We start from the raw sequence: 67,896 nt of genomic DNA, 5'->3' as shown, positions 1-67,896 counted from the left end.
GGTTGAGTTTCGGTGTGGGAGGGCTAGAACTCGGCAGAGGGGTCTGGGAGGTTCAGTGACAGGTTCCAGATGCTGGGGGAGTGGGTCTCAGTGGGATGGGGATCTGGATACAGGTGGCTTGGGGTGGTCCAGCTGCATGGGGGGTGGGGCTCAGCAGGAGGGTCTAGGCATGAGGGGTGTCTGAATGCATGGGGAGTTGAGTGGATGCGGGAGCAGCTCCCTGTACAGTGATCCCTTCCCCTCCAGTTGAGAAGCGATGGGTGTGGGAAGCACAGTGGATGTGGATCGGAAGAGTTTGCAAAGCTTTCTACAGCTGAGGGAGAAATCTGGGGTTGGGTCTGACACTGCCCCAGATGCCGTTAAGGGGAAGAGGAAGTCCTGTCCTCTCCAACCCAGCCAAGACTAACAGCTGAGACCAGCACAGGGTAGGAGCCACCAGACGGGTCTTCTCCAGTCCTGCCTCCTGCCCCACAGTGATTTGCCTCTCTGCTGGCTGCCCTGGGCATCCAAAACATATTGCTGGGGGTGTGGGTCGTAGGATCGCTCTTGTGGCTTCTCTTTGATGTCTCTGTTTCCTATCCTTGTGGGTTTTTTGTTTTGTTTTTTCCTCTTGAGATAGGCTTGAATAATGTTGTATTTTAGTTTATGATCAGGATCACTGTTTCCATCTTCATCTCCAAGAATGATTCCACACATTGGCTTTTACCAACATTCCTCTGTGGCAATCATCAGTTTTTCTTCGAGTGCTTGCTCATATCGATTCCAATTAGGTGTGCACGCACTGTGTGCACGCTTGTCGAAAGATTTTTACCCTAGCAACACTCGGTGGGTCGGCTGGGTCGCCCCCTGGAGTGGCGCCTCTATAGTGCTGGATATATACTCCTGCTGACCCAACAGCCCTTCAGTTCCTTCTTACCGCCCATGACGGTCGTTGGAACTGTGGAGCGCGGCTTAGCTGATCTCCACATCCCTAGCTTCTTGTAGTTCTTTGCTCTTTACTGTGTTTATAGTTCGAGTTCTTATAGTTATAGTTAGTGTTAGTACTTCTATTCATAGTTAGTGTATATAGTGGAAGGGGGGATCGGGGATTAGCCCCTTTCCTCCACCTTGGTGCGGGCCCATACCCAAGGCACCGGGATTCAAACCGTGCTCAGCGTGCCAGAAGCCGATGCCAATAGGGGATCCCCACGACTCCTGCCTCAAGTGCCTAGAGGAATCCCACCTTGCTGACAAGTGCCGCATTTGCAAGTCATTTAAACCAAGGACGAAGAAGGAGCGGGACTTTCGATTGAAGCAGCTCCTCATGGAATCGGCACTTAGTCCTGCAACAACGGTACTGAACGCCCAACAGACTGCCTCGATAAGGAGCGCCCCTTCGGCACCAGAACACTCCGGTACCGAGGAGGAGTCCCGGCACCGACCTCTACTGGCACCGACTCCTCTGCACTGCTCCCTTTCCCCGACTGGGAAACGACATAGTGCTCTGACTCCAGCCTCGCAGAAGAAGCACTCATCTAAGACGGTTCGTCGGGCACCGTCATCCACTGCGGCAGTGTCAACGCCGGCACCGCAGATTGCAGTTCCACCTAGCGCGGCACCGTCGATTCCGGTCCCACAAGGGCTGTTGAGTCCGGCACCAGACAGCTCCCTGTCTCCTGCTGTGGTTGAGCTTGCTCTCCCTTCTATGCCGGAGACCTTCTCTACGGCAAGGGAGCTCATTGCTATGACGAAGCCGATACGTCCTCAACCCCCAGCACCGCCGGCGCGGGTCATTCAATCCATTGGCAGGCTGGCCCTGGTAAGGCCTCCTTCCGTCGGTCCACCAGAGAGACGTCATTCCAGATCACGGTCTCGCAGACACTCTCGATCACGTCGTTCCCGCTCCTGGCGCTGCTCGCAGTCCCGGCACCGCTCTCCATTGCGGTACCGGTTGCACTTGCAGTGACATTCAACATCTCGTTCACTGAATAGATATTCCTGGTACCGATCCGGCTCTCAGCACCGATCTCGGTACCGTGTATCCCGCAGTTGCTCCAGACGAAGGTACTGTAGAAGGTCCCGGTCTCGCTTGCGGTACCGCCATAGCTCCCAGTACCTCCCCGGGATCGAGCGTCAAGAACAGTGGCACCCTCTCAGGGTCTCTCAGCACCACTGTGGCCTTCGAGACACACATCAGTATCGTCTCAGGCTGGTAGTGCATCCTACCATCAGGAGCGTGACTCTGATGTCCCCAGCCAATCTCTGGAGAGAGAGAGCCACCAACAAGGGCCTTATCACTGGTCCTTCTGGACACCATAGGCATACCACCAGGCCCAAGGTGCCCCATCAGTGGCTCAACGGTTGGCGCCATCAGAACACCGGGTACCAGAGGTGACAATGAGCCGCTCTCCCCCTACAGGCACGGACGAGGCTCCAATTTCATCTGCAGTCACTGAGGTTCCACCTGATGCAGATGACGCCCCTCAAGTACACAACCCACCTCAGGACCAATTGGTCCCGGGCCTCTCCTCCTCCTCCTCCTCCCCGATGAGGCAGTAGCAGGAACATCCTCCTCAGGCCCTCCACCAGTCAATCTCAGGGCCCATCAAGACCTCTTGAGGCGGATGGCTCAGAATATGAACGTGCAGACGGAGGAGGTCACTGAAATAGAGGAACCGATCGTGGACATCTTATCGGCTGATGCACCTACTAGAGTGGCTCTCCTGTTCATCTGCACTATACAAGCTAATGCGGACACCATTTGGTAATCCCCAGCTTCAATTCCACCTACAGCTAGGGGAGTAGAGAGGAAATATATGGTCCCCTCAAAGGGGTACGAATATCTCTACACTCACCATCTCCCTGCTCTCTGGTTGTCCCATCGGTCAATGAACGGGAGCGTCATGGCCAGCAAATATCTGCTCCTAAGGCGAAGGAGGCTAGACGTCATGGAGCTCTTAGGCCGCAAAATATACTTGGCTGGGGGCCTCCAACTTAGGGTGGCAAAACCAACAAAGCCCTCCTAAGTCGGTATAAATTTATATGTGGGTGAAACGTGGGGAAGTTTACGGAGCTTCTTCCCCAGGAGTTCCCGGTCCAGAGTTTACGGCCCTGCTTGAAGAGGTAAAAGGTAGCAAGAACCTCCCTCTCAGGCCTCTCTGGATGCAGTGGACTGGCTGCCAGAACTCTGGCATCCCGGTAGTGACGATGAGGCATATCTCCCTGCCAGGCATTTCAGGCCTTCCTCCTGAATTGCAGCAGACCATTTCAGGATTTACCCTTTGAGGCCAGGGCCTTTTCTCAGACAAAAAACTGACCCCAGGTTGCAAAGTCTGAAGGACAATCGTGTCATAATGCGCTCACTGGGCATGCACACGCCAGTGACCCAACGAAGGTCCTTCCGGCCCCCCAGCCACACCGCCCTTACAAACCAGACTAGGCCGCATCAGGACACTACCCAGAAGGCGTGGCAGGAGTAATCGGTGGAGGCAGTCTGGCCATCAAGGAACCCAAAGTCAAGTGCCTCCTAAACCACCAACGGGCCCAAGCAAAACTTTTGATGGGACGCCGAGGACGGCCCACTAGTTATCCTACGCGGATCCTTCTCCCTCCTTTTTCAAACCACCTCTCTCATTTCCTCCCTGCCTGGTCCCAGCTAACCTCAGATCGTTGGGTCCTCTGCATGGTGGAAATGGGATACCACCTCCAGTTTGTTTTCAACCCCACCCCTCCTACCGTCTCTTCAGGACCCCTCTCACAAGCAATTCCTCTTACAAGAGGTCCAGGCGCTCCTAAAACTGAGAGCCATAGAGGAGGTGCCAAAAGACATGGGGGCAAGGGTTCTATTCCTGCTCGCTATCTTAATCCCAAGGCAAAGGGAGGTCTACGACTGATCCTAGACCTGTAAGAACTCAACAAAATTCCTGATAAAGCTGAAGTTCCGCATGGTATCCCTGTGGACCATCATCCCATCCCTGGATCCGGGAGACTGGTATGCGCGCCCAAGATATGAGGAGCTTATTTCCACATTGCAATTTATCCACGACACAGAATGGTACCTCCATTTTGTAGACGTGTCAACTTCGCCAACATTTCAGTTCACGGTACTTCCCTTTGACCTTTCTACAGCTCCAAGGGTCTTCACCAAATGCATGGCTGTAGTAGCCTCCTCCCCTCCGGCGTCGTTGAGTACACGTGTAATAAGCCTCCTGTCATACAAATCTGGACCTTAGCGTTCCAAAATTGGTGCTTAGCCTGAACCTCCAAGCTTAATTACCAGTTCGGATCTTATCTCGCTGCACCAATCAGGATTCGGAGTACCTGATAAACTCTTCCCGGTTTCCCAATCCTTTCCCTGGGGGACCCCCAAGACCCAGAAGCTCTGAGTCTTACGGCAAGGGAAATACTCCACTTCCCTTCCCCTCCCTCTCTCACCCCAGACTTTCCTCTCTGGGCTAACTTGAGAGTTTCTGATGCAATCTCTTTACATCACAATACCAAGAAGCCTTTCCCCCTTCTTCCACAAAGAGACAAACCTCAAGCACAAGGAAACAGAGATGATTTTATCTCTCTTCCCCCTCCCACCAATTCTGGTGCTGCCCGAGCTTACCCTCGTAGATCTAACACAAAGAGAATCCCTCCCCTTGTTCCTTAACCTACCCAGAGAGAAAACTCAAACAAGTCTTAAAAAGAAAACTTTATATAAAAAGAAAGAAGACATAAGAATATAAACTCTGCATCAAGATGACATTACAGGGCTATTGCTTATAAGAAAAATATGAATAAACAGTCTGATTCAAAAAGATATCCAATTTAAACATTCCAGCAATCCACACATGTAAATACAAAACAAACATATAAAAGCCTATTGTTTTGCTACCTTTGTACTTACAACTGGGAACAGAACGGTAGAAAGAAGCTTGGAGATAGAAAAAAAAAAAAAACTCTTCCTCATAGCCGAGAGAAAACAAAACAGAACAGAACAAAGACAAACACACCAGAAGTTCCCTCCCTCACTTTGAAAAATCCGGTTTCCTGATTGGTCTCTGGTCAAGTGTTTGGTTCCCTTTGTTAACCTTTACAGGTAAAAGAAACATTAACCCTTAGCTATCTGGTTTATGACAACACGTCTACCCGTATCTCGACGATTGCTCATTCGAGGGACTTCCCCAGTCACAAGTATCGCAGCACCTGTGCATCATCAGAGACTCTTCGGGAGCCTAGGCCTCATGATCGACACAGAAAAGTCTACTTGACACCCACGCAGAGAATAGACTTCATCAGAGCTGTTCTGGACTCCGATCTGGCCAGAGTCTGCCTCCCCCAGTCGCATTTTCAATAATTCGAAGTCTTAAATCCTTTCCGACAACGTCGGTGCGCACTTGCCTTGGCCTAATTGGTCACATGGCCTCCTGCCACCTTCTGACCAAGTACGCGAGGCTACGTCTCCGTCCCTTCCAAACCTGGCTTGCTTCAATATACCGTCCACACAGAGACAGGCTGGATTCGGTGATGACTATCCCCAGAAAGGTTTTCGACTCCCTTACTTGGTGGTTAGACCCCTCTCTGGTGTGCGCAGGGATGCTATTCCACCCACCGCAACCCTCGGTGGCCCTAACCACAGACGCGTCATCTCTGGGTTGGGGTGCCCACGTCAGGAGCCTTCACACTCAAGGTCTCTGGTTGCCCCAAGAGCTGGCCCTGCACATCAATGTGAGGGAGCTGAGAGCAGTCCGTCTAGCATGCCAGGTGTTTTGGGACCATCTATAAGGCCGTTGTGTATCAGTGTTCACGGACAACACAACGGCCATGTTTTACATTGACAAGCAGGGCGGAGCACGCTCCTCCCTCCTTTGTCAAGAAGCCATCCGCCTCTGGGACTTTTGCATAACCCACGGTATCAATTTGGTAGCGTCTTTCTCTCAGGAGTCCAGAACACTTTGGCAGATCACCTTAGCAGGTCCTTCTTGTCTCACAAGTGGTCAATTTCGTCAGATATTATCCATTCTGTTTTCCGGAGGTGGGGCTTTCCCCACACATAGACCTCTTTGCCTCCCAAGAGAACAGGAAATGCCAGGTGTTCTGCTCTTTCCAAGGACGTTCCCCGGGCTCCCTCTCAGACGCATTCCTGATCCCATGGAAGAGGCACCTATTTTATGCCTTCCCACCGTTTCCGCTCATCCACAGAGTCCTACTCAAGCTCCGCAGGGACAGAGCCCACCTGATCCTCATTGCTCCAGCATGGCCAAGGCAGCATTGGTACACCCTGTTGTTCGACTTCTCAGTGGCAGACCCGATCCCCCTGTCCCTCTGGACGGATCTTCATAACACAGGACTTCAGCAGGCTTCACCATCCGGACCTGCAATCCCTTCATCTCACAGCATGGCTGCTGTGTGGTTGAGCCAGTCTGAGTTGCGTGGCTCTGCCTCGGTACAACAGGTGCTGTTGGGCAGTAGGAAGCCTTCCACAAGGACGACATATATCTTGCCAAGTGGAAGCGTTACTCTGAGCTCACCAGTAGGAGAAACTTAAGTCCCTGGCCAGGTATCTGTCCCTACTGTCCTGGATTACCTATGGTCCCTGAAAGAGCAGGCCTGGCGGTCTCCTCTATAAAGGTGCACCTGGCAGCTATTTTCCACCTTCCATCCAGGGAAAAGTGGCAGTTCAATCTTTTCTCACCCCATAGTTTCCAGGTTCCTTAAGGGATTGGAGCGGTTGTACCCTCAAGTCAGACGCCCGACCCCTACCTGGGATCTAAACCTGATGCTAGCCAACTTATGGGTGCCCCTTTTGAGCCTCTGGCCACCTGCCTCGCTGCTGTACCTCTCCTGGAAGACAGGCTTCCTCATCGCTATCACCTCGGCAAGACGAGTATCGGAGCTTCGGGCTTTGACAGCGGATCCCCCGTATATGGTATTCCACAAGGGACAAGGTACAGCTGCGACCGCCACCCCTCTTTACTCCCTAAGGTTGATGTCTGCTTTCATGTCAATCAAGACATCTTTCTCCCAGTCTTTTTTTCTCACAGCCGCACTCATCGCGTCGCGAACAACAACTACATACCTTGGATGTCCGCAGGACTCTCGCCTTTTATATCGAGAGAACCCAAGCCCTTCCGACGTCTGCCTCGCTCTTTGTAGCAGTGGCAGACCGGATGAAAGGCATGCCGGTCTCTTCCAATGAATTTCATCTTGGGTGACATCCTGCATCCAAACATGCTATGAATGGCTCACATTCTGGCTAGCCATCTCACTGCCCATTCTACTCGGGCGCAAGCCTCATCTGATGCTTTCCTGGCCCATGTTCCCATGCAGGAAGTACGTTGCGCTGCTACCTGGTCATTGATTCACACCTTTGCCTCACATTACGCATTGGTTCAGCAGTCCAGAGATGATGCAGCCTTTGGCTCAGCAGTTTTGCATTCTGCAACGTCTCACTCTGACCCCACCGCCTAGGTAAGGCTTGGGAATCACCTAATTAGAATCGATATGAGCAAGCACTAGAAGAAGAAAAGACAGTTACTCACCTTTGTAACTGTTGTTCTTCGAGATGTGTTGGTCATATCCATTCCAAACCCGCCCTCCTTCCCCACTGTCGGAGTAGCCAGCAAGAAGAACTGAAGGGCTATTGGGTCGGCAGGGGTATATATCCGGTGCTATAGTGGCTCCACTCCAGGGGGTGACCCAGCCGACCCACTGAGTGTTGCTAGGGTAAAAATCTTCTGACGAGCGTGCACGCGGTGCGTGCACACCTAATTGGAATGGATATGAGCAACACATCTCGAAGAACAACAGTTACAAAGGTGAGTAACAGTCTTCTTTGTGGGTCCAATTGTAGTAACTGTTGCATTTTTAAAAGTCTGTGAAGGGCCAGGTCAGTTAAGGACCAGGTTAACTTGTTAATTTTGCACATTAGATTCGGTTGCTTATTAAAGGGTTGGCAGCTGAACAAGAAGCTTCCTTATCTTCCTATCCTTTGGCCTAAATCTTGGCCAAAATGAAAATGGCTTTGAACTTGACCAAGTAGTAATGGGTCAAATTCATTCCTATGTATATGTACTAAAGTTACAGCAGAAATGAATTTGTCCCATTGGCTTACTGCCTCATTAGATTCAGTAATTAACCTATGCTTTAAATCACATAAACTGAAATGGGATGATATTTTATCAGCTTGTCTTTTTTCTCTAGACAGAGATGTTCTGAAGTTGAATTTCAGAGAGAAAAGTGATGCTTTTAATTGTATCATAATTAGGACAGGGGCTATGTTTTCCACAGTATTTGGAAAGTGCCTAGCACATTGCAGAATATAAATATGGGGGAAGAGTTCCTGGGCTTTTGTTCTGTAGAGAGACCTATTGTCAACTTGCAGGTGGTAGGAGTTTGGAGCTTGCTACCTCTCAAATGGATAATAAGCCAAACATTAAATACCGGTATTTTTAATAGTAGCTTTATTTATTCTTTTCCCCTCCCTAAGACAGACTTCTACCAAAAGCAATGATATATTTTTACACTTTTTTAATGATAAATAGAAGAAAAATGTGGTTTGCTATGCTATGACTGTTTCTGATGCTGTTCTGATTAGAATGCTGTTTGGTGTTCTTGCTCTACTTGATTTCTCTAAATTTGTATTTTACACTCTAATTTTCATCCTATAAAGTGCATAGTTGAGTATAGTAAGTTTTAATTTTTTTATTCAATTTGCTTACTAAAGCCACTTTTAACACAAGTGGCAACTTTCTTGCTTGTCTCTGCAAAAGACCAAGCAGTGACAGGATAGGTTAGGCACCATGCCTCTCCAAATAAGGAGATGCTTAGATTTGAGTCATAGGGGCAGGACAGGGCAGGAGAAACTTGAACTGCCCCTGCGTGTGCTTTACCTTTCCATTCTTCAGATAAATGGGTGTTTGTCCCCAGGGCCATCAGAGTGCATTTGGGCACTAAATTTATGCTGAAGAAAAGTCTAACTGAATTCCCATAATTGCCAGTTTTTCTGCTTCCACTGTTTGTTGTTGAAAATTTATTCTACAGATTATATTTTTTAAGGAGTTTTATGGAAATTGAAGTAATTTTAGAGAATAGCTCCTTATTTATTTATCGGAAACACTAATAAGATTTTTTTTACTATTAGGTGAGTGACTCCTATACTGAACAAATGAATTATGCTTACCTGTATTGGCGTGCCTTAGGAAAAAGAGAAAAGGTCTGTCTGCTTTGAAAATAGGAGTTCGAGATCTTTTTAATAGCACCATAGCTGCCATGCAAGACAGAGAAAACATTCACGTCAGTTTCAGTTTGCCTTCTCTGCGATAGAGCACCCTCATAAAACGCTTTGATTTTTACTATCCTAACCACCAAATTATTCAGCTGCCCTTACTGTGATAAAAATAAATGTAATGTTTGTTTAACCCAGCATAAAAAAATCACCCCAGATGAACAAGCAAGTAAGTTTGCAAGGATGAATTACACAGGTAATGCAGTGCTGTCTACTCACTGAGTAATTACGTCTGCTTGCCTTTGACTTTTAAGACTCACCACTGATATTTTTTTCATTGATAGTACTAATGCGTGGTCAAGAAATGAGTGCACCACTTGCCCTGTTCATAACCATCTATACATAGAGAGAGAGTTTACAGTAAATTGACAAATGATGCAAATTATCCCCTTTTTGCAGATGGGAAAAACAGGCACAGAGATATGAAGTGATCTGCCTGAGATCACACTGGAAGCTTATGGCAGACCCCTGAATTGAACCCTAATCTCCTGAATCCTAGTGCAGTGCCTGAACTATTAGACTACTTCCTCTCTGCAGTTATTTTCTTACTATCTATTTAACTTACATTTTTAAAGTTATAAAAATAAAAACCCTGTTTAACTATTGCTAGGGTTGTCAATTAATTGCAATTAACACACATGATTAACTCAAAAAAATTAATTGTGATTAATCGCACTGTTAAACAATAGAATGCCAATTGAAATTTATTAAATATTTTGGATGTTTTTCTACATTTTCAAATATATTGATTTCTCTCGACATACGCTTGTTGTGGGTTGGCCGATACATCCAGGTGGCGGTTCTGGTCGTCTGGCTCTGGTTTCGTCCCTCATTAGGCAGTCTTCTTTTCGATTCTTTGGGCTTTCCCCAGGAGCTGTCAACGTCCCTACGCGTATTTTGCTGCGGATAGGAAATTAGAGCCACGCCCCCTAACTACTCCCAGCGAGGAGAAACCTCTTGCACACCCCCCCCCACACCCGCGTCCCCGCACGCCCCGCCCCGACTGCCCCCAACCCGCCTGCCCGACATCCACCACAGCCACCCCCCCCCCACTCCGGCCCACACCCTCCCGCCCACCCACACTACCACCCGCCCCGCCCGCCCCCCCCGCTCGCTCACGCGCGCCTCCCGTCCAGCCCCCACCCGGCTGGCCCCCACACCCTCCCTCCCCCCCCTGTTCTGCCGGCCCCAGCATTTTCGTGCCCCCCAACCAGCATTAATTCAGCGGTCACCCCCCACAAAAAAAACGTCCACCCTGCTATCCTGAGCCCCCCCCTCCGACCTATCCCTGGGACTGGATTCCCACCTTCTTCCACCCCCCCGCACCCCTCTCTAAACAGAAATTACCCCTTTGCCTGGGTCCCCGTTCCGCTGCGGGATAGGTGTGACACACTCTTCTGCACCCCAACATCCTCATTCCCCAGCCCCACCTCAAGAGCCCCACTCCCCCCAGCGGTGACCCTCACCTCTCCACACCACCTCATCCCCCTCTTTCCACCGGGCCCCTCCCAGCATCCGATACATCACTCTGGCCGCACCCCGTATCTGCACCCCAGCTGGGACTTCTCACCCCTCCCACATCTCACCCCAATTTGTGAGCTTCATGGCTCACCAAGCAATTCCATACCAGGTGTGACCCTTGAGCCAAAAAGTTTGCGCCACCCCAGTCTAAGTTATATTGTTTATTTGAATTCAGTTATTTTTTGTACATAATTCTCCATTTGTTCAACTTTCATATAAAGAGATTGGACTACAGTAATGAGGGGCGGGGGGAATTGAAAATACTATTTTTTTAAGTGCAAGTATTTAATAAAAATATAAAGTGAGACTGTACACCTTTCTATTCTGTGTTGCTTATGTCCTGAGTGACTGGCTGAAGCAAGAAAAGCAGGTCTGAGTGACTGTAGGCTCTAAAGCAGGGGTGGCAAAGATGGCCTGGGAGCAAGTATCTGGGGCCCTTCAGAATTTTAAGCCGGCACTTGAGCTCCCACTGGCGGAGTCGGGGTTGGAGGCTTGCCCTGCTCCGGCACTCCAGCCAGAGAGCAGGGTTGGGGGCTTGCCTGCCCCTATGTTGCCATGGCTCCAACATAGCTCCTGGAAGCAGGGCTGTCCCCCACTGTCTGCTCCAACCCCAAGCACTGCCCCCACAACTCCCATTCGGCTGGGGACTACGGCCAATGGGAGCTGCAGGGGTGGCAATGTGGACAGGGCAGCATGCAGACTGTCTGGCTTGCGCCTCTGTTAGGAGCCAGATCGCAGGGACATGGCCACTGGCTTCTCAGGAGCGCTGTGGTAGAAGCCCACCCAGAGCTTGCACACTCTGCCCCCATTCTGCCCCCAACCCCTGCTCCCCGCCCTGACTTCCCCTTCACCTCATCTTAACCCCTTGTCCCAGTCCGGAGCACCTCTTCTCTACCCCAACTCCTCATCCCCAGCCCCACCCTCAGAGCCCCCACTTCCCACTTGACCCTCACCTCCTCCACACACACCTCATGCCCCCTCTTTCCACCGCCGGAGCCCCCTCCCACATCTCTGAAACTCACTCTGGCCGCTACCCCAGTAGTCTGGCACCCCCAGCTGGGACTTCTTCAGCCCCCTCCCAGCATCTCAACCCCAATTTTGTGAGGCATTCATGGCTCACCAAGCAATTTCCATAATACCAGGTGTGCACCCTGGTGAGACCAAAAAAGTTTTGCGCCACACCCAGATCTAGTAAAGGTTATATTGTTTTATTATTTTGAATTCAGGTTAATTTTTGGTGTACATAATTCTCCCATGTTGTTCAAACTTTCATGATAAAGAGATTTGGGACCTACTACACAGTAATGGGGAAGGGGGACGGGGGGGAATTGAAAAAATACTATTTTTTTTTACAGTGCAAAGTATTTAATAAAAATAAAATATAAATGTGAGCAACTGTACACCGCTTTCTATTCTGTGTTGCTAATTGAAATATATTTTGACAAGATGGTAGACAATGTAATTGAAATATATTTGAAAATGTAGAAAACGTCCAAAAAATTTAAATAAATGGTATTCTATTATTGTTTAACAGCCTGATTAATCATGATCAATTTTTTTAATCACTTGACAGCCCTAATAATTGCCCAAATGCATTTCTAGGTAGCTAGGTAATGTAACTGACCAAAAATTAACACATTTGTAGGCTTTTTATTTGCCAAAAATAATTTTAATCCAAGATGTATATTAAAAATACTTAACAAATCTAGTTTGATTAGAATGATTTCCTTCTTTCTCCTACAATCTAATTATTTCCAAATTTTTCTTTGCAATAAAATATATGACTAGACGTTCCAGGTTTTTAAGTAACCAGATCTTGTACACTTACATGTAGCTATAAACATGTTAAAACCAGCCATGACTGCTCTAGCAATGGAGTACAGGAAGAAGAGAACATCTTGGTAGCTAAAGAGAAAGTTAACCAGATAGAAGACAGAGTGATAGATAAGAACAATGGCAAAGACACTATCAAGCTGACCACATTTGGGACAGTAGAGAGAGTAGAGGAAAGCAGATGGTACTACCCTGAATATGTGCAGTACTAAATTTACAAATATTCTGGTACTGGCCCATTTGCTTTCTTTGCTGCCTTCACATTTGAAAAATCAAATGCACAACTACAACATGGGGAGTAATTGGGTAGGTGATAGTACCGCTGAAAAAGATCTGAGGGTTATAATTCATGACAAATTGGATGAGAGTCAGCAATGTGATGCAGCTGCAGAAAAGGCTAATATTCTGGTGTGTATTGATTGGAGTGTTGTACGTAAGACACAAGAAGTAATTGGCACGGGTGAGGCCTCAGCTGGAGTACTGCGTCCCATTCTACACACCACATGAGGCTATGTGTGGACAAATGGCAGACTGTAGAGGAGAGCAGCAAAAATGATAAAAGGTTTAGAAATGTGATTTATGAAGAAAAGTTTAAAAAGGGGGGAGGCGGTACATGTAGTCTTGAGAAAAGAAGACTGAGGGAGAACCTGATAAATCGTCAAGTGTGTTAAGGGCTGTTGTTAGGAGGACAATGAACAGTTATCCATGTTCGCTGAAGATGGGATAAAAAGTAATGGACTTAATCAGCAGTCAAGGAGATTTAGGTTAGATATAAGGAAATACTCTCTAACTTTAAGGGCAGCTAAACTCTGGAATAGGCTTCCAAAGGAGGTTACGGACTAACCATCATTGGAGGTTTTAAAAACCAGGCTGGACAAATGCCTGTCAAGGGATGGTGTAAGTATACTTGATTGTGCCACAGTGCAGGGGGGTGAATTTGTCTTCCTGAGGTTCCTCCAGCCCTACATTTCTATGATTCTATGACAGATTACTTTCCTACTCTTCCAGCCCTTCCTGAAGATCAACTCTATTTCTGAAAAGCAGTTCTTTTCAGTGGGCCTGCTCCTGCTGAAATTAATGGGACTTCCGTCATTGACTTCTCTGGGACTAAGACCAGGTGATATGTCTGCTGATTGCAGTTATGTTTAGTCTTTGATATGTAAACAATATAGGATAACTTCTATCTTCTATAGGGGATTTTACTGGAAACATTACAGGTATGTTAGTTTACCAATAAGGATGAGAACTTAGGTCAAGGAACTCAATCTTTGTCTCCACAGCAAAGTTAATTATATAGTGTGCATATGGAAACTAGCATCAAGATAATGCTACCACAGGCACATTGAGCCAGATCCTTAAGTGTGGATGAGCAATACTTGGTGCTAGACACAAGGGAAATAGACCAGATAAATGTGGCTTAAAGCCAACTTTATGTTTGCCTCATTTCAGTAGCAGCTGGGGACCAAATTAGTCCCTCCATATGCTGAAGCACCTTCAGAGTATTCCAGCCCACGACTGAAAAGCTGTAGCATGTTCCAGATATTCTACCAACACATTCCCTGTGCTGGGATAGCCAGCAGCAGGTGGCACAGACATGGATGTGCCTTCTCTGCACCACCTGGATATTCCCATATGCAAGGAGAATCCCCAGATGCCATGGTAGGGCTTTTGTGGCACAAAGATGATGGAGCAGGAATTGAAGACAATTACTTTTGACTCTTGCTATTTTAAAATTCGCAACATTCAAATAATATGAATGTAGAGTTTTTCTATTTACATATCAGTAGTTTTTGGTTTTATTTGCTTTAAAAACATATGGAAAGAACATTAATTTAAACCACAATCTATGCTGAAAGGTGGGATTTTGCATAGAAAACATTTTCCTTTAATGTAAAATTCCATCTGCCCCCAGAAACTGTTGCACATAGGAAATGCAACTCCAAATCAAGTGAGAAACTAAATCTGCAAAGCATGCACAAAGATGAAACTTCAAATCCTTAACTATAACATTATTGTAGTGCTTTCCTCAAAACACTGGCTCTATAAGCGAAGCGTGAAAGATCAGTTACCAGGGCACCATCTCAAAAAAATTGGGAGAGAGTGACAATGTTTCAGCACATAGAACATTATATATGATAGAGATAGATATAGATAGATAGATAAAATATGCAAAGTTGAGGGGAGGGAGAGGAATAGAAGACATAATGGAATATACTGACCTATTAAAAATAGGGGTGGAGGAGGCAGTAATGATGCTCCATGCCCCACAGCAAATGGTGCCTGTGTCAATTGCCTTTCATTAAAGTTACTTGAGCACAATAGAAGGTTTGAATTAAAAAAAAGATGGTTTTGGGTGCTGATAGTTCAGTGCTTGCTAATCTGAAAAATAGGTGGTTGGGTTTTTCTCAGACTATCCCATGTTGTTCCAAGACTAAACTTGAAAAGGAAAATGTTTTAAGAAAGTTATGAGCAACTGAAAATAGGAGGTAGAATGGAAATGGTTTATTAAATATGGGCCTAATTCATCAAAGCACATAGAGGTATATTTAACTTTGGAGTTAATAGGGCTTCAGTAAAGCACATGCTTGTGTGACTGGCTGAACAGGGATGGATTTAAGCATGTGTGAATTCCTTGTTAAATCAGGGCCTTTAATTATGACATTTGTTGCTCCTATGATATGGCTCAGATCCAAAACATTACTGAAGTTTGTATGTCTGATTTACCTGTAGCTCCTGATGCTTTTGTACCTTCTTCTGTCACTTCAATCTTTGCTTTATGAATAGCTTCTGAAATGTAAAGCCCGCCTTGCTCTAACAAACCAACCAAAAGTAAGTATTAATAGTTATTTGTTTGTCATTGTAAAATCAACACAACCCAGTTGAAAAAAAATTGAGACACTTCTATCTTAGCTTTTCTCTTATACTGCTTCTCATTCCCATAATATTGGAACTCCTAAAATCCTGTAGATACCAGACATTTAATCCAGGGTAGGTAGGACAGTTTTTGTTTGAATTACTAAATTCAGAGATGAATTTAGGCCAGTTAGTTAATTCCTCTTGCCTACATCTGATAGGATGTATTGGTTATTAAAGAGAGAACAGATAATGCATTTTATCTTAACCAAAAATGATGTCTGTAAATAGAATTTTCAAAAACAATTTCTGAATAATGATCAAAATAAACACATCTCCACTGCTGTCAAAACCCTTTAACCTGTGTAATTCATTGGTGACTTCTTAGGACATTCAGAATTTACAGAATAACTGCAGTTAGAATTCTTAATATGCTTTTACTAGGACCATTCACAATACGATCAGTTTGTGGAGTTACTAATTGCAGGTATTGTTTCTAACGTTGCTAGACAAACAGCAACACACATCAGAATATTTCCAACAAATGGCACTTATTTCTGCTGCTTTCTATCAAAAATGAATGCTGGTTGTAAACCAAGGCAATCCCTCCTTTAACCTTTTCTCTCATTTAATTTTAATTATTGTAAACTATTTACAAAATGGCGTTAACTAAAAAAATTGAATTACTTTGTAAAATTAGTCCAGTTTTTATGGAATGGTTAGTTTTCCAGGTATTTTACTGCAATAATGTAAAGTAATAACCCGCTGACTACAATCTACACAGTAGGTACAACCTTTCCTTTTGTCACAGATGTTCTCCACCAATCTCTTCCCTCCATGATGTTAAAATAAATTTTCTTCAAAAAGATGGTGGAGAGAGAAACTTGCCTGCATGGTGAGATTTCGTTTTACTCTTCTTGTCTACGGTGTAAATGTGTTGTAGGGAGGTGGTCTGGAGGAATGTGGGCCTCTGCCTCTGTCTCCCCATCTGTACACTGGGGATAGTACAGCTTATCTTACAAAGGGAGTTTAGGGCTCAATCAGTAAATAATATTTTGCTATATAAATGCTAAGTAAAGTAACCACTTGTCATTTGGGAGGCAGTGGTGTAGAGGTTATCAAGAACAGGACACAGTAGCATAACATCTGGGTTCTGTTCCCCTGCCTATCACTGGCTTGATGTGTGACCTTAAACAAGTCACTTGACTTTCTTCATGCCTCCATTTTCCTCATGTGAAACAGCAATAATAAGAGTTTCAGGGTAGCAGCCATGTTAGTCTGTATCCGCAAAAAGAACAGGAGTACTTGTGGCACCTTAGAGACTAACAAATTTATTTGAGCATAAGCTTTCATGGGCTACAGTCCACTTTACCGGATGCATGTAGTGGAAAATACAGTAGAAAGGAGGGGGGGGGGTTTATGCACACAGAAGAACTTGAAACAATGGGTGTTACCATACACACTATAAGGAGAGTGATCAGTTAAGGTGAGCTATTATCAGCAAGAGAGAAAAAGAACTGTTTGTAGTGGTAATCATTATCACTAAAAACAGTTTTCTCTCTCCTGCTGTAATAGCTCACCTTAACTGATCACTCTCCTTATAGTGTGTATGGTAACACCCATTGTTTCATGTTCTCTGTGTGCATACAACCCCCCACCCCTTTCTACTGTATTTTCCACTACATGCATCTGATGAAGTAGGCTGTAGCCCACGAAAGCTTATACTCAAATAAATTTGTTAGTCTCTAAGGTGCCACAAGCAATAATAATGTTTTCCCAGCTTTTTGAGACATGGTTTGAAGTTCTTCTATATAACACTACTACCAGTATAAATTGTCTGCAGTAGAACTTCAGAGTTACAAACACTTCAAGAAAGGAGGTGATTTGTCACTCTGAAATGATGGTAAAGAAATGTTATGGTGGTTCTTCCAAAAGTTTGCAACTGAACATTGACTTAATATGGCTTTGAAACTTTACTGTGCAGAAGAAAAATGCTGCTTTTCCTTTATTTTTGTAGTAGTTTACGTTTAACATAGTACTGTAGTGTACATGCTTTTTTTTTTTCTTTTCTGCTGCCTGATTGCATACTTCCAGCTTCAAATAAAGTGTGTGGTTGACTGCTCAGTTTGTAACTCTGGTGTTCAGAACTCTGAGGTTCTACTGTATTTATTACTGTTTGAAACATATTCTTCATACGCAAAGACAAGTTATTGGCTCAGTACCAGAGGAATGAGGTGAATTTATATGGCCTGTGATATACAGAAGATTAGACTAGATAATCTAATGATCACTTCTGGGTTTACAATCCGTTAATGTTATTAACGGTGAATTGATCCATATAGTGGTTTTTCAGCAGCCGCACCAGTATTACAAATGCTTAACAGCTGATAAAGCCTTTATCTCCACAGACAACTCTCTGATTGGATAGTTCTAAACATTTGTGGTTGTCAAAACCTGAAAGTGCAATAGCTGCAAAAAGATTAAATAACTATATAACTTAAGTATAGGTCAAGTACCACATGACCATCGGTTAGAAGTTCCACATAAAATTCTAGGTCTGGTTAGGGCTGTGCTGCAATTAAGTATTGTGGTATCATCTGCATCAAACTATTTTATCATGTATAAATGAGCACCTCAAAATTGATTTAAAACCAAATAAAGCCAAAAAATGTCACAGCTCTACAACAATTGAGAGAACACCTGCAGGGAAATGTCATTGTCATGATTGTTAAAGAATTTTTTTTCAATTTAGTAGCATCCATGAACAACTATGGAGGAGAACCTAGTCTAAAAGTTATCTGCCTACCTTATGGAGAACTAACTGCTGGTAAGAACAACATCAGAAGGCTAGTAAAAATAGGAGACCGATTTCTGTCCCCGTCTGCCAATGGTTTGCTGTGTGATCTTGAACAAGTCACTTAACCTTTCTTGTATCATTCACGCCAAGAACCTTTTGACACTAGAATTAGTTGAAAGATGCAACCAGCCCACTATTATCTGGTCATCCGTTTTAAGAATTTTGTTTTTAAAAGTCATTGGACTGAATCCTGATCTGTTACGTCAGTGTGTAAATCTGGAGTAACTCCAGAGATGTGTAATGAACAGAGTTTTTAGAGAGTTATAGTGATATAACAGATCTGAATCTGGCCCCTATTCTCTGAATAATCATTTTGCTAATGTGTAAGGCAATGGGAATCAGGCCCACTGCACTGCAGCTTATAAGCATGTGACAAGGTTTAAGGGATAAGATGGCATACAGTCTTTGTTTGCTTCCCTCCTGTTCTTTCATCTTCATGTACCCACCATGTAGACAACACTTGGATAAAACTTCAGAGAGGAACCATCCAGAGATTCCAGCCGGCAAGAGCAGGAACAGCCACTGCAGGGACCTTCAGACATTCACCAAACTTTTTACAAGTTTGACTGGACTTTCTCTGCCCCAGTGCTCATTGGCTGTTTGCTCTAACCCTCCTCCTAACCATCCCTCACTTCATACCTGCCCCTCTTATTCCCTTCTCTCCTGCCCGGTCTCCTTCATCCACCTTCCTTTCACTTTTCTTTCCACTTAGCTTATCCTTTCCTAACTAACCCTCTTTCCCCTTCCCCACCAAAAAACAGTGGAACTAAATGCTGAATTCTATCGGTAAGTGACCAACCAGTGGTTTGATTGTTCTTTCACTAATTCTAGTAGTCAGTAAGACTTCTTGGTATGAATGACAACTACCGAGTGTGTTGGGAACAATAAACTAATGCTGGGTCAACTAAGCAATCCAAAAAAACTCCCACAAAAACATGTTGAGCAGGAAGAATCACTGGTAAAAGAAAATAGAACTCTAAGAAAAGTGACACTTAGAAAGATTGCTGAGGATAGTTCTGTATCTACCAGAACAGTAGCTTCCCCATTCAATATTTATTATTATGGGTAAAAGTCAATTGCACTTCTTTTCTCCTTTGTGCCTGAGCCTGTAGGTCAACTCAGAATTATACTGTGGGGGAGGAGACAGGGAAAATAAAGACACCCTTAAATGATATAGCAGAGAAAATTTGAGAAAAAGTGCCACTCAAATTTTTATTAATCAAAAAGCACAATGGGAGTAAGTCATCAACAGTACAAAAGAAGGTCCCCAGTATGCTTTGGTCCATTGTAGTTCATCCTTCTTAAGCACTCATCCTATCTAAATAGCTGTTATACATATTTATAATGTGAACCATCGTGAACTTTAGTCAGCATATTAACACATCATTTCTAATTAACAAGGCATTGTGTGCAGTTAATTATCACATTATAATGAACAGGCACTCAAATTTAATAGGAGGTGAAAAACAAAATCTGTGCCATGAGCTTTGTCCCGTAGAAACAAACTTCCATCAGGAACTTCCTCTAAAGCAGTTTCCACTGTATTAGAAGATGGTCTTGTGACTAGGTCTCCATTTAATGACAATCACACACTGACCAGAATCATATTAGAAAGACCGAGAGTCTCACCATAAAATATCCAGTAAAGAGTCTTTGAATGCAAATGCCCAAATTCAAATTGTTTACCTTGCTGGAAGTGATATATGTCAGTCAAAGCACGTGGACAATTATGGAGTCTTTTAATATTAAATCAGGAAAAAACTTTCCAGTGAGCAGAATAACATCAGGGTTTTTGAGACTTGGTAGACGCTTTCTATCTTAACAACATGTGGTCTTGGGATATTGTGGTCTGGGTATTGCACCTCTGTCCCGATATAACACGAATTGGATATAATGCGGTAAAGCAGTGCTCTTGGCGGGGCTGCGCACTCCAGTGGATCAAAGAAAGTTCGATATAACACAGTTTCACCTATAACGCGGTAAGATTTTTTGGCTCCCGAGGACAGCGTTATATCGGGGTAGAGGTGTATTATGTTGATTGCTGGCTTGTGGGGCAGAAACAAAGGGAGGTTACAGGCATGCGTAAAGGTTGTTTGCATGAGTGACATCAAGACGCAGAATAAAAAGGCCTTTTACACCAATGTCAGTGACTGTGGAATGGCTATTTAGAACCAGTAACACATGCTTGATCTGCAGCAATCTTTGTAGACTTCAGCCAGCACCTAAGCAAACACATTCCAGCAATGTTCTGTCTCACGGGCTTTAATCTCTAAAAAAATCTTTCCCCACTACCAGATTTTGCTTAACCTAAAATGCAGTAGTTTGAAAGAAATTAGAATCTGGATTGTGTTTTTAATTTTCATGGAGCCAGAAGTAATTAATACCGAAGGATCAGCTCTCTTGAATCAGTCAAACAAATATCATATGAACATCTCCAACAAATCTATACACTGAGTGATCATTTCCTATATGGGGAATAATCTTACCTGAAATACCTTTAAAATCAGCCTCAGTTGGATCAAACATGTCTGTAATTCCCAAGGCAGGTAAAACCATTTTTAAGTCAAAGTGACTTTGAATTCTGAATCTAAAATTAACACAGTAGATTTCATTTAAATATATACATGAACTTTGCATTTGCTCCCATTTGTGCTTTCTTTTTTTTAAAATTGTAATAAATTTGGTTGTAGGTAGGAATGCATCTGCAAAACATTAGCTTGGAAAAAGAACATTAATGCATAGAACATTTTTCAGTGTTTCATCAGCATGGGGAATGTAAGCTTTTCTGTGCTGATCGATGTGCTAAGTACATCCAGGAAATACCCTCTCTCTTTTGTACCGAGGTGGTACATCCTAACATTCTATTTGTTTGAAAAGTAGTGTTGGGGTCATGTGCAAATTCTGGCACTACTGAAAGGCTGGATTGATGGAGCGTGTGAACTTGCCCTGTACACAGAAGAAATGCAATAATTGGTGATCGGTGCTGGAGCGCCATTTAAGATTTCTAATATTAAAAACACATAGTAAAATACTTAAAAATATTTAGACAATTTTTTTTAAGTTTTCTTTATGAAGCAAAAATGGGCACAATTTTTTTCCCTTTGTACATTTTTAAAGTGTTGTTGTATCCCAAATAAACGTCTTGCATATAATTAGGACTTGAAGAATCAAATTCAAGTTGTTTTTTAAAAAAATAAATAGTTCTTTAGTTATAATGTATAACAGCTGTTCTCAAACTGGAGGTTGGGACCCCAAAGTGGGTTGCAAACCCTTTTTAATGAGGTTGCCAGGGCTGGCGTTAGACTTGCTGGGGCCTAGGGCTGAAGCCCTGAGGACTTCAGCCCTGGGTGGACAGATGTCCTATATATCATTGGTTATGCCTATAATAATGTACACATCACAACTCTGACAATAAAAGATATGGTTAGAGGAGGGCCAAGCCCTCAGGAAGGAGAGTATCACTTACCTAGGTAGGAAAATATCCATCTTCATTCTTTTTAAGCTGTTGGCCCAAACAGTGATGATTTTAGCTGAGAGATGTGACTCAATATGGGACAGAGATGTCCTCCTATCACTGGGAAGCACCACAAACATGCTGACTGTCTCCCCCAGGTAAGGCAACTCGGCTACACTGAACCGCTCCAGCAATGCGGTGTGGAACTGACCTGTGGGTTTGAAAACATAATCCTTGGCATCACTCAAGGGAAAAAGCAGATCTGAAGAACTAGCTGGCTCAAGACATTAGTACGAGGATACAGAGCTTTTCACCACTAAGTCACTGGCTTGAAGGCAGACCAGGTTGTTAATAAATGAAGATCACTGGCTCATGTGAACTGAGTTAATGGTCTCAATCTACTTCCGAGCAGACAGGTGACCACACAGCACATTTGCTAATACAAATAGCGATAACTGACATCCTTTGTGGCTGGCTCAGTGGCCAGTCCAGTGGAGCATGGTGATTTAGCTGTCTTCTCGCCCTAAAGATACTCCCTTTGGGTCAGGGTTGAGGAACTTTGGTGAGAGTGGGTGAGTTTACAATGTGACTGGTCTTACAACAGCTGTTTTTGAATAAATAGATGACTTCATTCTCCAGCTCTTTCAATATAGCACCTTTCAGCAGAACTACACTAGAAAAAAAAATGAAAAGAAAAAGTAGCTCCTGTTTGACTCAGTGAGAAGTACTTTGCCCAAAGCACTCATCCATACACCCAAATCAATAGCACAGGTTAAGCTGCTTTCAAGAAGCACACAGCTTTATTGAACTACAAAGCATTTAAAACCTGTCAAATTCAGACAAAAATCTTTAAACCTATAACCACAAAAAAGGATACAACTTAATGGACTTTCAAATAAATAATTGGTTAGGGAACAGGGTGCAGCATCCATTAATTGAGGTGTCATTAATATTAACCAGTTACTATCTGCATCACATACATGCAAATATAACTTTTTGCAGTACAATATCACAGCCCTGCTAAACCCACTTTAAGGAGCCACTGTTCCAATGGAATAATGGCATGTCTAAGAACAACTCTTGCAGTGGTCAGCACAGAGGAGACGTTAAATATAGCAGCTGATGCTTTAAGAGTTGAGGTGTTTAGATTATTTTGACTCAATGATCATTAGTTTATTTGCAGTGTCTCAAATACTGGTGTATAACCATAATGTCTATATAAGTAATTGGCTGCATATCATTACAAAATGTCAGTAAGGTTTAGTTGGTAGTGCTCATTACTTCTGAAAATCATGAGTTCCAGTACAGCAGTAGGATTTAGATTCTAACCCAGTGTAGCCTTTGCAATATGCACAAGAGAGGGTGCTGCACTGTTAATGACACACTTCTATCCAGGAGATGTTAAAATATCAACTGTGCTTCCTGTTGTCCTCAAATAGCTCTCCAGGCAAAGAGATCTCTCACTTTTCAGATCAAGCAGGGAAAAATCCCAGTGTTCTGCTCAACATTCCATCTCTCAATGAGAGTCCAATCCTACTCCCACTGAAGTCAGCAGGAGTTTTGCCATTTACTTCAGCGAGGGCAGGTTTGAAACCTAAAACAAGATCTCATGTTCAAGCCTGTGATACTGTAGGACATTCCTGGCTCCTACTTTTGCCTTCAGTCATCATTAAACTACAGTATCTATCTCAGAAGAAGTTTGGATAGAAGCAGATCGCACACAGGTTTTATATGTCAGAGAAAAGGTCTATTTCAGCACTATTATATTTTGGTGTTTTCCCAAAGTGCTTTCCTCCCTGTTTGCGTGCAGCACGTAGCACATTGCAGGCAGTGCTGGAAGTAAATAAATTAAAAATGTATGTGGTTTACGATATTGTTTCATACATCAGATATGGCATGAAAAGTAGTTACCATAATTGACTTCAGCCGTGTGGCACATTATGGGCACTTTCAGGGTGATGCCATCCGCAGTGGTAAAAGGCAAGGACTGAGTATCTGTGAAAGAGAGTTTCTTTTGCCACATGCTTTTGAAATGCATGGTGCTCACCAAAGCCATCTGAGTAAGTGGTGAACCAACTGTATCCAGATGTATGCAGTCTGCATCTCCACCTGCATAAGAAAAGGAGAAGAATTATATTCTCACTCACACTCTCTCTCTCTCTCTCTCTCTCTCATTTTTTAAGTGACTTTATACATAGGACCAAATTATCAGATTATTTTTTCCAAACTCTTCTGAATCTTTTTGTCCTGATGTGCTACAAAAGTGGCCAAGTCACAGAGGTGAGCATTCTACCTGCAACAAATTGGATCAGGCTGACATCTGTTTCGTACTTTTGTTCATATTTGAGCTCAGAAAAATTAGCGTATTCCTTACTTTTTCTTGGCAGAGACTTAGGAGGTTTTTCACCTTTGTCTGCAGCTTGGGGCCTGGGTCACTTGCTGGTTTGAACTAGAATAAATGTTGGAGTCTCTGTAACTTTAAATCTTTAAGCCAAGATTTGAGGACTTCAGTAACTCAGCCAGAGGTTAGGGGTCTATAACAGGAGTGGTGGATGAGGTTGCATAGCCTGTGATGTGCAGAAAGTCAGACTAGATGGTCATGATGGTCCCTTCTGACCTTAAAATCTCTAAGAAGGGTAAATTTTAAGAGTCTTAAATGACTCCATAACTGCTTCTAGCAATAATGAAAAAAGTGTGGCTAAATCTATGTGCAATAAGTGGAATGTGAAATTATGCCTCGAGACTTTGGTAGTGTCAATGATAGAAAAGAGGCCTTAGGCATGGTTGTGTCCTCTTTGCCATGAAATAAGGGCTCTAGTGTGAAGTTTTCTAACTGCTCGTGCCATTTTATTCACCTCCTTACTATGAAAGCCATTGGCAGTGTCAAAAAATATAGGAAAATGTTATCAAAGTGCGAGCTGACATTGTCAACAATGTTCCCTGGAGCAATCAATTTTTATCATAAAGTCCTGTTATAGTTCTGGTTGAGGCAGATAGAGGAGACTTTTCAAGAGCAACTAGTATCAACTTCAACATGCATGTTTAAAATCACATTAGTTATCTGCTGATCAAGTTGATGGGCAAATTCATCCCTAGTATAACTTATGCAAAATCAGTGGCATGAACCAGTGATTAATTTGGCCCAGTGATTCTAATGGCTTACAGTCAATTTTTCATTGATTGGATTTAGTTTCATTAACATAAGAACAGCCATACTGGGTCAGACCAAAGGTCCATCTAGCCCAGTATTCTGTCTACTGACAGTGGCCAATACCAAGTACCCCAGAGGCAGTGAACCTAACAGGCAATGATCAAGTGATCTCTCTCCTGCCATCCATCTCCATCCTCTGACAAACAGAGGCTAGGGACACCATTCCTTACCCATCCTGGCTAATAGCCATTAATGGACTTAACCTCCATCCATGAATTATCCAATTCTTCTTTTAAACGCTGTTATAGTCCTAGCCTTCACAACCTCCTCAGGTAAGGAGTTCCACAAGTTGACTGTGCGCTGCGTGAAGAAGAACTTCCTTGTATTTGTTTTAAACCTGCTGCCTATTAAACTTCCTGGTCGTGTAAAGGAATAAAGTTATTTAATTTAATCTTCTATTTTCACTGTACAAACTAATGGGTCAATACTACAGCCACCTACTACTGAGTGTACTGGAAGTATTCATCATGGTGAATAATACACTCAGTGATAGTTGGGAAAATTTGGGTTTTAGCTAATTATTCTTAGAACATCCCTGCTAGGTCAATGATATTATCCCCATTTTACTAAGCAAGGGACTAAGGCAGACTGGTTAAGGGCTTGATCCCATAATCCTTTATTTAGGTACCTAGACTTACTTCAGTCTTGCCTAAGGTTATGCTGTGAGGCAATATCAGAGTTGTGATTAGTGCACAGGCATTACTGGTTCCCAGCCTTGTGTTCAAGACCGCTAAACTGTGCCTTTCTGTAGAGAGCATAGACTAAACATTATTACATTTGGTTAAACACTAAAGTGTTAACTGCTGGTATCTGTACAGTTTTTATTATTACAGCCAGGTCCTACATAATCATCTCTATTAGTTATTTTACCTTCAGTGTTACTGGTAACCCATTCATTTATCTGTGCAGCAGTGCTGTTAGGCTCACTGAAGTTGATTTTTTGCAGGCTGCTGTTTGCCCAGAGTGCAGTATGTTCAATGAAGTCAGGAGACAGGTGAACTCCAGCTTGCACAAATAGGGCACATGCCAGCTGAACCACAGGCCCTTGGCTAGAATTGGTCACTTCTTCGTATCCAGTATGCAAGAAGTCTTGCATTTTAGGATCTGCCAGATCGGAGACAAATCAATGCTGTAATTCTCATGTTGAACTTGAAATAGCAAAAATAAAGTGTCAATGATAATTCATTGCCGAGAAAGTTGTCAGCACTTAACAAATAACAATGGACCATTTCTTCCTATGTGATTGCAACAGCACTTAACATAATAGGGTTCCAATGCTGACTGGGCCCTCTGGATGCTACAACAAGGTAAAGTAATTCAAAATTCAAGTATGTGGAACTATAAGTGAGGCGGAGACTATTGCCTAGGGATATCCTGCAATGTGTTGTACGTACCGAGAGCTTTCTGTAGCAAAACACAAATGACATTAATAGAAAGAACAAAGTCCACCAATGCTCCCCCCTCACTGCACTCACAGGCAAATGACTGTGTGGCCACGATCACTTAATTCTAAGGGATGAACCCTGCTACTGCTCCAAAGGAAAGTGAAGAAAGCCTAAGAGGTACCTTCCGACGTGCTTTGGTGGACAAATTTCTTCCTAATGTTAAATTTGGCTGCTATTTCCACTCTGTGCATGTGAGCAAGAATCACTGTAGCTACAGATCTAATCTATGTCTACCTGCAGGTGCCATGGCTGTTCAGGTAACTGCCCATCTGTTTCATAGGAAGTTGATGAGAATTCAAAACACTGATTAAATTCAGAGAGAAAAAGCCTTTCTGTGTATTTAACCCAAGCTCTGTAGTGTTACTGCTTGTAGCTGTATGATACATGTTACCTTAGAAATTGTTATATTGCGGCTGCACTAAGTAGTTGATCTTACATCACATTCTATTTGCTCTTGTTTTAAAAAAATACTCTGCTTCATTGGGGGTCACTGTGTATCCCCACTTACGCCATCTGCTCCAAGAGCTGAGCTGCCAAACTGTGTAACACAACTGTAGCCACTTGTGGGAGGAGAGGAGGAAATACAGTAGTGCTTGTGCTAACATGACATTTTTGGCTCCATCTATATAAGACAGTGCATCCCCCATCTGAGTTCCTTCTCTGCTGCCAGAGACCTAAACAGAATTCTCTCTTTTTATTGTTAGTTCCTCCATCAGCCCTTTTGGCCACAGCTTTGCACTGGGTGCTTATGTTCAGTGGTTTATTCACCACAACCCACAATCCTTTTTCAGTCTCATAGACTTTAAGGCCAGAAGGGACCATGGTGATCATCTAATCTGACCTCCTGCACATTGCAGGCCACAGAACCTCACTTACCACTCCTGTGATAGCCCCATAACCTGTGGCTGAGTTACTGAAGTCCTCAAATCATGATTTAAAGATTTCAAGTTACAGACAATCCATGATTTACTCTATTTAAAATTGCAAGTGACCTGTGCCCCACGCAGCAGAGGAAGGCGAAACTGGGTCTCTCCCATTCTGACCTGGGGGAAAATTCCTTCCGGATACCAAATATGACAATCAGACCCTGAGCATGTGGACAAGACCCACCAGCCAGACACCTGGAAAAGAATTCTTTGAAGTAGCTCAGAGCCCTCTCCATCTAGCGTCCCATTGCCAGCCATTGGAGATATTTGCTAACAGCAGTCACAGATCGGCTACATGCCATTGTGAGCAGTCTTATCATACCATCCTCTCCACAAACTTATCAAGCTCAGTCCTGAAGCCAGTTAGGTTTTTTTGCCCCCACTGCTCCCCTTGGAAGGCTGTTGCAGAACTTCACTCCTATGCTATTTGGAAATCATTGTCTAATTTCAATCCTAAACTTGTTACATCTATTTATTCTTGTCAACATTGCTGCTTAACTTAAATAACTCCTCTCTCCCCGTGGTATTTATTCCTCTGATGTATTTATAGTCACTGCTTTCCAGGATGGAGTTCCCCACCTGGTAAAGAGAGCTGACAGTCTTTGTTCCTAGATAGATGCATTTATATTTAGCCATATTCAGTGGTGAGCTGGAGCCGATTCCCACCAGTCCCCAAGAACTGGTTGCTAAAATTAGACCTCCGTGGAGAGCCAGTTGTTAAAGGGCCAGGGGGTGGGCAAAGAACTCTGATCCATGGGCTGGACCATCCTGTTGCTCCCAGGATTCCCAGCTGGGGAGGCTGAGGTCCCCTGGCCCCTCCCCTGTTTTCCCCCACCTGCAGTGTGACCAGCTGCCGGCACCAGCTGGACAGCTGAGCTGAGCTCCTGAGTCGTCCTGCTGCTTTGAGCTGCAGGCAAGGTAAGGGGAGGGGGGCGGGCTGCAAGCTCCAGGGCCGCAGGGGAGGCAATTTTCCCCAGGCCCTGCATGGGTCCCTGGCCGCACGAGTATGTCTCCCCCTCACCCCCCACTTTAAATCAGAACTTTTTATAGGGAACCGGTTGTTAAGATTTTGGCAGCTCATCACTGGCCATATTAAAACTTACATTGTTTGCTTGTGCCCATCTTACCAAGCAAGCCAGATTACTCTGTATCAGTGATCTGTCCTCCCACAATTTTTGTGTCATTGCAAACTTTATCAATGCAAACTTTGTTTTCTTCCACATCATTGATAAAAATACCAAACAGTGTAGGGCCAAGAACCAATCTCTGTGGAGCCCCCAACGGTAACACATCTGCTTAGTGATGATTCCCTGTTTACATTCACATTTTGAGACCTAGCAGTTAGCCAGGTTTTAATCCATTTAATATGTGCCATGTTCATTTTATATTGTTGTAGTTTTTTAATCAAAATGTCATGCTCAGCCAGGGGAGTCCTGTTTATACTTAAATGTCAAAAGATGTTTATACTTAACAGCACAAGTCTCTTTTTGCATCTCTCTCTACTATTACCTGGGGGGGACTAAGCCCCCTGGAAGATCAAACGGATTATTTGTTGCTTCTGGGGAGAGGTAGAAGGGGGAGCCTATTAGTAACAAGCTCTTTCCCACTTGATTACGAGTTGTATTGAACTTTGTTACTTTTTTGCCAAAAAATCAGTGCATACTACTAGGGCCACAGTTGCTTCTGTAGCATTTCTGAGCTAGGTTCCTATTGTAGAGATTTACAAAGCAGCTACATGTAGTTCTGACACACTTTCACTAAGTGCTAGTTCTTGGATTTGGTATCGCGCGGCAATGCTTGTGTGGCTAGGCAGTGTTGCAATCTACTTTTTCCTAGAACTCCTTGCCTGCTGTCCTTTGATGGTGGCATCACTTGCTAAACTCTCATTCGTGAGAATTCACAGAGGCTCTTGAAGAAAGTTAGAAACTGTTGTTCTTTAAGAGTTGCCTCTGTGCAGTCCTTACCAACCCACCCTCCCCGTTGTCTCAGCGTTCTTTGTATTTCAGGACTCCGCAGGCTAGGGAGAAGGAACTAAGATTGTCAGGGAGGTGCACTTCCTTTTATAAATGGAGCCAATGATCTCATTCTAATAGGAGAGGGCTACTGCACCACCAGTGAACATGGCTTTATTCTACAGTTCTGGAGCTCAACACTAGAGGCACTAGATAAATGGGAAGGCATAGAGGCAACTCTTGAAGAACAACAGTTATAAATACGTAACCCTTCTTTTATACATTCTTGGTTTTGGTTTGGTCACCATAAAGTTTTTGAAGTCTTAAAATACAATAATACTTAGCATCTAAATTAATCTAAAAGCACCCTATAAGAACTAGGGTGTTATTAGTAGCATTAAAATACAATCCACTAAGTTTCATTTCATCTGTAAGAGGAATGCTGGGGGAGGGAAAACTTCAGAGCTTCACCTTCTGGAATCTTCCCTAAATCATTCTGTTGAGGGGATGCACACACATGTTTGATGCCCTTAAATCTCAGATTTTGGGACTGTGCTGGAAGCACAGCACTGTCATTAAAGAAGCCTTTGCTTCTACATTGGCTCCGGGACCTCCTGCTTTCCCCTCAAATGGAGACGTGGTGCCAACGCTTCCTCTGCCAGCAGCTCTTTCCAGAATCCCTTCTGAAAGGGGGAAAGTGTCTACTGCAACAGGAAGGGGGCCGTGGGCTGCACGGATTTCTCCATGGAGTTAAGGGAGGGCAAGGTTGTGCCCAACCTTTTCCTGCCCCATTCCACAGGGTCTTGGACTATTGTGTATCCTCTGAGGAGTCAGAGGTAGAGGAGAATGATGCTGCGGAAGTGGTGATACCCAGCCTACCCAGTATAAAGAAAAGGATAGCGTCTGGAAGACAAGCTCCCCCTTGGGCTTAACACACAAAATTAACTTGCATAAACCTAAAATACACTTAGCAGGACACTGTCAAGTCCAATTTGGATTTATACAGAGATTTTGCTTCAATTTATTTTTACGGAATCTAAAACCACTAAAAATGTGTCAATGAAATTCTCTGTTAACAAATTCTAATTGAAACAGGTTTTTATTTTGTAAATGGATTAACATCCCCCTGAAGTGTTTGCAACTTAAACACAGCAGCACTTTGCTAGTGCAGGAGAACCTGGGACAATGATTGGCTTGAATTAAATACAAACACAAATGAACATTACTAGCTTCTTTACCACTTTTCAAAGGGGGAGAAATCCAAAAAGGAAACACATAGCATAAATGGGGAAAAGCAAAGTAGATTTTTTCAAAATATTCTTCCCATTTGAATAAGCAGAGGTGGCGTTTGTTATTATTTATTATTTCATTGTGGTATAGCAATGCCTAGAGACTCAATGGAAATAAGGGCTCCATTGTGCTAGGCACAACTACAAACACATAATAAGCAATCCTTGTCTCAAAGAGCTTCAATCTAATTGGACATGACAAAGGGTGGGAGGAGAAACACAAGGATAGAGAGCTGAAGTGACTTGCTACAGATCACACAGCCAGTTAATAGCAGAATAAGGACTAGAACCTAATTTTCCTGATTGCCAAACCTATGTCCTATGAACAGGATCCTTCTGCCTCTCAGTGGGGACATTTTAAGTATATGGGGCCAAATTCCAAATTGGCCAGTTTACATCACCTGAGAATCCAGTACATGATTTTTAACCTAATGGTGTCCCTTTAATAACCTGCATGAAGACTAATACAGCTTAGTGTTAAAACTTAGCTCTGTTACTCTTTAAGGGGAAAATATTGAATTCCTTGAACAGATGTCAAGAAGAATCAGATATTTTTTAGGTGTAAAGTGCCTTTCTCATGTGTTTTGCATTAGTATGCTAGTGTTTGGCAAGCTCCCATGTGGATGTAAAAACTCAAAGATGGTAAAATAAGAAGCAGATGTTTTATGAGATGCAGTATCCTCAGCTTGTAACCTTAGTAACACCAACAATCTTAGCTAACCAAAGTTCTGAATTTTTACTTGTAGGCTAGTTCAAAACTGCTTTCAGATATTTTATTTTATATTTATTATTCAGATAGACAAATCTTTAGACATTATTTTGCTCAACCAGCCTGTGCTAGAACAGATATTAGAAAAGCTGCAGCACATTAAAAGAGGTTATTAAAGTCAGGGAAAGCTGATTCTCCCTAAAGAATGATTGAACTTTCAATGGATACTGATGGCTATCGGAGTAGTTTTTGGCAGATTGGTGCATTTTTGTACCATATCCCTCATCATAGTTAAAGGCAGAGCTACAAAAATGTTAGCACCAAAGTATAATAGAGGAATGCAGTTTTCTATCTCATATGTATGTCAGTGAGTTGGTTTCAGTCATCTCAAGGAAAATGTTTATTTGATCTATTTCTGCTGGATTTAGCCAAACATGCCATTTGGGGAAATGGGTTTTCTTTCTGGAAGTTCATTATTGCTGCAGATTGGTCATAGTTGCAATTCTGATGTATTTTCACATTAAACACAAGTAAGTTTACCTGAAGTCAGAAACCTATGTGGTTTGTGATGTGTACAACTAAAACTAATGCCAGCCTTTCCTCGGGGATGTTCCATTTTGTTAATATTATCCACAGCAAGGAAGGAAGGAAGGAAGGAAAACATTGAAACAAGTAATAGGTTTCACCAATCAGTGGAAAACCCCTTCAGTGCTATTTGTCACTTTTTATACGGATGGGACCATTTCCTTAATTTCATTATCTAGTCCATTTTCTAAAGCTCTCTCAATAATTAAGTCCCTAAGAGGCAAAGTGTATGGCAAATAGCAAGGTACAATGCTTACATAAAAGAGTATTGGGTAAAAATAACTTGACTGAATTGTAGCAAAATGGCATCATTGCAAGTAATACCTTTGTTTCATAGGGTATTTGTGCTGTAGATCTTGTGTGTGTGAGAGGCAGAGAAAATATATAGCAGCTATAGTTTTTTTCTGTATATAATAGCTGGATTGAGCTGGAATGGTTATTTCTGAATACAAATGCTTTACAGAAAGGCAATAATGACTATGTAAGGTTACAGAACACAACATAGCAATCTCTATAAATTTTAACTTTTACCTTCATGTGATGAAAATAAATGTCATCCTTAAGAATACTGATAGCTCAAAAGCTGGCACAGTATGTATAAGCTACAAATTTTGAAGATGAGACAGTCATCTGTTTTCTATAACCAGTGTGAAGATCATGAAAAATAGCTATGGATATATTGTGTCAGGTGGTAGGATAAATCTTTGGTTAAAATGAAAAGAAAATCCTGAGAATCCAACATTAGTTTAGCTGGAGTTGCATGTTCCTTCCAGATCTTCATTTTTTTAATGTAATTGTTTTAAAGTGTAATAGAAAGAGTGAGCACTGCTCAGAAAGTAGGAAGAATACATACATACGTATCACTGGTTAAACAGTTCCTACAGTTCAGTCAAATATGGAAAAAAACAATTCAGTACGAGCTCTTACAGATCTTGTTAATTAGAAAGAAGTTTAGCTTGATTGTGCAATTGCTTTCTCCTTAGTCAAGGAAGCGGTAGTGTGAATTTATGACACAATGCAGACCAGTTATGGCTAAAAAATAATTTGTCTAACTGCACATTACCATGGACGCTGTACCCAAGAGCATTTTCCAGCTGCATAAAGGTGTTTCCTCGAGCTCCAAACTGCAGTAGCCCCAAAGAAATAGACACACTTGCTGGTGCAACTATCAAGTTAGTTCTGTTCTCTGGTTCTGCTAATCGGTGGTAGAGATTGATGTCAAATTCAGTTTTCAATTCCTTTAGCTCATCATAAGGGTCACAGCTTCCACTGGTTAGGAAGCAAGAGTACAGAACGAGCACAGTGAAGACAAGGGGCAACATGAAGGCACCCTATGGAATATCTCCCACAGATAATTACACCTGTAATTAACAATGCGAACAGTCAGAAAATGATAGGGACAGATGACATGTGAACTATTGCTTTATAGGCTCATTAAGCTGAGACTTACTGTGGAAATAAATACTGGTAAAGAACCTACCAAGGCACAGTCTAATTGATGTCACGCTTAAGGAAAATATCTTTGGACGCTGATATGCTTTCACCAGCTAACAATGTCCAGTCTTCAAGACCGCAGCCAGTATAGCAACTCTTATTTTGATGGTTGACCATTACAATACGTGTGACCCAGAGATGTGCCCACAAAAAAATTATTCATACTCCATGGTGTGAAAAGCAGCTGTCCAGCATATTAACTAACTGTTCAATTCTGATTTTGATTCCTTGATATTTATTAAGCTACAATTTTGACTCTTGAGTACTTACAGGCTCTGTATCAATTGGCTGCTCCATCTATAATTAGATACCTAAATAAAAGTGATCAGTTTTCAAAGGTGCTGGACATCCACAGCACCCATTGACTTCCACTGGGAGCGGTGGTACTGAGTACCAGGCTTGAGAATTTTGGACTTAGTGTGCAAAAATCTGCAGCCAAGGCATCCCTCCCAAATACCATGATACCATGATAGAATATCTCCACTGCAAATGGGATTGTATTTGCAAAAGACCTCTGTGATGTCTGACAGGGTCACCGCTTTGGATTTTTATAGGGGGGAATATCATCTTTTTCATCAGATCTGAGGTAGTAAGAGATTAAAACTATTTAGAATGTTTCCTAAAAAGCAATAAATAAATCAACCCTCCAAACTGCTGAAATGAGACAGTAGTTTTCTATACACCATTTTAGATTCTGAATATTTTATGCAAATATGTATTTTTTAAAAAGTTACTCTGGCTTCAGTTTAGGATTTCACACAAATCTCTTTCTGTGCCCTTTGCTCTAGAGAGCACCTCTAACTCCTTATGTTTACTCACAGTTAGCTGTATTTAATTGCCTTGCTGTGTCCTGTGTGGCTGAGCTGGAGCTCCGTATGTACTTCTGTCCCCTTCTTTAATATGTAGTGGAGTAAGGTCTAAGTCATGAGACTGCATTTAAAGGAATAGTCAGTGATCGCAGTCTCTATCGGCGATGTCTGTACCACTCTGTCCAAATTCCTGTAGGCTACAGACTCTAGATAGAGCCAGGCAAAGAAGCATGTCACTGATCAGCAAATCCAAGGCAAGGAACAAAAAGGTACGGGAAAAGCTTTATCTGGCATGTTGGGAGTAATGGGGGGTGCCAGTTAGTCAAAAATTCCAATTAACTAAGAGTTATACTTACCAATGGAGGGAGGGAGTTTGAGTGTGAGAGGGGGTTGGGGTGCGGGAGGGTTGAGGGGCACAGGCTCTGGAATGGGGTTGGGGCATGGGAGGGTTGAGGGGCACAGGCTCTGGGAGGGAGTTTGGATACAGGAGGGGGCTCAGGGCAGGGGGTTGGGGTGCAGGAGGGGAAGCAGGGTGCCAGATCCAGGTGGCGCTCACCCTAGGTGGCTCACCGCAAGTGGCAACATGTCCCTGCTGCTCCTAGGTGGAGACGCAGCCAGCGGCTCTGCGTGCTGCCTCAACCTGCAGGCACTACCCCTGCAGCTCGCATTGTCCACGGTTCCCAGCCAGTGGGAGTTGCAGAGCTAGTGGTCGGGGAAGGGGCAGCGCACGGAGCCCCAGTGGCTGTTCCTCTGCCTAGGAGCAGCGGGGAGATGTTGCTGCTTCCAGGGAGCCATGTGGAGCCAGGTAAGGAGTCTGGCACCCCTACTGAAAATTTATATTGGGACATATCAGAAATGACGGTTTCTAGAGCTTTCTCGTTGGTAAAGTGCTGGATAACACAGCTTTTACTGTACATATGGAGATACAGTCAGCAACTTCCTTTCAAGGGACTTGTGACCTGCTTGTGCTAAGCAAGGCATCTCCTATCTCTCATCTTTCCCCCTCCCCTTTTTTTGAATTCCATTGATTCCTCTCTCACAAAGGGAAGGAGATATAGTTCTTTGTGTACCAGGCACATAGTTACTTTTTCACTTTGGAACATTATTCAGAAATCCTATGCAATTAAAGGTCGTCGTTGTCCATGATATTTTTAACATCATTCCAAACTTTTAATGGTTTCATCTACTCTTTATCGTTTTTCTTTGTTAGAAGTGATGAAACTAGCTTTGAATTAACCAGAAGCACAATACGGATAATAACTCATTTTAAACATAATTTCAAGCTTTTATAGCTTTCCAAGTATGACAGGGCCAGATCCTGCTCATATCATCATGCGTAGAAAGCAAAGAGATATTTTACCAAGGGCAAGCAAGATTTGGGTCTGTAATTTGTGGAAAGAAAAAGAAAAATAACTTAGGACAATAAATGAATTCTAAAACACACATCACTGTAACATAAAATTCCCTTATACATGTGACCAAAAATCCACCAAATCGCCAGAAAAAAATGTGTAAAAATGAAACAATTCTAAGCACACCTGCTATATTAATGCAATAATTGGATGCATATTATTACATTAATCTGTAATTGTATTCTTCTTATCACATAAGGACTGAAGAGTAAATTGAACTGGTGCCCAAACTGGAAATCAGACTAAAGAGAGGTCTACACTGAAAAAATACATTGGCATTGATACATTTCTCAGGAGTATGAAAAATCCACACCCCTAAGAGATGTAGTTAAACTGACCTAAGCCCTAGTGTATACAGTGCTAGGTAGATAGAAGAATTCTGCTGTCTACGTGGATTACCTACAGCGAAGGAAAACTGCAACTGTAACATTTCAAGTGTAGACATAGCCTGCATCTCTCTTCACCTGTCATCATGCTACTCCACTCTTTTTGTTGTTTTTAAAGTCACGGTGAATTTAGTGCTGGGGAAAGGTGCTGGCTTGACAGTTTGAAATGCTCAGTTTCGTGGCGGGACAGTAAAGAAGGGCAAATGGAGAGTATTCATGGTCATTTAAGTTCCAGTTTTGCTAAGCATTAAGAACATGCCTAGTTCTAAACACAGGAGTTGTCCTATTGATTTCAATGATATTATTCCCATGCTTAAAGTTAAGCATCTGCTTAAATGCTTTGCTGAATGAAAGCCTTAATTCTTGGCCCTCTGACTACTGTACATCTTGATTTGGATTGGTTACCGGGTGTATGTCTACACGGAAGTAAAAAACCCATGGCTGGCCCGGGTCAGCTGAGTGGGGCTCACAGGGCTTGGGCTCCGGGGCTGAAAAATTGCTGTGTAGACATTTGGGCTCAGGCTGGAGCTTGTGCTCTGGGATCCTGAGAGGGTGGAGGGCCCCAGAGCTCGGGATCTGAGCCCAAGCATCTGCATGTTAATGTTTAGGCCCTCAGCCCAAGTCCTGTGAGCCCGAGTCAGGTGACCGAGGCCAGCAAGGGCTGTGCTGTGGGCCTTTCTCCCACGTAGATGTACTCTGCAAGGTTAAAGGCTCTCCAGTGCATTTGTGCCCTGTCCTAGCGGACTTGTTGCATATCAAGGCTTAGGGAAAGGGGTAGGAAATGCTAGAGATATTTTATTTCACTTATAAAATATTAACAACCTTTTTGTGCCCATTCCTTTCATAGCCAACCTATCACTAAGCATTGACAAGCACAATATAATATTTACCATCACTTGTTCTAGTGACATAAATTCCCACATTAAATATTGTTCAGCATTGACTGACACAAACTGCCTCTACACAGCAGATAAGTGATATACCACCATATTCTGATGTAAACTTTCTTGAGCCTGAACCCACCTAATATGTTGAGCCTGAACCCACCTACTATCATTAGAATACGTACTCCTGGATGGGAATCTTAAGAAAATTTATTTGGCCCCACCTGGTGGACTGTGGCTCTGCAATACCATATTGTGGAGGATCAATCTTAGGGTACATCTACTCAGCAATTAAACACATGTGGCTGGCCCAAGCCCAAACGTCTACACAGCAAATTTTAGCCCTGCAGCCTGAACCCCATGAGCCTGAGTCAGCTGACCTTTATTCCAATGTAGACATACCCTGAAAGGCTAAAGCTCAGGACTTTACCTAAGGCTCAGCTTGGGCTGTGAGCATTGTGGAAGCAATGAGTAAGATGCAATCAAAGAAGGTATTAAAATCCACCATCTGGGGAATGGTAAAAGATACCGGGCCTGATTCTAGATTGCTTTGCACCTTGTATATTCATTTACACCTTTGCAAAATTGGTGTCAAATGCTACTGTTCTGATTTGGTAGTGTTTTACACCCACGTTGCACAGGGCTAAATAGCTATGGAAGGTGTGTGACAGTGGAGGATCAGCCCATTATGATTAAGGTACAACAGACTACAAGTTCTCTGGAAAAAGAAGACTAGAAGAAAAAAATCATACTGGCTGATGTGGACTCAGATGTGGTGCTGAGACATCTGAGATTTTCTAAAACCCTATATTAGTATTGAAAAAGCAGGGAAGCAACCAAACTGGAGGACTCAGACTTGCAGGGAAGGCTAGTGGTATCAAGAAAAGGAAGCCAGTCACAGTAATTATGGGAAATAAGATGACCTGTTATAAATGTGATGGGGCGGGGGGGAAAGTACATTCATTAGTGATTGAGGAGAGGGACGAAATGAAGGAGAACCTCAAAATATAAGAAAAAAACAGTAAAGATATGTATAGGCTCTATCCTAATTGTCCAAATAACGATTGCTAAGGAACAGATAGGCATATACTAGGGCAATAAGAACATATATACATCGGTTAATCTGGATGTGCATGCCAAGGTATTATGGAAATTAGTTGGCAATTATGATTGTTGAATTATCGAGAGGGTACCAAGGAAGGACGAATTATTTAGTGTAGGACAGTGGGATACAAGGAAGGTGTAATGCACTGATCTGTAGAAAGGAAAAAAATAAGTCTGACTATCAGAAAATACTTCCTGATGCTGAGATACATTAGACTGTGGAATAGCCTCCTGAGGAATGGAGCTCTTAGGAGTAGCTTGGACAAAACATGGGAAGTAGGCTGGAACAATCCTGCATTGTCATGGGGCTGGACTGGATGATCTAATAGGGACCATCTGTGTCTGGTTTCCGTTGTTCTGTGCTGAGCCCCTGGGAGGTGAGAGTATGCCATGTGTTACAGCATTCTCCAAGGAACAAATCTGGCCACCTGCCGGAGCAGCACTAAAAGACTTTGGCGGGAGTTAAGTCCATCTCTCTTCATTGGAGGGGTAAGATCACTGTGACACAGGGCCTGGGAAGGAGGGGGAAGCAAAAGGCAGCACCTTTCGGCACCACTCTCTCCACCATCACCACCTCCAGCCAGAGAAGAAATCTGGGGAATTTGTGAATAGGAAAATACCATAGATGACAAGACTGGGTATGGGGAAGAGTCAGACAAAAACTGCGAATGGAAGGCTCAAGGGACTGATAATAGTTTGCAGAGTCTTTCACCATCAGGTCATCAGTTTTTCTCCATTGTGTTGCCAGCAGATGATAATTTGATGTCCTGTAAGGACAACATTGTGGATAGAAACACACCACAAAACCTATCACAACTGGCATTAATTGGTACCCTTCCTGGTAGTGTCACCAAGTAAGGGAGGAGAGTTGTCCAAGAGCAGAGGGAATACACTGACCGAATGGACTGGCAGCTGAGGTAAGCCTGGAAAGGCACGGAGTGAGCTCAGAGGAGAAAAGCCTAATTCAGAGCTGTTGGGTTCAACATTTTCCTCTTCCACGCCTTCTCTGGGCCAGATTCTGTTCTCATTAATATCAGTGTAAACCCGAAGTTCCACCATTGACTTCAGATGAAGTTCAGAGTTAATACCTGATTTACATTGATGGAAGTGAGAGCAGAATTTGGCCCAGGGAATGCTTGAGAGACAAAAGGCTGAAACCAACAGCTCTCAATTATGTTTTTCTCTTCAGAGCTTTCTATTGTTCCCTCTCCTTTATCAGAGCTTCTCTCCGCTGTCATCTCCCTCTGTTCTAGGACAAGTCTGTAAAACATGGAGTTACACTGTTACGACCAAGAACAGACATAGGCCTTCTGCCTGGCTCTCTCTCTGTCTCTGTCTCTATCTCTCTCTCTCGAGGAGTTAAACTTAGCCAAAGATAGCTTTGTTTCCCGCTTCCTCGCCCAAATATCCCTTGTCTGCTGTGTTCCAGGGAACATTCCTCAGGAAACACACCGCCATATGTATGTTAAAATATCTTGTGAAACCTCTAAAGCAGCAAAGGAGATTATGGCACCAGAAAACACAGGAACTGGGTGATTCCATGGTACTGGTTTGTGGGGGGCATCTACTCGTATTTATGCTCACAGTATCCAAAAAGTTTCTACTGCCCTCTCCCCCTCTGTTGCCCACTTCTTGGGAAAGGATGTGAGACAAAATCTGCTTCTTCAAATGACAACGTCTTATGGAAAAGACCTATTAAATGTAATAGGCTTGTGTACAAACTACTGTGTGTAAAAAAACCAATCACATGTAATACAACATGAATAGCGTCTATAGGGTTATTTTTAACCAATCTACATAATTCTGTAACAGGGACACACTCCCCCATTAAATTCTATATAATGAGTTCAAAAAAAAACAACCCAAACTCTGCAAAATTGATCAATTATTACTAAATTCTGTAGGACTTTTCCATTCAGGGAGCTTAGGAAAGTGTTCCATCCCTAGAAGACTGAACTGCTGGCACACATGATCACATTACATCAGGGCTGTAGCACTTTGGGCCAGATTCTGCTTGGCCTTTCTTTGGAGATGGAAGGGCAGGGATTCCTGGCCTTTGCACAGCTAGGTAACTGTTAAGTAGAATTTCAGTTCCTGCACACAGGGAGCTCAGAAACTGCCTCATTCCTATTCCTCTAGGAGCATAGGGTGGAGGATGGCTGGGAACTTGGGGGAATTATGCCCATAACCCCCTGTTCACTTGTCTGGGAAGTGGGACTGGCGCACTCAAAGGAGTAGGCTGCACCACCTAAACAGATGTCATAGTGGGAGTATGTCCCCTGTGCGCTTAGGGCACTGCAGGAACATTCTGCAACTCTGAGGCAGAACACCCCCTAGTGCCCCATCTTGGGCAGAGAAGGTTAGCCCGGCTCTCCAACCTGGCACTGTTCCTTAAAGGGATAGTTAGCGCTTTACCATTATTTTCATTTAACTGGATACATGTAGATCAATAATACTTCAATTGAAGAGACCTACATTTCAATACCAATTTATTTTTTCAACACACACACTGGCTGAGCTATCTCCCTATGCACACAATCCAGACATAGGGCCAAATTCTGCTCTCCATCTCAGCCGTGTGACATGGCCCAAGTCAATGCACTGAAATCATTGGGATTACACAAATGTAACCAAAATGTGATTAATAATTTCCCAGGGCAGATGTGCTAATGGACAGATGTGATTACTTAGGCAGTGTACAAGCTAGGTATTCTTACTGCACTTCTCACTGTGGTGTCTGAGTGCCTAACTGAAAATCACTCGGGTCTCTCTAGTTTTCTCTCCCTTTCCAACAGCATATCTCAAAGCCAGTTTTTCTTTTAATTTGGGGAAAAGCCCTGAGGCAATGATGGGTTTTACGTTACACCCTGGATGTGTCAAGACTGAAGGTGTTCTCAGCTCTCATGGAAGGGCTTTCCATACTCACAAGAACATTCCTTCCCCTACTGCAGGGGTTCTCAACCTTTTTCTTTCTGAGCCCCCCCCCCCAACATGCTATAAACACGCCACAGCCCACCTGTGTCACAAAAACTGGTTTTCTGCATATAAAAACCAGGGCTGGCATTAGGGGGTAGCAAGCAGGGTAACTGCTGGGGGCCCCATGCCAAAGGGACCCCCCGGGAAGCTATATTGCTCAGGCTTCAGCTTCAGCCCCAGGTGGCGGGGCTCTGGGCCCTAGGCTTCAGCCTCATGCAATAGGGCTTTGGCTTTTTGCCCTGGGCCCCAGTGAGTCTAATACTGGCCATGACCTTGGCAGCCCCCCTGAGACCTGCTCATGGCCCCCCAGGGGGCCCCGGACCCCTGGTTGAGAACCACTGCCCTACTGGTACTAGTCTTACTGTTTCTTGACCATTCGAGTACTGTTGATGATTACTGTTGATGTGGTAAGGCCTGACCTTTGATCGAGATCTGGTTCCTGAGATAGTCCAGACCGGAATCATCAAAAAAGTAGCCTTTGAATTTGAGCCAGTATTTGGTAGGGAGCCACTGAAGCATCCAGAGCCCCACCCTAATGTGTCTGCATCTGTGGGCTGCTGCATGCTGAATAGGGTGACCAGCTAGCAAGTGTGAAAAATCAGGACTCTTTTTTTCGGAGGGAAGAGGGTGGATTGTGTATATAAGACAAAGCCCCTAATATTGGAGAGGATTCGATAATAGGCCACAGAACTTCCCCCAACTAATTCCTAGAACAGCTGTTCTAGAAAAACATTCAATCTTGATTTAAAAATTGTCATTGATGGAAAATCCACCACTACAGTTGGTAAATTGTTCCAATGGTTAATTACTCTCACCATTAAAAATTTACATGGCATTTCTAGGCTGAATTTTTTTAGCTTCAGCTTCCAGCCAGTGTATTATAGCTTTCTCTGATAGACTGAACAGCCCATTATTAAATATTTGTTCCCCATGTAGGTACTTATATATTGTAACATAACCCTTAATCTTTTCTAAGTTACTGTCTTCTAATCCTTTATTCATTCTCGGTGCTCTTCTCTGAACCCGCTCCAAATTTATCAAAATCCTTCTGGAATCGTGGGCACCAGAACTGGACATGCTATTCCAGCAGCTGTCACACCAGTGCCAAATACAGAGGTAAAACAACCTTTCTACTCCTCCTTGAGAATTCCCTGTTTATGCATCCCAGGATTTCATTAGCTCTTTTGATACTCACATTCAGCTGATTATTCAAACACACTCCCAAATCTTTTTCAGAGTCACTGCTTCCCATGATAGAGTCCCCTATCCAGTCACTATGGCCGATATTCTTTGTTTCCAAATGTATGCACTTATATTTAGCTGTATTAAAATGCATATTGTTTGCTTGCGCCCTGTTTACCAACCAGTCTAGATCACTCTGAATCAGCGACCTGTCCTCTTCATTATTTACCATGCCCCCCCATTTTTTGACATCTGCAAACTTTGCCAGTAATAATTTTATGTTTTGTTCCAGATCATTGCTAAAGCTGTTACTAGCATAGAGCGAAGAATCGATCCCTGAGGGACCCCACTGGAAACAGACCCCCTTAATGATGATTCCCTGTTTACAGTCACATTTTGAGACCTATCAGTTAACCTATTTTTAATCAAGTTGATGTGTGCCATGTTAATTTTATATCATTCTAGTTTTTTAATCAAAACGGTGTGCAGTACCAAGTCATTCACCTTACAGAAGTCCAAGTATATTACATCAATGCTATTACCTTTATCAATCAAACTTGTAACCTCATAAAAAATCAAGTTAGTTTAACAAGAGCTATTTGCATAAATTCGTGTTGATTTGTATTAATTACATTAGCCTCCTTTAGCTCTTAATTAATTGAGCCCTATATCAGCTGCTCCATTATCTTGCCCAGGATTGCTCTCAGGCTGACAGGTCTATAATTATCTGGGTCATCTCATTTACCTTTTTAAAAAATTGGCACAAGATTAGCTTTCTTCCAGTCTCCTAGAACTTCCCTAGCGCTCCAAGACTTATTGACTCAACATTAATAGTATAGTGAGCTCCTCAGCTAGCTCTTTTAAAACTCCTGGATGCAAGTTATCTGGACTTGTTGATTTAAAAATGTATAACTTTAGTAGTTTCTGTGTAACATCCTCAGAGACAGAAGTGGAATAGAAACAGTGTTATCATTATCCCTGCCCCTCTCCCCCCAAAAGAGAAATATTTATAGAACACTTCTGCCTTTTCTGCATTATCATTGATAAGTCTACCATTTCCATCTAACAATGCACCAACACCTTGTCAGGATTCTTTTTGTTCCTAATATATTTTGAAAACTTCTTGTTATTGTCTTTATCTCTGCTGACTATAGAGGTCTCCTTGTGCACCTTGGCTTGTCTTGGCAATTTTCTACAATTCCTAACTTTTGATTTATCTTCGTTACTATCAACTTCCCCTTTCTTCCATTTGTTATATATTATTTTTTAAATTTTTTACAGCCGCCTTCATGTCCCCTCTAAAGCATTTCGTTTTTTGTTTTTTTTTAACCAGCATAGCTTTCTTCCTCAGTTGTGGGATTGTGTCTTTTTGGCCATCTAGTAAGGTGTTCTTAAATTATTCCCAATTATCATTCATATTTTGCTGAATAAATTCTTCCTCAAGGTTTTGTGAAATTGACCCTATTAAAGCACCAACTATTTATATTATTGGTCTAACTTTATTCTGCTTCTACATGATAAATGTGACCAAGTCATGATAACTTGTACCTAAACTACCAGTATAATTTAGATTTGGGATACATTTCTCTTTATCTGTTAGGTCATATCTTCCCTCTTTTTAACTTCCCTTTTTAACCCCCTCCTGACTTCTCTAGCCAGCCTGTCCCCTTCTCCTGACTTCTCTAGCCAGCCTGTCCCCTTCTACTGAAGTGCAGGTTATCCAGACTATACAGGCCCCTCTTCCTATAGAAGGTGGACCAAAGTTCCACAAAACCAATGCCCTGCACCCTGCACCACTTACCTAGCCAGCGATTTGCTTCCAGAATCTTCTGACTCCTGTCTTCCTTTGCTCATGGGATAGGAATGGTCTCAGACAAGACTGCTTGTATATTTTTCTTCCATGCAGTGTGTTATGGAGATCTTGCCGACTGAAGGCTTGTCTGGTCTCTGTGGACTCTGAAGATACCATGGGACCCTTTATCAGGATAAAGTTTTGCCCATGATAAAAATGTCCCATCTCATTTCTGAAACATACCCAGTGTCTCCTCAGTTCAGAGGTGGTTGCATCAGATGTAGTGTCAACTTCCTAGTTTGTCAAGTGCCATTTTCCTCTTTGCAGATCGACCATTTTGGTGTTTGTCTGCACATGCGAAATACATCCATGGGAAGAGAGTCACTCTGATGTGTAATAGGTATGGAGGACAATAGTGTCTGAAACCAATAAACAGGAACCACAAAATTGGGGTCTATCTGTGACAGCACATTGTTCTCCCAGAAGAACATATGGACCAAGTAGTTTAGATACTCTTTATTGCTGACAGGTGAATCTCAAAACCTTCAGACATCCATTTTAGCTCAGAGAATCCTTTTGAAGTCTGAGTGTTTATCTAAATGACCATATCAGCACTTCTTCAGTATACCACACTACACTTGGAATGGAATCTCAGGTCAGCAGACTGCCCCATGTGATTAATGCATTTGATTAGCACTGGAATAGCCTTCCTAATTTTTTTGACGATACTTCCAGTTCCTATTCAAACCAAGAACCACAGAGGTGCCCAAACATTTTTTTAAAACTGTTTTAAAATAGTTTTTTAATCTTAAAAAATGTTTGGGTTGTGTTCTGACAGAAGATCCACGTCCATTCTTATTTTATCTGAACTGATACGCCCACCTCCAGTATTTCCTCCATAGTTTCACCTGTATGTCTCATTTCTGTTCAAACATATGGGTGGATGGATATTAGTGTGTAGTTTGTTAATTTAAAGCAATAAATAAATAAAACTGTAATAGCATCAGGATTTTTTTTTTTTGCTATGCTTGACCCCACACTTTATGTATATAGCCTCGTAGAACGAGGATTTGGCTAAGAAGATGAGTGCCATATAATAGAGGAAAAACTGAACTATGAACTTCCAGAGTGAATGAAGGGGGAAAATGTGATGGAAACAGCATCCGTTGCCATACATCAATCCAGTCTAGAGAATAAAACAGAAAAGTGGATGGTGCCAATTTTATGACATGTTTGGAAGTAACACATTTATACAGGATGATTGGTACTGGAAACAGTAGTTTCAGAAACTGTACAGTAGAATCAGAGTTGAACAGATACGCAATGTAGTGTGTGGTGGAGTGGGCTGTGTAGCAAGAATAGCAGAGTAAGCACTGCATAGCAGTGCTTGCTTGTCATTCTTCTGTATCCCCTCCAGTGTGGGCTGTAGTTCAAAAACTACAATCTGACCATGAGGGCACTGTGCTGTACTATTGAATACTGTAGTATTGTCCCAAAAGCCTTGCTTGTAATGTAAGATTGGGCTGGACAGAGATAAAAAATGACTATATTATGGTATGAGCAAACCTTTGTAGGAAAAAAAATTCTCTACAAAAACTTAACAAAGTTGTATAAAGGGGCTCAAACTCCCTTAAACTCCAGGACAATTCAGACCTGAGTCATAAAGTCACCAAATGGCAGCCATTTTCATGACTTTCTCATCTCTTCCCTATGCAGGTTCCTATACAGCACCCATCATCCTAAAGCCCAAACCCTTGAGCCACACAGCCCTTGGGGACAAGTTTGGATCCAGATTCAAACTTTGCATCTCCACTCTTAGTCACTGCTTATCACCCAGTCCTGCTGCCAGTGAAGTCAACGGCAAAACGTTCATTATTTTCAGTGGAAGCAGAAAAAGGGCCTTTAAGGATCAGTTGACACCTCATGGAAAAGCTCTGAATAATGGTCTATGATATAACAAACCTGCTGGTATCATATTTTGTGCAGTTTAGGGGAGAGGGTAGGCAAGGCTCTTCTTTTATTACTAGGTCAGTTTACGTCAAAGCAGAGTCTTTATTCTTTAGGAGCTGATCTGTTCCTGAAGCTTAGACCCCACTTGAAGTCATAATCCTTTGTTGGTGACATCACAGTCATTGCCACAGTGACCAAAGTGATGTCACAAAAAGAAGATTACAACTTTAAATGCGGAATAAGCCTCAAGAGGAGACAAACTCCTAAGGAACTAATATCCTGTTATTATATAAATGTCCCTAATAATTATATAATTGTATTAGGAATAAAAAAAGAAGAAAAGATGTACAATATAATGGTATTGGCAGAGCCGTTTCTAAATGGTCAAAGTTTTCGATGAGAATCAGAGTTTAACTCAGAGTTTTCTTATATCTAAAATTCTATATAGTTTTTCAAAGTTTTATATTACTATTTAGCTTGTTTAATCAATTGCAAAATCTCTTCAAATTTTAAAATTATTACATTTTAAATCAAAAGGAAAACACAAGTTCTGTACAATCCTTAACTTGCTATATCCACTAGAGAATTACATCGCAACACATAAGTAAAATATACCTTTTATCATTAGGGACTTGTTACAGAATTTGCACATACGTATGTATAAAACTATTCTCTAAAGGAAAATATGCAAACAAGAAACAATCATTGCAGCTTTTTGTGAGCTTTTATGAGCATACAAAGGTATGTATATAGAAATTACAATCCCATTCCACAGGCTGTACCACAGACTGATTGTATAAGCTATCTGATTATTACATTGTTTTATTTGTATGGTAAATAGGAACCATAATAATGGAAAATTAGGACAAGAATAGCCAAGATGAAGCTTCTCAGAAAGGTATTAATTACAATAATAATAGAATAATTTAGACATCACTATATAGTTTAACAAACCCAGGGTAATTTCAGAATCTTTACTAAGAACATTCTTTGCAGCTGTCCCAATACACTGGATGGTGTCAAAGCATGGTTATCCATGCTCAAATAATTATTATAAGTTTCTACTTGGGAATTTTAAATTTTTTTTTTTGCTTTGTAATGATAAGATTAACTTTAAAAAGATTTTACACCAACACTTCTAACCACATAGTCTGCATCTCCAATAGCTTTTTACATTACGCAAGTAGACATTTAAGGTACTTAATACTTTCTAACCTCTAGTGCCCTATTTACACAGAGACAGGCAGTCAGCATGGATTAATCTGATCCTAATTAACCTCAAACTCTTCTGATATTTGGTCATTGCACAGTAGCGTGCTGCCAGGTACGCAGAGGTAAACTGAGCTGGATTATCTGCCAGTGCATGTGCTTCATGGAGGGAGGTCTAACACTTGGTATTGTGAATGAGTTATGTGCACAGATGGTTTTAAATCGAGATCATGGAAATTGCTGTGCAAAGTTGTACCCACAATAAACTGGAAACAACTGCTTGTCAGGCCTCTGCCTAAAGTCCTTTTATCTTTCTAGGTTACATTTTTATGTGTGGCATCTATCAGTGAAACAACTAAACGCAGCACAAAATCAAGAGCACAAAAGCTCACAGAAAAAGGCATTTTCTTTCCTTTTCTTGGGGGAAAGGAATGTGATTTTGTATGGGTATAATTTTTCCTTCCTTTTCGCCTTCTTTCTTTAAGTGTGTGTGTGTGTGAGGCATGCTTTGATCTGAACTCTGCCAGGCTTGGCTTTTGTCTGATCTCTTCTGGCGAGGAGTTCTACAGCCAGGATCACAGGCAATGTGAATGATATCTTTCTTACATATGGAAGATATCTCTGTATATTTTATTCTAACAGAACAACTCTCTCTCTATATATATACAGTTACTCTGTGTGTGTGTGTGTGTGTGTGTGTGTGTGTGTAGACACAGTATATAAATAATGGGTGCATTAAAGATAGCATATTAGATCTATGGCCAAACTGCACTTCATGGCAATAGCAGGGATAGATTTCACATCCTCCTGCTCCAAAAGACTTGAACTAAAGGAGAATCTCTGCAAGATGAAACAAAGTCAGGACTCTTCCAGTCTATGATAAAGTAAAGTTCTAGCTACATTGTTGCTCAGCACAATCTTCATTTTCAAACCACAGGTTTACAGGAGAATTTCCCTGACGTGTCAGCAATACGAGATTTATGGTCTACAGTTGAGCAGTTCTAACCCCAGATAACACCTAGGATAACAGAAGACTGGACTGAACTGTTTTTTTGGTTTTTATTTTCCCCAGATATATAGAAGCATGTAAACCAAAAGGAAAAAAAAAAGAAAGGTATGAAAAGACACTGCATTAGAGAGAAAGTGACAAGCTATAAAAATCATATTATGTTGAGATTTCTTAGGGTCTGTCTACACTTCGAGCTGGAGGTGTAATTTCTGGCTCAACTAGCTCTGATTGAGCTAACATGCTAACAATAGAAGTGTATCCATGGCAGCACAAGTGGCGGAAGGGGGTAGCTGCCCTGAGTACATACCTCTAGTCCTGGATGGGTACGTACCCTGGGTGGCTGGCCACTCCTGCCCCTTGTATTGCTGTGGCCACACTGCTACTTTTGGTGGACTAGCTCTATCACAGTTGGTGAGGGTAAGTCCTCTCCAGCTGGAAATTGCACCTTCTAGCTCAAATGTAGATATAGCCTTAGAGAGCAACAATCCAAGCAAAGACATGAATGTGCCTTCTGAGAACAAATGAGAAGAAATAGAGAAGAAAATATGAATGAAGTGCAAGATGGAGAAAAACATCCAGGTTGCAAAGTTCTAGTGGTACAGACCAGAAGAGGTGGTGTACTCCAGGAAATCAAATTATTTGAAATCTCTTCTGAGACCACAAACCCTGATCCCTAAGCATGGTAGAGTCCATATGCTTCTCTCTCTTATGTTTCAGAGTGGTTATGCCCAAAAAATTTTGTTAGTCTTTAAGGTGCCACAAGTACTCCTTGTTCTTTTCTCTCTTATCTGTGTCTGTCCCACCTTAGGACCAATGGCCACTGGTTTTCTGTGCTCCTTGGGCTGATGGCAGGTGTTAGTCCTTAGTTTGCTGATCACTGGCACTAAAATGGACTCTCAGTGCATGGTGATTCTACCTAGTGGTTGGGTGAATATATTAATATACAACCCCCATGATCTCTAGGACATAACAAATAGCAGCAACCAAGGATCAACCAACCTCTGTATTTGGCACTGGTGCAACTGCTGCTGGAATACTGTGTCCTACTCTGGTGAACACAATTCAGAGGGTTTAGAGACGAGCTGTGAGAATTGTTAAAGGATTAGAAAACATTCCTTATAGTGAGGATTTAAGGAACTGAATCTGTTTAACTTTAAAAAGAGACCACTAAGATGTCACTTGATCACAGTCTATAAACACCTACATGGGAAAAAATATTTGAAAATGGGCTCTTCAATCTAACAGACCAAATCAAATGTTTGGAAGTTGAAGCTAGACAAATTCAGACTGGAAATAATATGTAAATGTTTAGCAGTGAGAGTAATTAACCATTGGAACAATTTAGCAAAAGTTGTGATGAATTCTCCATCACTGGCAATTTCTAAACAAAGACTGGATGTTTTTCTAAAAGCTCTGCTTTAGCTCAAACAGGAATTATTTCAGGGAAGCTCTATGGCCTGTGAGATACAGGAGGTCAGACTCATAGTGCTCCCTTCTGGCCTTGGCATCTCTGAATCTATAAAATGAAGAAATACTTTATTAGGGTAAAGGACAGGGGAACTGAGGCATGAACAGCGTAAACTGCAGAGCAATAATCAAATAAAAATATCCCTCTGATATCTGAATACTGTCCAGGTTCTGCAAAGAGTATACAAGCAAATGGTTGAATCCTGAAGTGTGTTCACAGTTCCTAGATAGCCAAAGTGTCCAGTGTTCTCATGTCAGAGCTGTAAAGGGCAAACTGAATACCAGTAGCACAACAATCAAAGGAACACTGCAGGCCTTACCATTACATGTCTGTGCTGTGGTGCCACACACTCCTTCAAGTTCAGGTGAGTTTTCACATGGCTGTGCACCTTCATTCTCTTGATAGCAGCTGACAACCAACAGGGATTTCCTTGCCCATGGGCTTCCTATATAGCTGGGTGAAGTATTCCCAGTACTTATTGATAAAGCTGCAAGACAGATCCCTATCTGGCTGGAGAAGGTCCTGGGTGACTCAAACCTGGGCCTTCCCTTTGCTTCTGGAGAAAGGGAGGCCGAATAGGTGAGGCCAGCAGATGGTTCTTTCCCTCTGGATATGGCATCTTGGCCTTCTGTCTCTCTCTCTGGGTCTGGCTTGTGACTGGTGACTGCTTGGGTGGAAGACCTGGCTTCTCTCCCTGCCTGATGCTTTCAACAGCCAAACTGTTTCAGAGACAGCTAACTGGGGAGGGGGGGATGACAGCCTTGGGAAGCTGGGGGCTTCTGGTTGGCTGGTCTCTTGGCTGAGAGGCAAAACTGGGTTCTCTCCTCTCCTCTGCTGAGAGCAACTTGTGAGGTCTGTTTCATTCTCCTTCTAGCAGCTGACTCCAAGCAGCCAGCATCCTTGTCCCAAGCACCGTGTGTGTCCATAAGCAGTGCACATGTGTAGGCTGTTGGGGCCTATAGTTGGGGGTGCACTGGCATGTCGGTGAGGCTTGTTCTGGCCCAGAAATTCCTCCTCTGTCCCAAGCCCCACTGCCGTTTGGGATCTCAAACTCAGGCAGGCAGTTTCAGTTTTGGCAGCCCTTGTGCTGCTTTGTCTATGTGATGAGGGGTCTACATAGATAAAACTGTAATGGAGGTTTAGAATTGAAACTGAAGGATGCTATGCAGCGTGGCTCTAAGAAGTCAGATTGCTCTGAGACCACTCACAATCCTGCAAAATGATGAATACATTGCTTGCTGGCAGGTGAAGGCACTCATCTGCTTGCAGGATTGAGCCCAGAGTCTGGTAAAGGGGCAGAAATAAATCAATTACCTGGTGTGGCAGAAAGTGTTCATCTATGAAGAACATAGTGCTAAGTGGGAAAGCTGGAGTCTTTGATCACCTGAGCTGTTATTTAAAACACCGGAGCAGCCAGATAGGCACTTGAGCAGGAGCTCAAGAACTGAAAATAAAATTGGTTGCTGCCTGACCAGGAGAATGGGTACTACAACAATATGAAGGGGTTATTTTTCCCCCTAGGAGAGGAGATACTTCAAAGACTTTCTCAAACCCCTTTGCTCAGTGTTACTGAGACACTTTCTCACTAATTCTGCTTCTATTTTGAAGGGAAGATTGTGGTGGTGATGTTCAATACCTCTGTATATCGCTGAGTCATATTAGAACTGATCAGCCATTTTCCCCATAGCCTGCTAGTGAGGGCACTGGCCTGGGACATGGGAGAGGTTTTCATCTCAGCTCACTTTGATTTCAGCAGAATAAGGACTTGAACCCAGGTCTCCCACATCCCAGGCCACTGCTTGTCTACAAGGCCTCTCTTGCCTTGTTAGTCAGGCCTTTTGACACCTCTTCCTGAATGTAAAACCTCAGGTTTTCAATTCGAATGCTGACATTTTGACACCATTCTATTTTCATGAAAATGTTCAAAAGGTTTTGTTTTCATTCTAGAACAAAAACAAATGTCAGAATCTTGGAAGTTGCTGTGAAATGGAATTGTCCTCCTCAGCCAACTCGAATCGTAACAGCCTGAGGTGACCCATCCTGAGGGCTCAGAAAAACAGTTCTGAAGAGGAAATTTCAGCCTATGTAATGGACCCGGATTGCACCAATGGCAGGTATCTTCAAAACATTTCCTGGGGCAAGAGAGACTTCCTCGGAAGCAGACCCTACATTGTAACTACATATTTGGTAACCAGCTAGAACTTTCTGAGGAAAACACTATAGAGAGGCTAGATTCAGGCATCACTAAAAGATGAGGAACAGGGCTCCTGTGCTCTATGCCTGACTCTCATGTTAACATTGCGAATGGCCTTGGGCAACTTAGAGACTGGAACACATAACTATAGGCTATACAAGTGATTTAGAGAAGCAATAAATACAAAATACATGCAGTACTTAGAATGAAAACACATATAATATTTGCAAATGCACACAGCTTTCTTATGCCATATTCATACAAAAAATGGTTGTTACCTACAAGGAATAATTATAAGCAGGGGCAAAATACAAGCTACAATGCAAGCTAAGGCCCAATCCTGCAAAGACTTCCACACATGCTTAACTTTAGACACCATGAGTAGTCTCACTGACTGTTGACTTCATTGAGAATACTCACAGTTAGGGTGACCATCTTTTCAAAAGGCAAAAGCGGGACAAATGCAGGAGCCCTGCCCTCTCTGTGGCCCTGCTCCCCGCTCCTCCGCATCCCCAGCTGCCCGTGCTCCTCCTCTTTTCCCAAGGCCCCATCCTCCTCCTCCTGCTCCTCCTCTTCCCCCAGAGGCCCTGCATCCTGCCTAGGCTGGAACCTGGACCCCGCCCATGGTAAGAGCTGCCCAGGGAGCCCAGGCCACAATAGGGAACCCTGGATCCTTTACCTGCCCTGGGCAGGCAGCCAGGGTGCCTGAGAACAGCCTGTGGCCTGTGTCCCCCTCCCTGAGACATGACACCCAGGGCAGGTGAAGGGTCAAGGGCTTCCCACAGTGGTCTGCTCTTACTACTGCCTGGCTCCGGCTTCTAGCCTGGCCAGGGACAGAGGAGGAGCAGAGAGTGGGGCCTCATGGCAAGTGGGGGGCTAAAGCCCACCTCAACCTCCCCCACCGGGAAGAGGCTGGCGCTGCTCCTGAGCCTTGGGCAGGCGTGGAATGGCAGCACAGGGAATCCAGGATAAATGCTGTCCTGGAGTCATTCACTCTGGGACTGGGTCTTGAACTCTGCATTTCGGGACTGTCCTGCCAAATTCAGGACAGGTGGCTACTCTACTCACAGTGTGTAAAGTTAAGCATGTGAATGTCTTTGCAGGATTGGGGGTCCAGCACTGTTGTTAAATCTGTTCTAAGCAAGAAAGTCAAAGACTGACTCATGCATCAGAAGTATGTGGTCACAAACTTCCATAAATAAAACATACATTTCCATCTACTAAAGTTTACTCATGTTCATGCTCTTTTAATGATCATCACTTAAAAAATAGGGATTGTTGAGAAATACTTAAGTATTAGGAAAACAGCAGAATTAAAACAATGTCCAAAGTGGCAATAACTCAACCATTTTCTGTCTCTTATTGCATTTGGGCTAATTTCCAGATATGAAATTCCTTTAGAAACAGCTGCATTTCCTTCACATTTCCATAGGAGCACAGCCTAAATCTAGCCTGTTCTTCTGCAAGTGTCACTTCCATGTACCTCTTCATTCTCCTCTGCAATGTCTTGGTGAATGCTTTTTCCGGCACACTCAGTGAGCTGATTCCTCTATAGTTCTTACATTCACTTTTATCTCCTTTCTTATACTATTCTTGTACTATTATCATTTTACCCCATTCACTTAGCACTTGCTCTTGTTTATAAATCTTGTTGAATAGCTTGTGCGCTGCCTTTACTATGTGTTTCTCACTTGTTTACAACAGATCTGAGGTTTTGTCACTTTCTGGTGCCCTTTTCCTTTTCACACTTTCTATTGAGATCTTTACTTCTTCTAAAAATTCTAGTATCTGCTCTCCCTCATTTGTACTGGGAAGCTTCTCTAGGACCATTCCATCTACTGTGTTCTGCATGTCATGAAGCTCTTCAAAATATTCTTTACATCATTTATTCTTTGCTTTTTCATCATCAATTATTTGCCCGTCCTTCTTTCATTGCCAACGTTTTCAACTTCTGTGTCCCACTCAGTTCTCTAATATTGCAATACAGTATTGCATTTCTCTTTCCATAGTCTTCTGCTTATTTACATTTTTCATTTATCCAATTGTTATTTGCTGTCTTCACTTTCTGTTTCTGGTCATACTGTTTTACTCAGTTCTCAGACTTGCATCTTCCCTTTTATTCTCCTGACATTTCCTATTCTTGTCACTCAACTGCAGCACTTCATTCTTTGACTGCTTTGATTTGGACTGTAGTCCAACACTAGTTCAGTTGCTCTTGTAATCCAGGTTTTTACACTCACTATTCCATGGCTCTTCAGCGTTTGGTTCTTCTTTCACCAGAGATCTGATATTTTTCCATATGGCTTCCTTGTATTCTTTCCTGGTATCTGGTTCTTTCAATTTGTCCACATCATAGATCTTGTTCTCAGTACTTTTTCAGTTTTTCTCAGGCTCAACCTCATTGATGACAACAGTAACTTATTATCTGATCTGTTATTGGCCTCAAATGATCTGCATGACAACACACCTGATTTCCATTTGCAATTCACAAGTACAAAATCTATCATGATCTTCATTTGCCCATCAGGTCAGTGGCCGATTACTGCACAGGTCCATAGGACCCAGGCCCAGAGAATCCAGCCAATTTGGGTAGAAGTGCTGGAACTCTGACACCGTCCCTGCTCCTCCTCTTCCCACCTGGGGCCCAGCCACCCTGCTCCTCCTCTTCCCCCTGAGGCCCTGCCCGTTGGCTAGCCGGAACCTTGAGCCTGGCAGTGGTAGGATGAGCATTTCCCCCCGACCCATCCCGTGCCAAGCTGGCCTGAACTCCTCCCCTCCCCTTCGTGTGGAGCTGGCCTGAGCCTCTCCCTCCCCTGCTTGCCTCCCTGCTCCCCCGAGCCCCTTTTTGGCAAGACTAGGCATTTGTCCTGTTTGTTCTTGCCAACTGAGGATCAGCAAATGGGCAGGGGCCCAGAGGGCCTGAGAGCAGCCCCTGACCCGTGTCCCTGCCTGCCCACAGGGCAGGTGGAGGGACCAGGGCTCCCCTTAGCAGCCTGGGCTCCCTGGGCATCTCTTACCCTGGCTCTGGCTTCTGCCCAGGCCAAGAGGAGGAACCTTGGGGGGAAGGGGAGGAGCAGGGGATAGGGCCCCCAGGCTGGGATTGTTTGTGTGCATGTGGGAGCCCAAATGTTCATTGTGCTGAAGGCCCCAATAAATCTTAATCCGGATCTGTATCAGGTGATACCCAAGTCCATTTCTTCTGCAGTTTTCTTTGTTGAAATAGCCTATTTGTTATCACCAGGTTGTTAGGCTACTAAATTTCTGCCTTTCTCTTCTTTCATTTTCTTCACTGAGCCCAAATCTGCCTATTGCTCCAGCTCAGGAATTCCACGTCAATCCTTCTTTTGCGTTAAAATCACTTTGCCTCTCACTCTCCTCTTTCTTCCCCTCCCCCTCTTTCTTTGTCATCCTGTTTAGCTTATCCCTGCCTAACAAAATTCAAGCAAAAAACAAAGTTCGGCAAACATACAATTTGTTGCCATCACCTAGATCACTCTGCATGTATGTTATACTCCTTTTCCCTAACCTGCTGTGATTGTCTCATCTATTCAGATGGGGTAGGGACTTTTTCACAGGCCACGTCTACACTACGGGATAAAATCGAATTTGCTAAAATCGGTTTTATAAAACTGATATTATAATTTCAATTTCATGCGGCCACACTAGGCACAGTAATTCGGCGTTGTGCGTCCATGCTCCGAGGCTAACGTCGATTTCTGAAGCGTTGCATTGTGGGTAGCTCTTCCGAGCTATCCCTATTTTCCGCAGTCTCCCCCTGCCCCTTGGAATTCAGGGTTGAATCTTAATTGTCACGGGGGGTTCTGGGTAAATGTCGTCACTCATTCCTTCCTCCGGAAAACATCAGCTGACAATCCTTTCGCGCCGTTTTTCCCTGGATTGCCCTGACAGACGCCATAGCACGGCAAACCTGGAGCCCGTTCAGCTTTTTTTTTCGGCACCATATGTGTACTGGATGCCGCGGAGGAGAGGCGATACTCCAGCGCTACCACAGCAAATTCACTGCTTTTGCAATGATAGCAGAGATGGTTACTGGTCGTTCTGTACCGTCTACTGCCAGAGAAACACTGGCAATGAGATGATGGTTATCTCTCCCTCTCTGTACTGTCCGCTGCTATCATGGAGTGCCCCGGCTGAAATTGGCCGGGGCGCAACGCAAAAGCAAATTGGGATTGTCTCACTTGGGCTGAGTCAATCCCTCCCTTATGGTTTCTAAAATAGAGTCAGTCCTGCCTAGAATAAGGGGCAAATGTATTAGAGGACCAGTGTATCAAGCACAGCTGCTCCGTATCAGTATTCACAGGGGGTGCCCTGCAACAACCCCACCCGTTGCTTCCCTTCTCCCCCAACCTTCCTGGGCTACCGTGCGAGTGTCCGCCCCCATTTGTGTCATGAAGTTATAAAGAATGCAGGAATAAGAAACAGAGACTTGTTAGTGAGATAAAATGAGGGGGAGGCAGCCTCCGGGCTATGACAGTCCAGGCAGTACAGAATCTTTTCTTTACACAGAAGGGAGGGGGCTGATGGAGCTCAGCCCCAGTTGCTATGATGAAGATGGTTACCAGCCGTTCTGTACCTCTACTGGAGTAACTGGGATCATTCCCATTTTACCCAGGCGCCCCCGGCCAGCCTCACTGAGGCTAGCCAGGAGCACTCACGGGCTGATGGCGATGACGGATATCAGTCAATTGTACCGTCTACCACCGGGGAGGGGGAGAGGAGCAGATACTGCTCTTCACTGCTGCAGCATCGCGTTTACCAGCAGCATTCAGTACAATAGGGTGACATTGAAAGAAGTCAAGAAATGATTTCTTTCCCTTTTCTTTCAGTAGTGGGGGGGGGGAAGAGACTGAGGAGTATTCCCTGAACCACGCCAGACACTGTGTTTGAACCTACAGACATTGGAGCTCAGCCAAGAATGCAATACTTTTCAGAGACTGCTGGGACTGTGGAATAGCTGGAGTCCTCAGTACCCCTCCCTCCCTCCATGAGCGTCCATTTGAGTCTCTGGCTTCCGTTACGCTTGTCACGCAGCGCTGTGTATCCTGGAGATTTTTTTCAAACACTTTGGCATTTTGTGTTTTGTAACGGAGCTCTGTACAACAGATTTGTCTCCCATACAGCGATCAGATCTAGTATCTGCCGTACGGTCCATGCTGGAGCTCTTTTTGGATTTGAGACTGCATCGCCACCCGTGCTGATCAGAGCTCCATGCTGGGCCAACAGGAAATGTATTCAAAAGTTCGCGGGGCTTTTTCTGTTTACCTGCCTGCGCATCCGAGTTCAGATTGCTGTCCAGAGCGGTCAGTGGTGCTCTGTGGGATCACCGCCGGAGGCCAATAACGTCGATTTCCGTCCACACTAACCGTAATCCGATATGTTAATATCGAATTTAGAGCTACTCCTCTCGTCGGGGTGGAGTACAGAAATCGATTAAAGAGCCTTTATTCGATATAAAGGGCGTTGTAGTGTGGACGGGTACAGCATTAAATCGATTTAACGCTCTTTAAATGATTTAAACGTGTAGTGTAGACCAGGCCACAGTTTGTTTCAGTGCCCAACACAATACTGGTCCCTCAGTATTACTGTAATAAACATGACAATAAGAACAACATTAAACTGTTACTGTCCTAGATTATAGTTATGTATATTTCCATTTGTTGCAATAGTCACGTTGGAATTGCAAATCTTATCACTTTTCATTCTACTCTCAGTGTAGTGCAAGGATCAGCAACCTTTCAGAACTGCTGTGCCGAGTCTTTATTTATTCACTTTAATTTGGTCTCGCATGCCAGTAACACATTTTAACTTTTTAGAAGGTCCTCTTTCTATAAGTCTATAATATATAACTAAACTATTGTTGTATGTAAAGTAAATAAGGTTTTTAAAACGTTTAAGAAACTTCATTTAAAAATTAAATTAAAGTGCAGCGCCCCCCGGACCGGTGGCCAGGACCCTGGCAGTGAGAGTACCACTGAAAATCAGCTTCTGTGCTGCCTTTGGTACATGTGCCATAGGTTGCCTACCCCTGGTATAGTGTAAAGACCAGAGGGTAATCAGCTTTGGGATGTGAAGTATTTCCGTTGTGAAAACCATGGCTTACTGTCATCACAACTGCATCTTTATAGCGGCCTGATCCAAACCCACCAGAATTAATGAAATGATTCCCATTAACTTCAACAGACTTTAGAACAGATCTTTTCCTCCTTATTTGTACGATTTTGTACTAATAGTTCTTACACTGCAAGGTCTCAGTTCTGCAAACCCTTGAATACAGTCTGTAATCAGACTACCTGTGAGAGAAAGGATTTCTCTTGTGAGTAAGGACAAGGAGGACTAGATCTTGAAACAGTAATTCCATCTAGATGTTCTAGTGCCACAACGAACAACAAGAAAGAGGGCTTCAGTTGTTCTTGCTTATCACCAAAATGCCATGAAGGGTTACATTTAATATAGTCAGATTTGTATTGATACATTAACATGTCACTTAGTGAAAAATCTTCATTCCTGCACCAGTTCTTGTGCTTCCCTTTACATCCCCTCCCCCCCTAAGCATCTCAGAGTTTCCTTCTCTCATTCTCAACTTCAGCACATTCCATTGGATTTTTTAAATTATTTACATTCCCAAATGTAAGGGGACTTGTCCCCTTACTAAAACTCAGTGGGGTGTTTTGGTTGGCTAGCTCCCAGTACCAAAACAAAGGGGAAGGGTCGATGGAAAATCAGGACCCTGAGACTGACAGTCACCAGGAACAATGGGGAGAGGCCAGTTCTCCAGGTTAGCCTGATTGACAGGGTGGGCAGGCTAATCAGGGAGTCAGGAGGCTGGGGGTCCAGTCCTCCACGTGAGCTGGAATTGCCTAGGTCAGCCAGAGTGGGGCTGAGCTGAAGAGAAAGCTGGGGCCTGAGCTGAGCTGGGGAGCAGAGCTGTGCCAGCCAGAGAGGCCAGAAAAGCAGCCCAGGAAACAGGTCAATGCTGGGAGCAAAGTCACAGAAGCAGCCCACAGAGCAGACTGTGCTGGGAGCAGAGCTGTAGCAACCAGAGCTAGAGGGGCCAGAAAATAAGCCCAGAAAGAGGAGATCTGTAGCAACCAGAGCCAGAGGAGCTAGGGAAGCTGCCCAGAGAAGCAGCCCAGGGAGCTGGAGGCAGAGCAGCAGCAGCAGCAGTGCTGAGGCAGAGTGGAGCAGGAGCTGAGGCAGAGCGGTGGAGGTGGAGCTGGAGTTGGGGCTGGAGCAGTGCGGAGCTGGGTGCGGTGAGCAGCTCGGGAGAGCAAGGGGGACCCTGGGCAGTGGGCCCAGCACAGGGAGACACCTCAGCCAAGAGGCCCTGCAGACCAGAATTGGAGTGGGATCATAACCCAATGGGGCAGGGACGATGCTGGGAAGACGGGTGCTGCCACCCAGAGCCTGAGGGCGTGTGGCCACCGCCAGAGTGAGTGTCTGACCCACAGCGTCCCTGCAGCACAGCAAGGGCCTGAGAAGGGGCCTAGGACTTGTGAGGAACAGACTAAACTTCCCTTACATCCCAGAGACGCTGGTTGTGATGTTCCCGTTATGTGTTTTCCTTTAACCTTTCCCATTTTTTTCCTTATTTTTTTAAACTGATTGTTGTTTAATAAATTGTATTTGCTTTGAACTGTATGTAATGATCAGTAGGGCAGGGAAGCATCCAGTGCAGAGAGAATACCCCGGAGTGGGGACACACTAGCCCCTGCCCTAAGTGACCATGACAATGTTGGGAGTCGAGACCCCGCAGGAATCTTGGGCCCAGTCTTGTTAGAGTTATGAGGACTCTGCCACACAGCAGAGTGGAATGGGTCAGGGAGGCCTCTGGGTAAAGGAAGTGGGAGCGAGGACTCAGATCCGTTCGCTAGCCCATTTCACTGGCGTCATGTATAAGCCAGGAAAGTTCCCCACAATAGCGGGACCAGTCCCCCGCTTACACAAGGTATATTGATAGTTATTATGTCCATTTCTGATGCACTTTGCTTTTCACTTTAAAATAATAATATGGATTCACACACTCATTTCGTGTGGCTGCCTTATATAAAGATCAATTCCTTTTTTTCATCAACGATGCTGCTGGGCTTCCGATAAACAGTACAGAGATGATAGCCTTGGGCAACAATCTGTCTCAATTCTGCTTACTATTCAGTTTTGTCAAGCTGAAGGCTAGCAGACCTTACAGAGTATATATCTATGCCTCCTGTTTGCTATCCAGCAATGAGTCTGTAGTGTTCAGGCAGCAAGCAGAGTCAGGCAATTATCCTAGAAATAAACAGGTGTGCAGCAAAGAGATGGTTAAATATTGTTTTATTTAACAACAACAGAACAGTAAAAAGTCAATAGAGTAGCACATGCAACAGGAATTTTCCCATAGTGTGAAGCTAGGATGTCACTGTGTGACGCTCATTATGTTAAAACGCAAGTCTTGTGTATTGTACAGGCATTTTAGACTAAGTATGTGGCAGCTCCTGTGTTTAGTTCAGTGGTGCCTAGGACTAACTGGATGGGGGCCTCATTGGTGCTAGCTGCTGTACAAACACTAGTAGAGCAGTCTGCCCCAAGGGCTTGCAATCTAAATAGACAAGACAGGTACGGGTGGGAAAGGGGCAGAACATGCAAACAGAAATGATCAGTGTGTGATGGGGCAAATTGTATTTTAGTGCCTGGGGGAGGGGGCTAATTTGTGGGGGGGGGGGGTTGGTTTTTGAAAGAGAATCAGTCTACTGGGACACATGGGGAGATGGACAGGAAGGGGAGGGGAAGGAAGAGAGTATGAAGGGCAGGTAAGACTCTGAGGTGAAGAAACTCTAGGGAGGGTAGCGGAAGTAAGTGAACAGTCAATCAGTATTGGGCAGAAATGTCAGAGTCTCAAATGCAGAAGATGCTTATGGACATCATCCATGTCCAGCAATCCTTGTTATACCAGCATTTTCTCCTGTGACTTCAGTTTTTGGCTCCTGGGTCAGCTCCTCTCTACTAATTTCTTCTTTCCCAGCCCACATGGCTGGGGGTGGAGGCCCAGCTGGGTCCTAGTGTGTCAAAAGGGAAGGGGAAGTATCTCCTGCACATTCTGGTCAGGAGTGTTGAGGTTGAGGGGGTGTCCAGGTTGGACCCACTCTGGCCATGACAAATCTGCCAAGCTGTGCTTGTGTCTGCTCCTGCTGGCTCAGATGATTTCAGTGTCAAAGCGCACTGATATGTCTTATTGGGGGATGGGGAAGTTTGAGCGCACTCTTTGCAAGACTCTCCATGCTGCAAGAGCTGTAGCACTCTGCTGTTGCTACACTTACGCTGCTCCTGCAAAGCTGCAGGAGAAGAGTAGTGCTTGCTGCTCACACCTTCCTGCCTCAATGATACAAATCCCACCTGCCACTAGTGACCTTGGAGGAGAAAATCTGGCTAAGTCCTGAGCATATTTGTCTTGTTGCGGCCTTTAGCGGCAGGAATCTTCCTCTTGTTGATTCACTTGATCAGCAAGCGCCTGGGATACATGAAATTATCCCATCCCCTGTGGAGAAACGACAGATAACAACAATAAAGATGGGAAGGAGAGAGAGGCAAATGGCAGATTAGAGAGTGAAGAGCAGTTGTAGCATTTTTGTGGATTTTATGGGCCACGGCAATGGGACAAAAAAAAAGTAATGCAACCGTTGCTCAGCACAAATCATTAATTAAGCTGGACTTTGTCCTGTTTTAAAAACCAGCCTAGAAAAGTCACAATGATGGTTTGGACCAGGAGTACTTGTGGACCTTGAGACTAACAAATTTATTGAGCATAAGCTTTTGTGGGCTACGCCCATTCATAGATGCATAAACTCGAACATACAGCAAGACATAATTAACAACAGAGAACGCAAGTGGAAGTACTACCAATTTAGAGGCAATGCGGATGAGCTATCAGCAGGAGAAAAACCTTTGGAAGTGATAATCAAGATGACCATAAAGCGTGAAGGATACTAACATGGGGATAGATCCAGTTAGTATAACTAGCCCAACCATTCCCATCTCTGTTCAAAGCTAGTTATTGTCTCTAATCTGCAATATTAATTCAAGTCAAGTCTCTCTTTGGAGTCTGTTTTTGAAGTGTTGTATGTTGTAAAATTGGCCACCTCAAGTCTCACTGGTTAGAAGAGGTTGCAGGTCTCACCACTAGATTTGAATGTTGATTCCCTGATGTCAGATTGTGTCCAATTGATTCTTTGCGTAGAGCTGTCTGGTTGCGCAATGTGTGCGAGAGGGCATTGGGGCTGAACAGAGTGATGGCATATATCACATTGGTAGATGTGCAGGTGAACGAGCCCCTGATGGTGTGGCTGATGTGATTAGGTCCTATGGTGGTGTCACTTGAATAGATATGTGGACAGAGTTGGCATCAGGCTTCGTTGCAAGGATAGGTTCCTGGGTTAGTGTTTACGTTGTATGGTGTGCTGTTGCTGGTGAGTATTTGCTTCAGGTTGAGGGGCTGTCTGTAAGCGAGGACTGGTCTGTCTCCCAAGATCTGTGAGAGTGAGGGATCATGTATGTTATGTATGAAGTAAGTTATGGAGAACAATGGGAGGGAGAGGGAAAACCCACCAAACCCTCCCCCAGAATTTTAGCAGAAAACACGCCCAAATTAGAGAGTCAGAGCACATATTAGTTGCAAATACATTGTGCGGTTCTGATTTTATTTTTAAGACAAGTTGAAACCAAATGAAATTCATCCAACTCACCTGTAAGACACAAAATAACAAATAAGTTCTTATAAAACGGGTACTAGACCTTGTTTTCTTTCCTAAATTACTTGTTTTTAGATTTCCTCTCATCTCACATCACATCTTTATATAAAGCAAAGGAACACCTTGTACAAGTACTGTTTGTTGGTAGGCCATAGGACATAGGAAGTGTAGGCCACTACATCGGTTACACTTGGGTCACGTTTGGGAGATTATCTTTGTACAAGGAGGGCTAAAATTTCCATTAAAAAGGACAGTTAAAGGTGTTCAGAGGGTTATTGAGCTGCCAGGACTTTTATTTTTTAATTGCAAAAATTGTGGAATTTGTGACAACCTGCCAGTGTTATGCATTATATGCAAGGCTCTGTTAATAGCAGATGTGCAGTTAAATCCCAAGACACAGCTTTGAAAATTGACAGCACTTACCATAATATTGTGCACATATTATAATAATGTGGTATGTTAGCAAGATAAATAATTTTTTACGTTCTGTTGTAAAAACTACGACGAAGACCAGTTTGGTTTGAAAACCAATCCGGTTGCCCTGTCTATGTTTTGGTAGTTAAAGGGTGACCAAGAAAACATAACGACAGTATGTGCGCTTGTCTCCAAATCTGCTAGCAAAAAAAAATGAAATGCAGAACTAATACAACATCAGGGCAGACAGATCTGTTTTGTAAATCAGTGAAATGCCCTCCATTGCTCTTTTGAGAGAATATCACCTCACAGCACTTATTTTGAATAGGTCAGCAATTTTTTGTGACACTTAATAGGGAGCGTGCTGGGCTTTCAATGGAGAAAACAAATGAAACTACCGAGGAAAGATAGGACCTTGTCTTCATTCGGGATTAGGTATATCAAAAGAACCTACTAGTGCATAGTTTGGAGGGATGTCACTATTTTTTTTCCTATTACAGCTTCACATTGCAGTGCCACTTGTTATATTTTTTAAAACAACCACAAGATGGCACTGGCAGCTTTCACAGACCATATTCAGTTGCTTCCTGCTCAGGTTTCATAAGGCCGAGTAGCACAGTCTGCAGAGACCTTTATATCATCACAGAACAGTATTGAAACATTCTGCAGTCTTTGAGATACCTGAACTCCCAGAGCTACTTCCTAACCTACAATAAGACTGGGAATTTTCATTTATGACAGCCACATTAGATTTTAAATGCCTCCATTGAGCAAGATATTTCGTATTTCATGCATCATATATTCAGGAGAAATTTAATTAAAATGGATAATTAACTTTAGTTCGAGTCATATATAATTTAAGAGACTTAGGAGAGGAGAAGGAAGGAGCCAGTATAATTTTGAAATTGTCTAGGGTTCCAGCTGTCCTCTCTGTGGCCTGATTTGCAAATGACAGGTGCATGGGTGGCACATAATGGAGCTGAAGGGAAAGGGAGAAAAATCTCCCTGCACCAGGGCCCCAGAGCTGGAGGAGCTATTGCTCCCTGCTGTGGCCTTGCAGCCGACTCCATGGGTGCTCGGGGGCTGGACACCCACGGGAAAAATTAGTGGCTGCTCTGCACCCACAGGTAGCCAAACTCCCTGCCCTGCCCCCCCGACTCACCTCTTCCTCCGCCTCAGTGCGCCACATCTCTGCTTCTCCCTCCTTCCCAGTGCTTGCTGCCGCCAAACAGCCGTAGTGAGCACTGGAAGGGACGGGGGAGGAGTGGGAACATGGTGCGCTCAGGGGAGGAGGCAGGGCCGGGCAGGGCCGTCCTTAGGATTTATGGTGCCCTAGGCGGGATCATTAAACTGGTGCCCCTGTGCCTGTCTTGCTCTTAGCAACACAAACCTAAGCTTACACTACTGGAAAACTTGCCACATGCATGTTATTAAAACCATTTAACTTAATTAAGCACACTGTAACGCTGATGGACTAGCACTAAAGTAGCACCACAATATAGAAAAAATTCTGATTTGACAGAATGATGCAAATAATATAATTTTTTTAATTTGTTAACATTTTATTGGAAATTTCTGTGACGAGAAAATAAAAAAAAAACAAAAAAGAATAAGATTAAGGTCACATCCCGAATGCGTTCCTGAGTGCCCATGGTCTCACAAGGGACCTCTAGGCAACAATGTCTGGCTGACTGGTTTAACTGCCAGCGACACAATCTGCCAAAGCCACCAAAACGGCCGACATTTTTCAGCAGCAATGCACTTGCCCGGGAACAAGGAGACCATCCCAGCTGTGCCCAGAAATCCGTCCATTGGTCGTGGATGTTGTGCCCCACGCCACGTCTTTCGCTGCGCACCTGGCGTCGGCGCCAGAGTTAGAAAAGGTGGGACAACTACTGCTTTCTAATTCTTGTGTTACTTCTGTCATAGCTTGCTCTGTTCTTCCTATTTATTGAACCATTAGGTCCCAGCTCAGCTCACCTATCAGCTGAGTGACATGGAACCCAGGCCGACAGCAAGGTTTAGTTCAGCGCAGGCATCTCAAGCGCCGCGCGCTCAGCCCACTGCCACCTGGGTTCCTTTGGGGGTCTCCCAGGCCTGGAGAGTGGTTGCGTGCGTGGGCTGGCGGCCGTGGAACCGCCAGGTGGCAATTGGGGCGAGCTGAGCAAACCCCAGATAGCAGGTCGAGCTCTCTTCTGCACCTCTAACTCGTTAGCAAATCCATAAACTCACTTGTTGCCAAATTGCCCAACCCTGCTCTATATGACTCAACGCATGACATATTCTAGTTGTTGGAGGGCCTTCTTAGTTTAGCGCATCAACAGGGAAGTAGGTAAGTCGTCACATTTGTTCTCTCTGATGCACATAATCTCAACTTCCCGCTCCATACCAAAACCTTGTCAAATAATGCAAGCAATTAATTCGTCTGTTGTGTGGCCTAAGATAAATGATTTAGAAAAAAAATAATTGAAAATTCCAGAATCAGCGATTGTTCAGCAACATCGTTGCAAACAAATTTTTAAATGACAAACTAAATTGGCAAACACGGACCCGGCGTACTGCCTTTCGTGGCTCTTGCTTCACCTGCTAGCCTCTGGTCCAAACAGCCTCAGTTAGAGGGGGATCAGTGGAAAGACCCTAAAACCCCTCTTGGCGCAAGAGGGCAACATCCATCAACACACCAACGGGCACCACCGCCACAACCTGGAACCATGTGAAATTAGCACAGCATCCTGTTGATCGCAAACAGGCACCCGTAGCCTACAGCAGCTCAAATCTGCCTGCGCAGCTCCCCTCCCCCGATCGAGATGGAATCACTGCCATGCCCCGCCGGAGAACTCACTCTCCCAGCTAAGAGGAACCAGATTCCCCGCATTGCTGAAAATTAAATAGGGCCAGTCCCTCGATACTTGGGGTCTTGTCCTTAGACAGGACCAATTACCGCCCAACCTAGGGTACCCAGACAGCAAAGGTGAAAAATCTAGACAGGGGTGGGGAATAGAGCTATTGGAAGAAAAAAAGACCCAAGCAATTCGAACCTGTCCCCATAATCAGGACTATCGGTCAATCCTTACGTGAGCTGCCTGTCCCCCACCCTCCCAGAGCCCCCGCAGCCAATCCCCTCCCAGACGCTGCGGCATGCGGCTCTCTCTAGGCAACCAGCAACTTTCTATGACATCTCCTGACTGCTGTCTCCTCGTTCCCCCAGCAAGAGCGGTGCCCCCCAGTACCTAGCTTGCCCTAGCGGCTGCCTTCGCGTGCCTAGCTAAGGACCGCCCTCATGGCGGGCAGAGATTGGGAAGGAGTCGAAGAAAGCAGGGAAGCAGCGAGTTGGGTGGACTTCGGGGACGGGTTGGAATGTGTGGTAGAGCGGCTGTGGGCAGAGGGGTCGACACCTCACCGGTTCAGCAAGTCCACCTCTGCCACCAGTGAGGCACACAGCGCCAGTCGGGTGGGGTAGAGTGAGTGCGGGGGGCCCTCAGTGGGAAGTGCAGAGTGTAGGGGGAATTTGGTGAAGGGCGGAGGAAAAAGCAGTGGACCATGGCGAAGGGCTGTGGGTGGATCAGAGTGGATACGGGAGAGTTCGAGCTTGGCTCCACCAGGCAGAGGAGCTCCACCCTGTAGCGCAGCGGCCAGCCTCAAAACCTTCCCCGCCACAGACTGTGCCCCAAGTGATCTCTCCGCCTTCCCGCTATGAAAAATGAGTAGGGCAGGCTGAGCTTCTCATTCCTCACTGCCCTGCCCAGGGTCAACGCATGGGGATGACGGTGCGACCGAGCCGAGCAAGGGCAAGGCCCTTGGCCAGACAGGAGGGCCAGGGCTAGTGCTCCTCCAGGGGAATCTTCACCAACCTACCCATATTGACAATTTTTTTTTAAATCATAGATGACATTGTTAAAAAGTCATCAAGTAACCTCACACCCTGTGCACCATGAAGTACTGCTTCCTATTTGTCTCTCAAGCCATTTTGTTCCCGGGCAGAAATTGCAGAAACTTTTTAACAAGAGCCTGAATATAACAGTACAGCAATACTATATTCATTGCAGAGGTGAATATGCATCTAGTTTAGTTTAATATTATATAATTTCTGTCTCCAGCACTACTTTGTTTTTCACAGCAAATATGACATGCCAGGAATTCTAATTAGGCTTCAGCATTTAAAATGAACCGTGCTATATAAACAATAATAAATTATAAATTTAAATATAAAATTTTTGGATTTTCTCCACATTTCAAAAATCATCTGACTTTTAATTACAGCACAGAATACAAAAGTTAACAGGTGCTTCACTTTATATTAATTATTATAATATTTACTGTAAAAATAAAAGAAATAATATTTTGTCAATATCATTTAATTTCATGAAGTACTCAGTGCTCACCTTTATCATGAAAGGTTGAAACTACAAATTAAGAATTAGTAACAAAAAAACCTGCATCAAAACTAAATAAAGTCCCACTCAAGACCTACTCTTGTCAGCTCCAATCGCTCAGAAAAAACAACTAAGTTGTTACATTGCGGAGAATAACTGCCTGCTTCTTGTTCAACAATGTCACCTGAAATGAGAACAAGTGTTCGCATGGCACCATTGTAGCCAGTGTTGCAAGACATTTACCTGCTAGATGCGCCAAAGATTCATATGTTCCTTCATGCTTCAACCACTATTCCAGGGGACATGCGTCCATGCTGATGACGGGTTCTGCTCAATAACAATCCAAAGCAGTGTGCACCAATGCGTGTTCATTTTCATTATCTGAGTCAGATACCACCAGCAGAAGGTTGATTTTCTTTTTTGGTGGTTTGGGTTCTGTAGTTTCCGCATCAGAGTGTTGCTCTTTTAAGACTTCTGAAAGCATTCTCCACACCTCGTCCTGATCAGATTTTGAAAGGCACTTCAGATTCTTAAACTTTGGGTTGTGTGCTGTAGATACCTTTAGAACTCTTACATTGGTACCTTCTTTGTGTTTTGTCAGCTCTGCAGTGAA

General features: G+C 43.6%; 1 protein-coding gene across 1 annotated transcript; it reads right to left on the bottom strand.

Annotated features, from left to right (window-relative positions):
• Positions 1-9,065: 9,065 nt before the first annotated feature.
• SERPINE3 (serpin family E member 3) lies at positions 9,066-33,207 on the bottom strand. The gene is made up of 7 exons (XM_032766082.2): positions 32,949-33,207; positions 25,850-26,083; positions 23,680-23,877; positions 21,781-21,979; positions 20,801-20,901; positions 15,329-15,415; positions 9,066-9,229 (listed from the first exon to the last, which is right to left on the bottom strand). Exons 1-7 carry the CDS (start codon positions 33,205-33,207, stop codon positions 9,066-9,068), a joined length of 1,242 nt encoding a protein of 413 aa, XP_032621973.2.
• Positions 33,208-67,896: the final 34,689 nt, after the last annotated feature.

Source organism: Chelonoidis abingdonii, chromosome 1, assembly GCF_003597395.2.
Source record: "Chelonoidis abingdonii isolate Lonesome George chromosome 1, CheloAbing_2.0, whole genome shotgun sequence".
Lineage (NCBI taxonomy): Eukaryota > Metazoa > Chordata > Testudines > Testudinidae > Chelonoidis > Chelonoidis abingdonii.
Note: the sequence above shows the minus strand (reverse complement) of the source record. Positions and strands in the feature narration are given on the sequence as shown.

Excerpts from the sequence above, each read along its gene's own strand:
- SERPINE3 (XM_032766082.2), bottom strand. The coding sequence starts at position 33,207 with ATGTTGCCCCTTGTCTTCACTGTGCTCGTTCTGTACTCTTGCTTCCTA. Across the intron at positions 20,902-21,780 it reads ATGGATATTTTCCTACCTAG|ATTCAGAATTCAAAGTCACT; the intron begins GTAAGTGATACT and ends TGTTAATTTTAG. Across the intron at positions 15,416-20,800 it reads TGATTTTAAAGGTATTTCAG|AGCAAGGCGGGCTTTACATT; the intron begins GTAAGATTATTC and ends TTGGTTTGTTAG.